Source organism: Camelus ferus, chromosome 16 (genome assembly GCF_009834535.1).
Source record: "Camelus ferus isolate YT-003-E chromosome 16, BCGSAC_Cfer_1.0, whole genome shotgun sequence".
Classification (NCBI taxonomy): domain Eukaryota; kingdom Metazoa; phylum Chordata; class Mammalia; order Artiodactyla; family Camelidae; genus Camelus; species Camelus ferus.
In genome coordinates this window covers 36,984,997-37,054,815 of record NC_045711.1, presented here as the reverse complement: position 1 = coordinate 37,054,815, position 69,819 = coordinate 36,984,997, and the positions used below count along the sequence as shown (strand labels likewise).

The following is a 69,819-nucleotide window of genomic DNA, read 5'->3' as shown; positions in this document are numbered from 1 at the left end:
CCCCCAAGAGAAGAAGGGGCAGGAGAGTTTGAGCTCCCATGTCCCCTCCCCAAGCCTCAGGTCTTACAAAAGATCTTGAAGCATGGGAAGGGCCTGAGAAGGGCTGGAGCCTTCTTCTCACCCCTGTCCATTTAAGAAGACTGAAATCCAGATCCCCAGATAAGGGCTGTGTAGATGTGAGGAAGTTTCTTTGCTGCCTTTCTTTTGTGGGGAGCAGGTTATAGGATGGAGGGGAGCCCCGGTGTCACAGAATCCCATAACCTGGTCCCTGTTAGCTTCCTGACCACCTAGATTTCTAACCTTCACTGAGCGCTTAGTATGTGCCAGGCACTGGTCTAAATGCTTTACAAGTGTTCTCATATTTGATCCTTACAACAACCCAGTGGGACAGATGCTGCTGTTATCCTCATCTGACATAGGGAAACTGAGACACAGAGAGGCTAACTAACTTGCCCACCATCATAAGGCTAAGAAGTGGTGGAGCTGGGATGCAATCCTAGGCAATCAGCTTCCAGGGCCTTCTCAGCCCAAAGGTGAGGTAAGATGAAAATGGCCCAGTGTCCAGAGAGGCCCTGGGAGAGAAGTGAGGTGGGGTGAAGGGCCAGAGCCTGGGTAGGCAGCCCCTGATCCCCAGGGACACTGACTCACCCCCTCCCAGGCTGACCGAGGCCCCGAGCTCCATCCTTGAGCCCCTAGAGCATCGATCAGATTTGAAATAGAAAGTCAAGGACAAGGAGTCACTGCTTCCCTCTCCCCACCTCGGCCTGGACCATCTCTGCTCCCTCCACTGCTTCTGGGCCTGGACTCGCTCTATCCCCAGCACCCTAACTCCTTGGTCTGCACCATCCCTGCCCTGCCTTTCTCCTCCTGGCCTTGGACTATCTCTGCCTTCCCCACCCATCCCTGCCTGAACTGCCTCCAATCTCTCCTGCCCTCAGGTCTGTTCCTATTTGTTCATCCTGCCCCCCACTGACAAGCCTCTGTCCCTGCCCCTATGCTCAGGGGAGCAGCCTGTCCAGGCCCCTTGCCTTGATTCCATTCTCTCAGGCTGGCAGCCTCAGGGGTGATCCAGCAACCTCTCTTGAGTCTCAGATTTTCCCACTGAAAATGGTAAGACGAGCCCAGATGCAAGGCTGAGGTTGTCTCGTGTGGCTGGGGCTGTCCTGGACTTGGAGGATCCTGGCAGAGTCGACCCTGGCGCTTGCAGATTCTCCCCCAGTCAGTCAGTGAGCTAACCCATCTGGGCCTCCCCGCTGTGTGTGCAGACCAAGCTGACCCTCTGCCTGGGGGAAAGCCCAGACGGACAGGGGGCAGACACCAGGTCCTCTTTGTCCACTTTGTCCACTTCCTGCAGGCTGCCAGGGCCTCACCCCCCTCCCTGCCTGGCAAGGCCTAACTTTGGGGCTGGCAGGCCCTCTTCCCCGGCAGGACACAGGGCTCTGGCCAGATAAGATCCTGGGGCAGTGCAAGGGCAGTGGCTATGGCTGGGAGGCAGGCCCAGGAGGGGTTGGGGAGCCACCAAAGGCTGCAGGAGGAAGGTGAGGGAAAGTAGGTGGCTGGGCAGGTTTGTGTGACCTGGCCCAATGGGGATGGGACACAGGGGGACACCTCCTGTCTTCAGGAAGAGAAAATCAGGGAAACCCATCTCAGTCCCCAGGACCTCTGCACCTCAGGTATCTGGGAAGGGGACTCCTGCTGGCATCAGAGTCCTAACCCCAACGCGTGCGCGCACACACACACACACACACACACACACACACACACACCCAGCCAAGCTTTTGGCCCATGTTCTGTCAAAACCAAATTGCTCCTGGCCTGGCCTGCCTCCTGCCCTGACCTGTCCCCGACCTGTCCCCGACCTCTCCCATTATCACTCAGTCCCTCCCTCGGGAGCCCCTTCTGTCCCTGACTGCTGCCCTCCTCTGCGCCCAGCTCAGTGCTGCTGGTGACCAGCTGACCAGGCTCCATCCACCCTGTGCCCCACGCTTGCCTCTTGCGCCCTGGCCACCTGACTCTCACGTGCTCAGGCTCATTTGATCTCAACCTGCCCTGGCCGTCTGCTACTCATTTTATACATGCCAGGCGGAGGCTCAGGGAGAAACACTTGGCCCAGGGCCACACTGGGAAGGAGGTGGGTCAAGGTTCACCCTCAGGCTGACCACCTGGCTGGGGTGACCTCGCCCTCCCCGATGCCAGCTGGTCCACTCTCCCAGCACCTGCCTCACCCCACCCCCTGTGTCAAGCCCCAACTAGATATGAGTGTGGAGGGAAGGAAGCAAAGACCCCACTGAAGTCCCCAAATCACAAATACAGATGCCAGGCCTCCTCCCCAGACCTACAGAATCAGTCTCGTGAAGGGGGAGACTACAGATCACTTGAGTTCCCAAATGCCACAGAAAATTCAAACATCCAGGCGTCGCCCCTCAGTCATCCCAAATCCCTCCTCCCGAACCTCCATCTCCATCAATGCCCTTCTCCTCCTCAAAACCTGCACCCACCCACCCCACAGGGCTTTGGCCCCCCTCTATTCCTGGATCCTCAGGCACATCGATTTCTTTGGTCACTGATTCAACTTTTCACATGGGTGACCTTTAGTCCCCTGGGGCTTGGGCTACACCCATCTTTTGCGCTGTCCGGGGGCTCAACACATATGTTGAAGGAAAGGCATCGGAATGCATGAGTGAGCTGTTTACCCTCACCGAGCCTCAGTTTCCCCATCAGTAAAATGATATTGTCATGAGGACTAAATGAAAGCCCTTTTTAATGTGTTATTATCACAAGGATTAGTAATAATAATAGTAAATGAAGAAGGAAGTGGAAATGCTCCAGCTGAACAGGGCTTTGAGAAACTGGACAAACTACATGGGCTGGTGGCAGAAGATGGGGAGGAGCCAGAGAGGCAGGGGCCCTGCCCGGGAGAAATCTGCACCCCGGGCCCCAGTCCCCAAGATGCACTGAGGCTCCACTTATTAGCGGGACAGCCGGAGTCTCAGATAGTGAGATGGTTGGACAAATTTCCGATAACGGGATTTGACCTAAATTCTTGAGGACAGACTCACTTCCTTCCAGGGTCATTAGTCCCTCTGGGGACAGACTTTGGGCAGCTGGGTCCCTCTAGGCAGCCAGGTGCTGAGGTGAGGCCAAGCCCACAGGCCAGAGTCTGGCTCTGAAGGACCCAAGATTCCTGCCATGTTGCCCCTCCCACCCCCGCCTGGAGCCCGAGAGGTAACCCCTAAATGCCCCAGCTACTGCTTCTGACACCCTGCCCTCATGCCACACCTGGCCCTGGATCCCAGGCAGGACACCTGCCAAACATCATCTCCTCTAATCCTCACAGCCTGGGCAAAGTGGAGACTCTTGTTATCCCCATTTCATAGGGAAGGTGGGGTTCAGAAGGCTTTGGCAGCTTGCCCAGGTCACTCAACCAGAAACAGTAGAACTGGAACCCACTGAAGCTGTCCCTCTCCAAAGCCACATGGTACAGCCTTTCAAACAGAAGAGGGGCTTCCAGCCTCAGCTCTCTGCCCAACCTCCTGGCAGGGCCCATTCACGGCCCCCCGCTGTGCAAGCTGAGTCCAGCACAAATCCCAGTCCTGGATTCTAGTCACCAGCCCCTTCCTAGGAACCCCTCTTGCCTCTGATCCTAGGACAGCTGTGACCTTGGCCACAGAAACCACAGCATGGCTTTGGCCCTAGTGGGGTACTAGGGCTTCAGACAGAGACACAGTGGCTCCCTGTCCGTGACTACCATCTTCAAGGGCTGGGGACTGAGCCTTGCCTAATTGCCCCCCACCCCTTTGCAGCAAGAAAACACAAACACCGCAGCACACGCTCTCAGTCAAGGGCTTCCAGAGTGGCATTTCCAGCAAATGCTGGTCTGGGAAGCTCTCACAGGAACTGAACCCAGTGACTGAGGTCCCCTCCCCCAGCTGGCTCAGATGAAGGTCTGTCTTCTGGACCTGGGACCCTGCACACACCACCATGTTCCTGCCCTCTCCTGGGTTTCGAAGGAGTATGGGTTTCCCTAGGGGCAGGCACAACCCACATAGCAGCTTTGTGTGGATTAGAAAAAGCATCCCCTCAGAACACATGTAGGCTCATAAACCCATCAATTTCATTCAGTCACTGGCCTGGGCACCCTTGTACAGTGAACAACCTGCCCAACTGTACACTAGACCTGCCTGTTCTCCCGCCTCACCCTCAGCTGCAGGCTCCCTGTGATCACAGGTTTCTGCACTTCCAGAAACTCTCCCACTTCTGTGGGCCTCAGGCCCAGCCTCCTTCCAAACTGGAAGAAGTGAGGAGTTGAGAGCCCTGGCAAGGAGGACACAGTCCCCTCTGCCCCTCTTCGCTATACCCCTGAGCATGAGGCTGGCATGCAATGGTTAAGAGGACTGCTCTGGATATCCATCTTGACCCCGCGACTTAAGTGCTGCATGACCTGGGATAGTTACTTCACCTCTCTGTGCCTGCTTCCCCATCTGTGAAATGGGAATAATAATAGCCCCACCTTCTGGTTCTGTGATGAGAATGAAATAAATTAGTAACACAGAAAGGTAGAACAGTACCTGCCCCAGTGAGGGCCCAATAAATTGTAATTTCTCTAGCTTCTAATTCCTTCCTGGCCAGTTTCCCTCTCTCCCATTCCCCCTCACAAAAGCCAGGAGTCCTTCCCCATCACCATCTCCTGGTGGTGGATGGGTCTGAGATGAATGCTTCATCATCTTGACTTGAGGGATCAGGATGCTAGGGCTCAGAAAGATGCTGTGACCAGAACAGGTTGGCACCCAAGACCCCCTCACCCTGGCCCTGCCGGGTGCCCCCATGTGCCTCCAAACTTGCCACGTGGAGATCTTGCTGCTGACCCAACACTTTGCTTGGCCCGAGGTCCCAAACTGATGCAAAAACTTCGGACAAAGCCCAACAATGGCGGGGCGGGAACTTGGGCTCGATGCTGCACTGGCTCCACCGGTTCTGAGACCTGATGCGCTCCAGGGAGAAATGTCTAGTGGGAGGTGGAGGGGTCTCCTTCCTCTCAGGGAGGAATATCCTGGAAGTGTCTTTTTGTCTCCCTTGTTCTTCCACCTTGTGCTGGGTAGGCCTGGGAAGTGCCCTGGAGACAAAATCCAGAGTCTTTGCAAGCAGAACAGCCCAGTGGGAAGTGCCCTGGTCTTGGATAAAATTACTCCACTGACTGAGATCTCACTGGCTTTGGGCAAGTTACTTAACCTCTCTGAGCCACACTTTGCTCATATGCAAAATGCACACTCACCTTCCAGAGTTGTGAGGATTCTACTTTGGGGAAACTGAGGTACAGACAAGGCAGGCAGGACAATGAGTAAGTCCCCTGGGAAGGCTGCAGTGAGGTTCCAGGGAAGGCTCAGTCCCAGAGAGATCCTCACTGGAGGTGACCATGGCCCCACAGAGCCACAGAACCCTCTGCTCCCACCCCCTAGAAACCCTCTTAGGCTTATTCAGTCTGGGTCACTCACACACAGCACACAGGCACACATGCCACCCACCCACCCAGCAGAACGACACCCAAAGAGACTCCCCCAACCTCTGCATACACAACCTGCCCAGTCCAACTGTATGCATCCTGATCTCAGTCACAAGCATCACCGTAGCCCGGGATGTGCTCTCCCTCTGACTCTCTCTCCAGGAAGAACTGAAGGGGCCTCAACTCTTCATCCCTCCCTGGTCCTTCTGCTTTCCCTCATCTCTGTCCTTTGGCCTCTCTGTGGCATCACCCCATCCTCCAATCTGGACATCCCCTAGAGCACCAGTCAGGAGTCCCAGCAGCCAGGAGTGGCAGTCAACTCCCAGCCAACACAGCCTTGGGGCGTGCAGTTCACAGGTAATGGGGCACCAGGGAAGAAAGCTGGACTAAGGGCCAAACCCAGTCAGGACACCCCATCCCTGGCCCTGGGACCAACCCTGCTGCCCATCTACCACCCGCCAGGGAGCCTGGCCAAGCCCCACAGGCAGCCTCCACCCTTCTCCTTCTCCCCTCTTCCCCTCCCTCCCACCAACAATCCCCCCCCCCCAGTCCTCACCCGGCCTGCCTGCTCAGGACCATTAACCACCCCCCACACTGCCCTGAGTGATGGTCCATCTATTATGCATGCCGCCTTCCTGCTCCATTCCATTTCCCGAGTTCCCCCGCCCCACACCCCCCACAGCCCCCACCACCCCCCCTAAGGGCTTTTAACCAAGTACATTAGGCAGGGCCAGATGCCAGTCTGACAGATGTCTGTAATGTTAGCCTCCGTTTCCCTCCTTCCTCACTCTGCCCAGCCCAATTTACCTCCCACCACTCCCAGCTGCCAAAACTCCCCAGACCTTGGTTGTACCCCTCCTCTGAGTCTCTCCTCTTCACCTCCTATTTCTGCCAGGCCTTCGCCATCCCGCCCTCGCCACCCCCATTGGCCTGGCTAACTTTCAGCTTCAAGCTCCTGGAGAGCCGAGGCGTGCTGAATGAATATTCCATCTGGGTGATTATTATTCACATGATATTAATTAATTATTAATTGCAATTAATCTCCTTCATTCCTAACCTTCCTCAGGGAGGCAGGAGGGGCCCGGCAGCTGAAAGGGACAGCGGGGTGAGTAGAGTTGGCATTTGTGGGCAAGCTTTTCCCAAGGCCCCACCCTCATGGAGAACAGGAAGGAGAACAATTCTATCAGTGCACCGGGGGAAACTGAGGCAGAAGCAAGCGCTAAACTGTTCCAAAAAGCCCACTGAGGGTGGCTGTGGCGAGAAACCAGGAGCCATAATCCTGGACTGGGCTCTCACATGTTTCTCCCTGCCCCTCACTGCCTCCCCAAGCCCCATTTGTGGTAGGACTGCCTGCTTAGGCAGGAGAGGAGTGGGGGCTGGCGGAAGGCTGACCAAGGCTGGACTGAGTCCTGGGCCTTCTGGGTTCCTCGAGGGCAGGGGAGCCTCACCATGATGGGAGGGGCCCTGGAGTGGGGCAGGTGGGTGCTCCCACTAGTGGGCTCCAGCACCCCTGTGGTAGCTCACCGTACAGAAGGGAAAGCTGCGGGAGCCAGGAGCTGGGGAAGCACCCAAACCCTGGCTGCCCCGTGGTCTCCCCTGGGCTCTAAGGCCTGTACCAGACCCCTTGCTTCGCTGTGCTGCCCCACTCACCGGGCCACCTGGCGGCTCCTGGCGGACCCTGGTGTCCAACTGCTGCTTTCGGACCTCTCCCCCAGAGCTCTCCCCAACCAGACGGCTGGGTTCTGTGACCTCTGGGGCTTCCGGGCTCTCCAACTGGGGAGAGACCTGCCAGTGCAGAGCTCCAGTAGGACTCTGAGTCCCCAGACCTGGGGAGAAAAGGCCATAGCTGCAGGCAGATGCCCACCGTGGGACAAGAGAGGTGGGAATGAGGTGGGTAGGGCACACCCCACCCCCCACTCTGATGTGGCCCCTGGAGCTCTGGCGGGATCTGGGTGGAGGATCTGCTGCCCTGCAGAGGGAAGAAGCCCGATGGGGAGGGGGCCAGGAGCTGCACTCCTGCCTGACCGTCACGACTGCCCGCCCCTCCCCTGCCCCAAGCCGCAGAGACCTGCAGAGTCCGCCGGCCGGCGGCAGGGTGCTGGCCGCGGTGGGGCAGGCCAGATGGGGACAGGTGGGTGCACGCATCCTCCCTCTTCCCCCGCCCCCCTCCGCTCTCCCGCGCTCTGGACCGGCTGTCACCCCTAGCACTGCAGGAAAATGTGGCTGCAGCAGAAACCGCCGCAAAACCCGGGGCGGGGGCAGGGAGGGGGCGCAGGGGCCGGGCCGGGCGGGGGTCACTCACCGGGAGAGGGGAGCAGCGGCAGCAGCAGCAGCAGCAGCGCCGCGAACGCCCAGCGCCGCAGCCGCCTCATGGCTCGCTCATAATCCTCCGGGTCCGGGGGCTGCGGCGGCGAGCGGCGCGGCGCGGGCGGGAGGAGGGGCGGGCGGGGAGGCGCGGGCTGCGGGAGCCGCGGGCGGGGGCGCTAGGCGGGCGGGGGGCGCGGACCGGAGGCGGCAGCGGCAGCGAGGGAGCCAGGCTCAGCGCGCTCCGGCCGCGGCCATCCCGGCGGGGCGGCGGGCCGGGTTAAGAGCCGAGCGACGAGCACGTGAGCCGAGAGCCCGCCCCCGCCCTCCGTGTCCCCCCCACCCCCCCAGCGGGCCGGCCGGGGCGGCTGCGACGGGAGGACAAAAGAGGCGCCGCCCGGGACCAGACTTCCCTCAATCCCCTAGGCAGGTGCAGGGTGGGGCACACTGGGCGTCCACCTCGCGGTCCCCTCCTCGGCCGCCCTTGCTTGGGGAGCTCCAACCGGTCGATTCGTAAGGGGAGAGGGGGAGGGAGTCAGGGTAGAGGGACCCCCCGGGCTCTGAGCCGGTGATGGCCCTTTAGGGGACCCGCGCGATAGTGGTGCGGGGGCGTGGCTACCACGCCCGGGTTCACCCCTCCCGTTTCGTACCCAGAACGGGGCTGCCCGACCCAGCCCCACCAAGGCTGTGGGACCAGGGACGGAAGCGAGGAGCTGGGGCTTTCGTGGTTAACAGCTGGCTCCGCGCCTTTGGGCTCTTTCGCCCACCTGCGGCGGAGCAGGGCACTGCGGAGTCCTCTCACACCCTCGGTCTAGACCTCTTTCCATCCTGCAGGCTTCTCTGGGTGAATGATGCCTTCTGCCTCTAGGAGGACTTCAGGGATTGCTGTCACCGGATGGGGTTAGCCTCCCCTCTATGGGGCACCCCAATACTTTCCTCTAAATACATAAATTAGCCAGGTAATTTACATGTGGTTAGTATGCCCATTTCTGCCCCTCCCTTGCCAACCCAAATCTTTGAGCAGAAGATTCCTCTTGAGCCCCCAGCTTCCCCTCTCTGCCAGACTAGGTTGCCCTGTCTGCAGACTGTCTGGCCTCCTAACCTATCTCTCCAGCTGGGCCCCTAGCCCAGCCCCCAGGCTCCTAAGCAAGATGGGTCCGCACTCTGGGGGCTGGGATCTCTGACCCCTGCTAGGGATCCCAAGAGTCAGAGACCTGAGATGGGTTAGGATGTGGCAAGGCATGGGCACCAATGGGGAGGCCTCACCTTGACCTTGTGCCCCAGGCCAGAGCATCCTCGCACCCACACTGGGAGACCACAAATCACTGAGGAGCAAGAGTGGAGGCAGGGATCCCTTCGCTGGGTCCTCTGCTTCCTCAGGGACCCAGGGCCTCTGCCGGGGAGGGAGCTGCCTCTGGCTTGTGACAGGCCCCCCCAGCTCTATTTTAGGCCCAGGAGAGGTGAGAAGGCGATTTCCCAGGAGGCGCTGACATCAATGCTGGGAATGGGATGACTCCCCCCTCCACTTCAGCCACCTGCCATTACAGACCCAGATGCTCAGCGAGGCTGAGCCAATTGTTCCTTCACTCTAGAGACAACTTGGGAACCCTTCCCAAAGTCAAACAGCTGATCAGGGAGAGGTGCATCCCATACTCCAGGGTCCCTCTCCTCCCTGGCACCCCCATCCTTACCTCTGCCTTCTATCTGGGATCTGGGACCTGGAAGGGACTGGCCCATCTATCTCATCCCTTCACCCCTCCCGTTTGGCACCACAAACACAAGGGTAAGCTGGTCCTGCCCTACCATTGCCATGTTACAGGCTCATGTCACTGAGTCTTGACCTGGTGTGCCCCCCAGGGTAGGTGGGGTTTGTCATTTCACAGTGGAGGGCCCTGGGCCTATGCAAGTCTGGATCCCCTCCAACATGCCCAAGACCACACAGAGAGCCCTACCAGTGGCCCTAGTCCTCCTCAGCTGAGGCACATTCCTACCATTTCTGTGGCCCTGGCTCCTTGGGCTTCATGTTGGGGAGATCTTCCTGGCCCCGAGTGACACATCTCTGGTGGCATTCTGGGCCAGCTCCACTGAGGCTCATCAAAGGGCCCAGTGGCCCCCAGCATCCCTTTATCTCCCTGGTTTCTCAACACCAAGCAGGCCCAGCTGGACATCTTGACCTTCCCTTGACCACACCTCAGTCCCCACCTCCCCATCTTGTCCTCCGTGTCAGGACTAATACAAGCTGCACGCCTCTCCTGAGCAGGAAGCTTGCCTCACATCCCTCACCTATCTTCCCTCCTGTTGGGGACTGTAGAAGCCTCTCCTCAAAATGGGGGCTCTCTGAGGGCAGCAACCATGTCTCATCCTCAGACAGGGGTTTCCTTCAGGGAATGCCCACCCTAGCCCCATGGCGATGATGGGCTCCTGTGGTCCCTTCTGCCCATCACTTGCTTCCCCCACGAGGAAGAAATCAGAGATTGGTGGCCACTGTTCCTTCTGTCTTAATGCCACCCTCAGGGACACCCTCTGAGGGAGCTGTTAGGCTCCGTCCCTACCCCCAGCCCTGCCTCAGGAGCACCTGACTGGGGCTTCCGTCCCTGCCCAGTTCTTCTTGCCTTTCAGCCAGTTTTCCCCTCACATTTTCCTGCAAGGGGGCCAGGCTGGGCTGATGCGGAGTGAAGACCTCTTCCCGGCAGCTGCAGGTAAGGGAGGGGTGTCAGCTGTCCCCGACCCGGGGTGTGGTGGGCGGTGATTCTTGCCAACGGAGATTGTCCAGGCCCCCTTGCCTAGTCTGTGAGGAGCAGGACTCAGAGGTCCAGGCAACCCACTGGGGTCTCAGTCCTGGGTTCACAGCTGTGTGACCTTGAGCAAGTCTCTCAACCTCTCTGAGCTTCAGTTGCCTTATCTGTGAAATAGGGGTTAAAAAGTCCTCCCCACAGTGCTGCTGGGGGGATAAACGAGTGGACAAGCCTCAGGCGCTCAGAGCTGTCCTGGTGACAGAAGGGCGCACTCACCCTGGGCTCCCGCTGTCCACGTTGTCCTTATGGTGCTGAGGAGAAAACCAGCTTCCTGGCCCTTGTCCAGGAATCAAAGGACTCTTTTATGGCTTGGGGGCCTTGGAGACCTCTCACACATGGGGAGACTGTGCCTGATGACATGATGTTGAGGGGTGGGGAGCAGGGAACACCCTGCAGCATTGGAATAAGATGTTCACTCTGCTTCCTCCCAGGTTCCACCCTGCACCCTGTCCTGTCCACCAGGAGAGGACCACTCTTGTCATCCAAATATCCCTCCAAGGGAGGCCTCATGTTCCTCCTCTCAGTTGTCTGAGTGGCCCCTCCTTTAATCTTTGAAGTTCTGAGGCCTGGCCTCAGGGAGGAGTTGGAGGCACCTGGGATGCCAGAACCCTGGGGACACCCATCCTTTTAGGGGTGCACGATGCACAAATGCAGTCATGCCCCCAGGGGTCCAAGAACATGCCCACCCCCCTGCCCCTCCTCTCCCATGCAAGGGCTCCTCCTGGAGTTCTGGGGAACCAGCTGTTGGAAAGTGGGGGGCCCCAGGGATGGGGTGTCTCCAGCTTCATCCACAAAGTTACACTGGAGATGGGGCTGTGGGTCAGAGAGCTGTCACAAGTGGGAGGTTAGTGAAAATCTGCTCTCTCGAAGTGTCTAGAAGGGAGGTCTCACAGGTGTGTGTTGAGGGGGCTGTAATAATGTTGTTTGTTGAGTGTTTACAGCGTGCCAAGCTCTGTGCCAAGCACCTCACTGACATATGACTTAATTCTGGCTTCCTAGTGGGATGGCAATGACTAATTCCTCTATTTTTCAGATTAAGAAAACTCACTTTCAGGAGTTTGCCAAAGGTCATAAAGTGGCAGGATCCGAATTTGAACTCAAGCCTCCATTGCCTGAAGGCTTACCTTCCAGGGTTCAGGGAGAATATGGAAGCCATGCCTTGCAGAGTGGGCACTCGGGTGTCCTCGAGGATGGGGGGCCAGGGTGGGTGTAAGGGGAGGGTGGTCAGCAGGACAAGGGAACAGGACTGGATGGCGTGGCTGAGGAGTCAGAGTACAGGAGAATCATGTGATGAAGCAGGCAGGGAAGCCAGCCTCAGAGGAGGGAGGAGTCCTAGGTTGGTCCCTCTGTAGTGGCAGCAGGACAGGGGGGATATCAGGGCTTCGTAGGTCAGGGCATTTTATTATTGGAGGAAGGACCCTTGAAATCATCTCAAAAGAAGCCCCTCACTTAAAGATAAGGAAACTGAGGTCCAGAGTAGTAAAGGGACTTACCCAAAGTGACAGTGTGGGTTGCGTGCAGCTGGAGCTCCTTCCCACCCAGCACAGGTGAGGACTAGAATTCAGAAGGGAGTCAGAGCTGGAGCTACCAATTAAGTGATAGAACCAGAGCACGGAGGTGAGAACAAGGTCCCAGGCCCATGTCTGGGGAGGCAGTGAGGGCTGGGGGGTTCATGCAAGCTCAGGGCAGACACCCAAGTTTGGTGGTGAACCAGTACTCATGCTCCAGAGGGCAGAGGCTGGGGGAGGGACGGCAACCACGCTCACGTAGGGTCACCGGGGAGCCAGGGAGCTACGTTTCAACACAGTGGAAAAGGAGAAAAGGAACCTGACTTTGGTCATTATCAGGTTATCTGGTGACCTTGTATGGGCTAATCTTCAGGCAGAGCCACCGCGGAGGTTTGGAAGGAGGTTCGGGCATGGAGGTAGAGGCTATAGACCACAGGAAGTAGCCAGAGAACAGGAGTGAGCTTTCTTCAAGCTGCTGAATCAATCCAAGTGTTTCCAGGATGGAGTTTTTGGGCAGAGGGAAGGAGAGGCGGTAAATCTGAGGAAGAAACTGATGAGAGCGCAGGGAGGAAGGACAGTGCATCCTTTGAGAATCAGATGTTGAAGGGGGACTGAGAGCAGGATGAGGCAGTGCCTGGTGAGTCTGAGTCAAAGTCATCTGCTGAGGGAGGCTGTGGAAGGAGGTCTGAACAGTCCCCATGTGGAGGGGCCACCAAGGGGCCTAATTTATGTCAAGCAGTACCTACCTGTCCTGGGTCCAGTCTCAGGTATTCTGGGTTCCTCTCTCAACTTATATCCTGGAGACCAGAACACAGATGTGGCTGTGGAGAGATAAGAGTCTCAGGGCTTGACCTCTCCAAGGTCACAGCTGTTGAGATGGGAGGGGACAGCCACACAGTCAACTGTGAGGTCCTGGGCAGACAGTGATGCAGGTGTCAGAACCTGGTGCATCAGTCTTTGGGTGAACAGCACATGAGGATATCAGAGGTCTGAGTAAAGGGCGGGGGGGAGCTTTTCACCCAGAGTAGCAGAGATATGGGAAAGGCACCGGGGGACAAGGCATCCCCTTTTGCCACGAAAGGAAAGGGATACACCAATCAGGGCCCAGAAGGAAGCCATTGTTTGGGACCTGGGGAAGGGAAGAGGGCCCAGAGCAGAACCTTTGTTAGGGCAAAGACATTTCCTTGGGAGTGGGTGGCAAGCATGCCCTCTCTAGGTGACTGCTCAGTGGGCAGCAGTCAGTGGGTGACCTGGGGAGACTGGGCCGGCAGAGGCTGGCGGCACCCACACACACTCTCCCACTCACAGGAGGCTCCCATCCTGCAACCCAGTTATTCTGTCCGTATCTGCTTGGGTCCCTGGAGGGCAGATCAAGGCCCGACACACTGCACTCCAGCCCCATCTCTTTGCTATTTGTTATTAACAAATTTATTTACATTTCCTAGACCAAGATTAATTGTGAAACTTAACAGGATGGCATAAAAAGGCCAAACATGACCTCCTTGAAGGTTGTACGCATAGTTGCTCTATTTCCAAACTAACAACCCAGGTCTTCACCAGCAGCTAGGCCCCGCTTTCTTCCTCCAAAATGAGACACAGAATAGCACCAGGCTTCTGGTAGCTTCAGCATTTAAAGAGACAAACACACAGAGGCAGAGACGGGTGAGAGGAACCACAGTACAAAATGTAGTAATAAAAAAAAAAGTGGTCAGAGAATCAATAGCAAACCCATCTCTGTCTCCAGATTAATGGCTTGGCTGAAAGAAAGGAGGGGGGAGGTCCTGGGGGAAGGAGGGAGGGAAGAGGGTGATGCAGAAGTTGGCAGGTGAGCCACTGACCCTGAACAGAACTCTGGGTGGGCAGCCAGGGCTGAGGCCACAGGGAAGAGCTGAGAGGGGTCCCTGAAGGCGGCTCTGGCCACATCCTGGGCTCAGAGAAGTCAGTGCTGGGCCCCTACTAAGTGCAGTGGGAAGGGAGCTCTGGAAGTGGCGCAGCCGAGCCCCTCCTCTGCTTCATATGTTCCTGAGGATCTGTGTGCAGAGCGTGGGGGGCTGGGGGAGGGGACAACACACAGGCATTTCAGAAAGCAGGAGAGCCACATGCTGGTGGGAAAGGAGGCTGGGGGTGGGGGCGGGGAACACCACCAACAACGAACCCTCTTTGCTCTGCAGAGCAAGTGCCTGCAGAGGGACAGGAAGCCAGGCCAGGGCTCCTGCGGCTCCAGCTTCTTTGTGGTCCCTCCCTATGCCAACCTTGCCTCTGCCTCCTGGCATGGGCAGCTGGCCATGGCTGGACAAGCCCATTGTAGACTGCCTTCTGGTCAGGACCATAGCTGGAGTGAGGGGAGAGGGCAGTCCTCTGCCCAGACTCTCTTGGTCCCAGTGAAGATCCAGAGGATGTGAGGACCAGCTTGGTCAACCCCACAGAGTTTGGCTATGACCACAGCTGTTCACTTGGACTTCAAAGGCCAAGGCCCCGGACGCTGCTTCTCCTTGTCTGGTCAGCCCTGCTGGGTGTGCGGCACTCAGCAGAGCTCTAACTTGGTTGGATCTGTGTATCCAGCCCTCGAGTTGGGACCTGTCTGGCCCCAGAGCTGCATGCCTAGGGGGACTCACAGGAGCAGTTCTCTGCTGGCGCTGGGCTGGGGTTGGGGCTGGGAGACAGGGAGGCAGGGGACTGGGAGAGGCTGGGGGGCCCAGAGCCATCGGGAGCAGCTGGCTCCCCCGCTGGCTGGCAGAGGGTAAGGGAGAGAGGTAGATTGGCTCTCTGCAGATCCCCCTGGGGTCTGTGTGCCCGCAGCTGTCTGCAGGTGGCCTGACAGCTGGCCTGGGGCTGTGGGGCAGCTGGGAAGCTGGTCAGTCTTCTGGGAGATAGGGCCAGCGGCGGCACACTCAGATTCCTTAGATCCTGGGGGCAGCCCAGGTAAGGAGCCTGGGAGGGAGAGGCAGGTCTGTGGGTGGCACAAGGGCTGGAGGGAGGCCAGAGGCCTAGGCTCATGGCCTGGAAGCAGAAGGGAGAGAAGATGCTTGCCATTAGTTGTCCTGGTGCCACAGGGGCTGGGGGCTCTTGGGACAAAGAATGAGGCCTGTGGCCTTTTCTCGGCATTACCACTGGGAAACTGAATCTTCCGCTTGTGGCCAACAAGTGCCAGGTCTGAGCCTGAGGAGAGTTCGGTAAACCCAGAGCTGGTCAAGAGGCACTGGTAAGCAGGTGTTCCTGAGGGGTCCACAAAGACATCAGCCAACTCCTCTGGCTCCTGGCAGCTTGCTGGTGGTCCAGGTGTCTTGCCAGCCTCCACAGGTTCAGCTGGTGCCTGTGTGTCGCCCACTGTGCCATCCTGCTCTGGGGCACCTGGGGCCTGGCGATCATCTTCCTTCCTCCTCCTGGGAGATGCTGTCCTGGGATGGGAGGGCTGGTTGGGAGGCAGAGTCTCAGGGCACAGATGGTCACAATCTGAAGCCAGGGAGCCTGACTGCCTGTGGGAACAAAAACACCCAGTGGGCCAAAGGGTGCAACTCAAGAGCAGGTGGCAAGTTGGGATCCTCCCGAGCGGGGCTGAGGCTGAGGGTGGAGGTGGGGCAGGGCACGTGCGGTGCTGCCCTTCCAGGCTCTGGTGAGCCGAAGAGAGCTGCCCATTCGGAGGCCCTGTGGTTCTTGGTTCTGCAGCCTGTGGTCAGGGCTGGCCAGAGGAACAGGTTAGAGGCTGTTCCATTTAATAACTTCACAGAGGAGGCTGTGCCCTTTGGTGGCTGGAGAAAGCAGCACAGATCCTGGCTGGCCAAGCTGAGCCCAGGGAGGCTCCCTGAGGTGGAGACTTGGGGTGGAAGGTGAAGCCACAGCTCCTTAGTGGGCACCAGGGGGAAGTTGGGGCTCAGAGTGCCCTGGGATTCCACTGAATCCCCTGCAATCCTTCCTGGGGGTAAAATTCTAGAGAAGCAGAAAGACCCGGGGAAGGACTCAGGAATCCCCCTCCCCGCTTCCAGAAGGCCAGAGAGGCATGAGACCAGACACATGCCAGGACCGGAGCTGCTGCAATGCTCCCCCTGCTCCCTCAACTGTGGTGATGCCTCTGAGTTCTAAAGGGAGCCACGCTCTGGCCTGGGCCCATCCTGATCAGCTGAAGCCTCGGAGGTCTTCCTCTTATCCCGACACCACCAAAACCAACAGGACAGAAGATGGTGGGAAAGAAAGGGAAGGAAGGAGAAAGACAGGGATGCCATAGCCTGGTCCCTGCTCTTGCCTACCTGAGGGTTATTCCCCACCTAGAGAGGGCGACAGCAGGACAGGTGGAAAGGCGGGTGTGCCCACCACCCGTGGCAGGGTGGCAGGTGGCGCTTACCCAGGGAGGCTGGCCTGGAAGGGGATGTCTGCAAAGCTGTGGCTGAGTTGGGCGATGATCCAATCGACTTCAGCATATGAATGGGCTTCCAGGGCAAAACCCCGGTGCTGGGGGCTTTGAAGATGCTGCCCGGGGGTGAGAGGAGGCACAGGGCATTAGACCAGGCCAGGTGGGACGCAAGCAGACCAGCCAGCCTCACCAGGGTGGAGAGACTGGGTGGGACAGGCTCTCATGGGACAGTCTGTGAGCAGCTGTGTGGTGGGGAAGGAGCTCACCCTGTGCAGCTCCTCAAAGGCCTCCTGGCAGCACTCACAGTAGCCTTTCTTCCTCCGGGGCACTGTGCGGGCGGCTGATTGTGGGCTTGGCTCCCGGTCCCTGGCTTCTCTGGGGAGGGCACACGGAGAGGAAGAGTTGTCACTGCTGGAGCCCAGGCCAGGGAGGGGATGGACCAAAATGGCCAGAGCCGGGCAGGCACAGGCTAGCCTGCCTACACTTGGTGCCACTCGTCCAAGGGTGGCAGGAGAGGCAGCAAGGAAGGCGAGACCACCCTGTGGGCCCCCTGTCCTAGCTCCGTCCTCTCCCAGCCCACACATCTCAAACCACAGGTGAGCGTGGGGGGACGAGCGGCAGCAAGAATCCCTGAGGACGTTCCAGGGCTGAGCTCACACACAAGCCCACGTTCATTTGACCTGCACAGCTGCGCCTTCACTGAGGACTTTCATATCTTTCTGAAACCTGACTTCTCATCTGAATTTCAGTTCTGTATTTTTAACAGCCCATAGGGCATTGCTATTTGGCTGAGCCAACTCAACAGGTCCAAAATATTCCCCTAAGGACTTTCAAAGTGACACAAAACCCAGAAAATGTAGAAAAAAGCAGATAAATTCAACTACATGCAATTTAAAAAAACATCTGCTTGGCAGAAATCATAAGCAAAGTTAAAAGACAAACCACAAACTGGGGGGGGGGATATTTATAACTAATAACATGGGAAAGGGCTCATTTCCTTGAAACACAAAGGGCTCCTTACAAATCAATTAGTGATCAATAACTGAATAGAAAAATGGGCAAAGGCTATGACGAAGTTTCACGCAGAAAGAGATTCAAATGATCAAACATATGAAAACATACTTAACCTCATTCATAAAGAGAAAAAAGGAAAATTACAATTATGCTGAGATATGGTTTTTAACCTATCAAATTGGCCTAAGTCAACAATTCTGACAGCTCACAGTATTAGCCAAGGGGATGGGGAAACAGGCTCTGGTCCAGTGCGGGTGACAGTGTACACTGGCATCACCTCCATGAAGAGTAATTTGGCCGCCTTTCTCAAAATTATAAATATGGGCACCCTTTGACCCAGCATTTCCACTTTCAGGAATTTCCTCTGCAAATATACTTGAATGATCATAAATTTACTCTGAACAAGGCTATTCACTACAGCATTGTTTAGAATAGCAAAAGACTGGAAATCATCTACGCATCTGTTAAATAAAATACGGTAACTCCATACCATGGGATACCCTGCAGCCATTCAAGGGAATGAAGAAGCCCTTTAGGTGCTAATAATAAATTAATCTAAGATGTGTTAAGTGGAAAAAGTAAGATCCAGCACAGTGAATATCATGCTACTCTTTGTGAGAAGAGGGAACGAGGGCACACAATGCGCCTCTGTACACACACAGTCTCTCTGGAGACTCGACCTGGAGAATGAAGGCTGGGTGTAAGATAACAGACTTTTCACTTTAAACTCTTTGTAACTCTTAAATTTTGAACCAAAATATAATAATGATTTTGAAATTTAAAAAAATTGAACATTTCCTCCCGCAGATTTTCTACACACCCCCTGCCCCAGAACCCTGGGCCAACCCTCTGTTCCTCACACGTGGTCACCAAAGCTTCACTGCTTCACTGTCTTCCCCTTACAACCTCTCAGCTCCTCTGCCACCCCAGGGCCACCCCCAGCCGTGCACCTGGGCGGCCTCCTGGCTACTGCTCTTGACCCCTTGTGCCTTCCAGGAAAGGAATGAGGGGCACCTGGACTTCACCTCAGCCTGTCTTTCCCTCCTCCCCTCTCCATCCACTGCCACACTCCATTTCTGTTTTTCCTATTTGCACTATTTCCTGACCCCATGGCCCTCATCTACCAGTGGAACCCACAGGCCCTCCTTGGCCCTGGGGACTCTTGGGCTGAGTGTCTGCCCCGTTCAAGTCTCCTGGTCTGTGAACTAACCCTGTGGCCCCTAAGTTAGAAAGGGTCTGAGAAGGCGTCTAGTCCATCACCTGAGCTGCGTTCCTTCTGTGCTTTGGTCGGTGAAGCTTCAAATTCTCACAGGTCTGTAGAGTAGGAGCACCAGTCAGCCTACAGGCCACTTTGGGCCACCTAGTGCAGCAGGCACCTCAGGTCCCCCGCCCCATACGTTTAGCTTGAAAGGCCTCAAACTTTGACATGCACTGAACTCATTCGGGGAGCCTGTGTATGTGCAGCTTTGGGGGTTCCAGCACCAGAGACTGTGATTCTGTAGGTGTGGAGTTCAGGAACCTGCATTTTTAATGGGACCCGAGGAAACTCTGATGAAGGTGATCTATAATCTGAGTTTCAGAAACCAGCCTGTCACCCTCTGGACACCAGTCAAATCCTACAGTATGGATGGAGAACAGCGAATGAAACGGATGAGCACTTCCAGTGTCTCTCTTCTCTGGGCGAAGTTCCCAGAATAGACTTTGCCTAAGGAGCTAACACATGGCCATTCCCCAATCTGACCAGCAGGCCCCTGACGGGGAGGACTCTGGCCGGTACCCAGCCCCTGGTACTCAGGAACCAGAAAGACCCACCTGGTATGGTGTGAGCTGCCCGGAGTTGTCGGGGCCTCAAAGGGACTTGTGTCTTTGGGTCCCAGAAAAGAAATTTCAGGAAAGGATTTAAACTGATGGTGGAAAGGACGAAACTTCCTGAAACAGAAAACTTCCACTTTGAGTACCGTGGGGAAGGGGAAGGATGAGGAAGGGGGGCCAGCCCGATTCCCTAGAATTCCAATCCTGATAAAGCAGATTCTCACCTGCCCACCTTTTAAATTCTAGAACAGTGCTCTCATCTATCTTGCTGGATTAAAAGAATACTTATGTTCTCTCCATTTTCCAAACCTTCGCTGCTCCCCTGGACCCTGTAGCTACCCGCCGAGCTGAGGGGAACACTGGTGTTACCCCATTTTATAAAAGAAGAAACGAAGCCCACAAGGTTCTGGGACTTGCCCAAGGGCTCACGCACGACCAGCAAGTGGCCAAGTCCAGATGGGAAGCCACGCCTCCTGACTCCGGATCTCGGCCCTCAAAACGACGTCTGAGGACTCTAGTCTGGCAGAATCTAAATGCAAGAATGTTTAAACCAGAACAGTAACCTTCCTGTTCCACGAAGAGGAACATTTTTGCTCTGGGCTGGTTCTCTAGTATTCTGACCGGAAAAGAGGCGTAGTGAAGGTTCTGGAGAGTCAGACCCGAACTGAGTGGTTCGGTGGTTTGCTTCAAGTTGCTCACATTCAAGACTTTCAGAGCCAGATCTGGTGATTTCTGGATACTCAGCAAACCCCGCAGACGGGGGTGCCAGGCACACCATGTCTGGCTTCAGTGGCCAGTGCAGGGGGAGAGCGCAGACCTTGGTCCCTGGGGGGCACAGTGAGAGCCCTGCGGCCTCAGGACTGAGTTAACAAATGAGTCTTCTTGGACTCTGAAGGAGGAGGTGCCCTTCACAGCCCCGGTCCCACCCTTTTGTCCTTCTCCTTGTTGTTTTGTTCCTGCTTAGGTGGCTGGAAAGTTGACGCTGGTCAGGCTCTATTGGGCTTCGAAGGGCACCTGCTTCAGAACAGCATGTAAAAAGGATCATAAGGTTCAGCTCTGCTTGGTCTTGCCGGTGATGCCAGAGGCACACAGCACACTGCCCCTGCAACTCCGGTAACAGCCTGTGCCCGCCGTGTGCGGAGATACTGAGGCACTGGTGGCGTCTCAGCCACTGTGTGTGAGTCATGATACTTGTACTTAGCTGGTTGTGAAGGGGCTGAGTCTGAAGGACATCCCACTGGAACTAGAGAAGACGGGACCTCATTCCATCCCTGCGTTCTTTCTACTTGCTTTGGGGCACCAGAGCCAACTCTGTACCATGTGCAGGAGCCATCTGGAGGACGGGCAGGCATGCCAGGCTCCTGAGGCTAGGTCTTTAGCTGGCCTGCCTGAGGCTGAGGGACACAGAGAATTCTGGTCTCAGGAGTCTCTGCTGGGTACACGTGGGCTTTTTCTCTTAAACAACTTTTAATTTTGAGGTATTTCTCGATTCTCAGACTTTTGACCTAGCACTTACTTAAGAGTCAGTGGTAACCCAGTTGGCCAATAGCCCATCGAGTTATCATCAACGAGACCTTCCTGCTCTAGGTAAGAAGGGCCCTCATGGGGCGGGGCCAGGGCAGAGTGGAGAGGGCTCCAGGCAAGATGTGGATTCTAGCCTCCGGCCAAGACTCATTAGCAAAGTGGACAGGTCCAAGTTCCTTAATTTCTGACCTCCGTTGTTTCCCCACTAGGAAGAGGATGGACTCTCAGGCTAGTTTTACCCAGGGTTGTCCTGAGGTAACATGTACCAGGAAAGGGTTTTACAGAGCAAAACAGAAAGGCTTCATCAAAGACAGGGTGATCTGACAAGGGAACCCCAGTATCACCCCAAACATCCTCACTTCAGCCAAGGCTGTACTAGCACTGGCCTGGGGCCGGCAACGATTTGGTAGTGTCAGCGGACACCTAGGGGGAATCGAGGAGTAAAACTGTCTGGATGGGACACCAAGAGCACATAAAAGCAGAGTGTGAAAAGGAGGGGATTCACACACAGGGTCATTAACCTGTGGCTCATGACTGAGGAATGCCAGCTGGGCACGGCACCTGCAGAAGCTCCTCCTGACCTGTGTGACTTCTCCATGACAGGGGGATAAAGTGGCTTCTGGGGAAGACAAAAGCGTAGGGCTGGAGGGCTCCGTGTCCCCGTGTCAGTGTGGGGCCCCGAGTACCTCTCCTCCACGTGGGTCTGTGGCCCCCTCACCTGCTCTCATCTTCGACTTTGAGGAACGGTGCCTTCAGTCTGGCCACTGGAAGGAAGAAGGCACAAGTGAGCTGTCTGTCTGCCCTGGCATTGGCCCGGGCTCGACACACAGGAAGGGCCGAGGCTAGAGTCTGCCAAAGCCTAAGAGCCTCTCAGGGCTAGAACATTCATTGCCCCAAGATGCACCTTTCCATTTGCAGGGGTGAGGCACCCACTCCCATCTCCTCCAGCCTCAACCTGGGGAGAAAGGGGTCCCTATTTGTGGGGAGGGTGCAGGGTGCCTGGGGTCCTCAGTGTGCCCTCAGCCTCCTGCATGTGGGTTCTGGAGGCTGTCAACCGACCATTAGAAACCAGGCTGGGTGGGAGAAACCCCAGCCCCTGTTGGTTTCTACTAAAAGCCTCAGCTCCTTCCCAGACCTTGACTCCTGGTGTCTCAGAATCCGAGGGGCCTGAGAATGGTTCCTGGACAGGGTTCTCTACAAGAACTCTAGGTTTCTTGGGGGGAAGGAGAAGTGAGGAAGAGAGTTAAAGAGTGTTTAGAGGTCTTAGCAGAAGGAGGGTAAAAAAAAAAAATCAAAATCGAAATCTGGTTCTTGAAAAAAAATAGGGCAGAGGGGTGCTGGGAAGATAAATTTGGAGTCAATTAATCAAGAGATTCATCCCCTACTAGCTGGCTATCTGCATGGTTTACAGACTCTCTAAGGCATTATAAACCACTTCTGCCTTCCCACAATGACCAGAAGTCCTGTCAAGGGGGCAGCCAAGGCACTGGAAGCCTGGGCAGAACAGTCACCAGATCCCCAAAGAGGCCGAAGCCTTTCAGCTCTCAGACCCGCTCAAGGCCACCTGCGCCCCAGTAAAAAGCAGCCTTTCTCCCTGCACAGCAGCAGCTCCCATTAATTACTTTTTTGGGACAACTTCTTGTCTTTTTAATTAACTGAGACGGTGATTAAAATCAATTCCCCTATAGATTTCCTTGAATTTCAAACACAAGAGGTGCCAAGTAACTTTTCTTAGCTCCTGCTTGTGCACGAATAAATGCCACTTAAAGAGCATCTTTGGGAGAAGCATCCAGGGGGAGAAACTCTCCTGCTGTCCAAGAGGAGCTGGGAGCCGGGCCCATCAATCTGCCTGTTTGTCAATTTCAGGGAAGTCTGGCATTTCTGAAAGGGGTAGGCAGCTGTCAAACTGCCCACCCCAACTGCTCCTGAATCAGAAGGAAAAGGATGCTGAACTTTGATCAGTGCCCAGGAACAGCCAGAGGATGCAGGAGCCAGAGTGACTGCATGAGGTCTCAGCTCGAAGAAGAGGGCCTGGCCCAGCAGTCCTGGACTTGATCGCGGAGGCCCCTCTCCTGCCGCTCTTCTCTCCGAAGCCCAGGCCCTGGAAACACGATGGGGCAACACAACCTGGACTCGCTTCCTGCCGCAGAAAAGTGAGCAGATGCTGCCACAGAGGGAGACATGGGGAAGCATTTAGGGAGGGAGGGATGGCAATTAGATGAGGAAAAGCTATTGCACTGACCTTTCCGTGTTCTTGACTCTGTTGGACATTTTCCCTAAATGGAAAGGGAAACTAGGTTAAGGATGTGAGGAAGCCGGGAGGGGTTGAGGAACAGGGCCTGGTGAGCCGAGCTGCTGCGAGTCTGCCCCACTTTGTTTTCTGCTGTTGGCTGGACCCTGAGCTGCAGCAGACCTGAGTGCCACGGCTCCCTCTGTCTCCCCAAGGACTTGATGCGAGGGGAGCTCTGTGCATGAATCTCAACGGCAGCTGACTTTGTGCAGGGACTGCAAGATGGAGCAAAGAGCAAGGGCTGGGGAGCCCCGCAGGCCTGGGCAAGGGTGGAGCCATGCCACCTGTGCTGTGCAGAGTTCCCGCCTAATGCCTCAGCTGTGGCACAGGTGAAGTTCAAGCAGGTAGCAGACCCGATGCAGAGCAGGCGCTCACTAATGGCAGCCTGTGTTTTCTAGGCGCGGCTGCCTTCCCAGGGCGGCAGACAGGACGAGGTGAAGACAACGGCTTTTGCTTTTTGGTGCCCTATCCTGCGGCCCCTGACTCTGTTGGTTAAAGCCAACTTTTAGGCCAAGGTCAAACAAGGCTAATATAAAAAACCAAATGGAACAAATTTTAAGAAAATCAGTTAGAGCTCAGAGGGCATGGGTAGGAAAAGGGATCCAGAGAGGCCTGATTGGGACTGTGCCTCTGGGCCCGAGGAGGTTCCAGACTGTCCTCCAGGCCACACTGCCACGGTAGACACGGCCCCGAGAAGCCTTCCACATCCCCTCGCCTATTGGCAGGCTGCACCCAGAACTTGCTCCAAAAGACTCCCAAGTATCTACAAAAGAGATTATTAAATGAACAAAGCAAGGTAAAAATACTGTGCAATTGCATAGAAGGGGGCTTTTGACACATCTGCTGGTAGATGCTTGGCGTCCTGGAGGGCTAACTGGGAAACAGTCCACCTCAGGCTTAGCGGCTGGGGAACCAGAGCTGGGGGGGAAAGAGACTTTCACTATATACTTTTCTCAACTGTGAGCAATGTGGATCTATTCAGCAGCAGAACCCCAGAGACACCGAGACCAGAGGGTGTGGCACAAGGGGCGCCGAGGCTGAGCACTCCATCTGGTGTGGATCTACCACTGTTGGTTGTGCTCCCAAGAGACCTGTAGGGTCCTCAGACTCAGGCTGGGCAAAGACCCTGTGGCTTTAAATCAGCCTGGGCTCTCTTGATGAGGTACACACAGTTCTAACTCCAGCAAAAGAAGGAAAAGCCAAACAAGAATTTGGAAAATGGCAGCTATTTCAAACCCCAACACCTGGCACCACCCATGCAATCTGCAGGCTCACTGCCGGGCCAAAAGCCATCCCTAGGACAGCAGCCTGGCCAGCAGGCCACGAGCGTTCGCGTTTTATCCAGGCCAGACAACCTGCAGGCAGTCCAGGGCCCAGGCACAGGGAGGAGGGAAGACCGGGCAATGTGGGGCTGTGGGCATCAGGGAGAGCTGACTGAGAGGCTGTGTTCCTCCCACTTTCCCCAGGACAGCTGGGAGGAGATGGCTTGGTGGGGTGTCATGGATTTACCAAAGTTGTCACAGGCTTTACTGTTACCCTTCAGTTCAGTGGGAGGACCTACCTCTGGCTTCTCTGGCCCTTGCTTCTTCACACACAGAGCATCAAGAGACAGGTGCTGCACGTACATCACCATTTCTGTGGGGGAAACAGGGCTGTGGCCAAGGGCTCCCTCTCCTCACTTCCCCAGCACAGTCCCTTCCTGGGGCTGGGGGACTACACTTCTCACCCAGCCTGGCCCACTGGATCACACCAGCCTTGCCTGCCACCTTCTGGCTACGTGTCATCCCTGCACCTGCTGACAATAAAAGAGAGGGCTGGGTCCTCTATCCCTGGAAGAGCCCCTGAGCTGGCTTCAGGCTCCTTGGAAGCACTGAGTACAAGTCTTGAACAGGAGGTGCCTTCTAGCCCATAAAGGGCTTTAAGGTACAACTGCAGAGCTGCTTCTGTCAGGCAACCAAGCCACGGGAGTTCTTCAGATTTAACCTCAGAGGGGAAGAGACTCAGTAGGGGCTATACGTGCTGGAGCTTCTCGAATACTCAGGAAGTCAGGAAATTAGATCAAGTGGGAATCGGATGGTTTTCCAGCGATGGTGGAACCCCCCATATCCCAGACCAGGACCTTCCCAAGCACAGTTCTCTATCCTTTGGCAGATCTCAGGCAGGATGTGGACCAGCCCCTTTCAGTGGGTCAGAGCAAACCCCAGAATCAAAGTGGAGCTGGATGTGAGGGCCAGTCGCTGCCAGCTGATTCACAACAGCTATTCTAGTGTGAATTTATTACAACCTGAAGACGGGTGGTTAGAGTGTGAGGCGAACCTAGAGGACAGAAAGAACATGAAATTTAGCCGGGCCAAACTAGGTGGGAATGTGGGCCACATTACTCACTCCTGGTCAGACTATGGATGATTTACTTACTACATTCTCTGAGGCTCAATTTCCTCATCTGTACAATGGGCAGAGGGAAGTGGTGAGGGAATTACCTGGCACAGAGTAAATGCCTGATAAGGTGTCATGGATATTCGGATTCTTCTTCTATTTGTAAAACAGGATTATCCTACCAGCTAAGAGGAGCTGTCGGGTTAAATAGAACAGCACCTCCCACGACCTGCGCTCTCCTCGTGTTACTGCTGGTCTCTCCCCCTCCCCGCCTGTGTGGATCAACACAGTAACTGAGTGCACCTGGCTGCAGCTGGTACATGACTCTGATCCCTCCCCCAGCTGATATTCCCAGTCAAAGTCACCAACCCTCCCGTCCGCAGGAGCCCCGGGGCAGGAAGGGTACCATCCACGTGCAGGATCCGCACTCCCCAGGAGCGGGCGTTGCTCAGGAGGCTGCTGCTGCTCCCCTGGAAAGACAAGCAGAATCAGGCAGGGGAATGGACACCATGGCTGTCCTGGCTTCTGGGAGCTCTGGGTCATCCACGTGGGGAGCTGTTGGGAGGAGAGAGCCCAGAACCTGGAGAGTCAACCCTAGCCCCCAGGAAGACCTCTGTCCTCCACACCCCAGGAGGGGACGGACTGCTGATCTGCCTACAGGCTCAGCTCTGGCCATCCTGTGATCAGGAAGGGACACGCTTACATGAGAGCTGTTTGTTGGGAGAGCCTCTGTGAGGAAAGCTCTCAGCCCACAGGAAGAACACAATAAACACCACCAACAGTCACCACTGTCTACGCCTGCTGCCCACCTCCCTCCTTGCCAGGCTGCCCTCATCACAGGCAAGGCACCCAGCTGCGGTCACTTCAGCGACTCCTCTCACAGGATCACCTCAACTCCTCCTCCTGCCACTTAACTGTAACGGCCCTGGATTCTCACAAAAAGGATAAACAGCCTCTTGTGAAAGACATACAAAGTCTGACATGCCCCACAGCATCCCTCCAAGGTTCTCCTGGGAGGCTCTGGAGTTGGAAAGATCATGGAGTCAAACCTCGGCTCTGCCACTTCAGCCCTGGTTGACCCTGGACAGATGTCCTAACTTCTCTGAGCCCCACTCCCTCATCCATAAGGAGGAAATAACGACACTGCCACAGGTCTCGCAGGGTGTGCCTTTCGCGTCAGTACTTCAGCAGAACCTTTGGAGGAAAGGCTGACTCCTTCGCCGTGCGGAGACACACTCCAGCCTGCCTGCCAGCTCACCTGGTTCCTGATGGCTGCCTGCAGGAGCTCCTTCCCTCTGCTCAGAGGCACCTGATGGAACAGAGGAGCAATGAGGTGAGCTGGGGAGACCACCTGTGCACAAACAGATGTCTCCACCGGAGCTGGCAAGGAGTCACGTGTCTTGGAGTCACGTCCCTCGGAAAGCTGGGAGCAGTGAGAGCCAAGGAGCCTGGAGACCCTTTCAGAAGAAAAGGTCCAGCCACAGCCAAGTTCAGGTCACCTGCAGGGAGCTGTGGCCCGGGCAGCCTGGACCCTGGTGAAGGGCATTCTGCATTCACCCAAGGTCAAGTGTTACAAACGTCCTAAGACCTTGCTCTCTCTTTTTTTTTAACTGAAGCATAGTTGATTTACAATGTTGTTAGTTTCTGGTGTACAGCATAGTGATTCAGTTACACATACATATATACTTTCTCATTATAGGTTATTACAAGCTTTTGAATATACTTCCCTGTGCTACACAGTAGGACCTTGTTGTTTATCTATTTTATATCTGGTAGTTTATATCTGCTAGTCCTAAACTCCTAATTCTGAGACCTCTGTTTAGAAGCCCACGCTGCCGAGAAGACAAGCCTCGGCCAATCCCAACAAGCCCTCTCTGGTTTACAGAGGGCCCTCCTACTGTTTTTGAACCTCAGACTCTGAATTCCCATAAAAAGTAACATTTATCACCGAAGGAAGGGCATGTTGCCGAGGTGTTGAGATCCAGAGCTATGATAAGATATTTTCAGCCCCTGAATTCAAAAGAGATTAAAATAAACCAGATGAAACTAAAACCAGAAACTGCCTAAAAGGGCTCACCAAGGCTTACTTCCTTCGTCTGTAGGGTACCCCTTTCTGACCCCATGAGGTTCTCACCGAGTCTGCGGGTTTCTGTGCGGGCCTGGGATGGCTGCCTTTTGGGTGGGCCATGGGCAGTGTTTCCACTCGGATCTTGCTGGGACTGGGGCAGCCTCTGTGACTCGTCCCACTGCTCTCTGCCTTCGCCTCCCTGCGGCTGGACACGATGTAACTTACTTCTTTGCTCAGAAAACCCTCAATTACCTGAAACCAGATCACAGAGGTGGCTGAAACTGAAAAGGCAGATGTGGAATCACCAACAGCGAGAGGGTGGGGAAGGAAATCTTGGCTGCCAGAAGTTCCAGGATCAATGTCTTTAAATAGACCAAGTGCAGTTCTGTGCGGGCCCTCAAGAAGACATCATCCTGAAATACAATAGGGTTTATATATATAACACAGGTTCTTGCTCCAGAACTGTAGCTCCTCCTGGCCCAGCAGCAGAAGCCCAGAGGCTCTGGGTATTTGACTAGTTTGAGTTTGCTAGGAGCAAGAGCACACTGAAAGGACCAGAGAGAATTAATGGCTTGGTTAAGCCATGCTTTTGCTGTGAAGATACACTGGGACATCCAGACGTTGCACCTGTCACCTTGAAAGGAGCCTGAAACAAAAAAGGGTTTTGGCTATTACTCAGCTGCGTAAGTACCTGCTCATCCTACCTGTAAGCCCTGCATGGCACTGAGAGGGTCTGACATCCTGCATCACAAGAACCCAACACAGTGCCTGAAACACAATGACACTTAACTCACGTCTGTAGAAAGAAGACAAGACAGAAATAAGCAGTAGTTTAATAACTCTCTGGGGGAAAAAAAAACCCTGCTTTATAGCATTTGCTGAATTCTGTGGGGTAAAATCCTACCATGGCTGATTTCAAGCTACCCGTATGATGTCACTGAATGTGCAACTTGAAAGAGATGCTAAAAATTCGTTCTTGTGAGCCAGCCCCAGCACATCCGTGAAAGTAAGGATGGGTGATATCTCTGAGGTGTGACTGGATGAGGAACCTGGCACTTATGTTAAGGAAAAAAAAAAAAAGTTTAGGTTCCTCAGAAAGCTAAACATATGGATTACCATATGACTCAGCAATTCCACTCCAAGGTGTACACCCAACAGAATTGAAAACAGGGACTTGAGCGGACACTTGTTCACTGATGGTCACTGCAGCATTACTCATAATGGCTAGACAGCTGAAACAACCTGAGAGTCCATTAACAGATGACTGGATAAGCAAAATGTGGTCCACCAATACACTGGGGAGTCATTCAGCCATAAAAAAAGAAATGAAGTTCTGATCTCTGCTACAACATGGATGAACCTTGAAAACTTTATGCTAAGTGAAATAAGCCAGACACAAAAGGAAATATCTGTGATCCCACAGATATGAGGTGTCCAGAATGGGCAAATTCCGAGACATAACATGGAACTGAGTTACAGGGGTGGGAGACAAGGAAATGGGAAGTTATTGCTTAAAGGTTACAATTTCTGTTTGAGGAGATACGAGTATAGGAAACAGAGCAATGGTTATACAACAGTGTGAATGTAGTTAACGCCAATGAACCGCATACTTTAAAATGCCATATATGGAGGGAGGGTATAGCTCAGGGGTAGAGTACATGCCTAGCATGCACAAGGTCCTGGGTTCAATCCCCAGTACCTCCAATAAGAAAACATATAAATAAATAAATGGTGGGTGGGTATAGTGCAGTGGTAGAGTGTGTGCCTAGCATGCGCAAGGTCCTGGATTCAACTCCCAGCACTGCCATTAAAATAAATAAACCTAAAATTAAAAAAAAATTAAAATAAATAAACAAACCTAGTTATCTCCCCCCAACAAAAAAAAATTAAAATTTAAAAAAATTAAAAAATAAAGTGCCATATACATTTTATCACAATTAAAGTCTTTAAAGCTATGGCTTGAAGGAGTACGTCCATCTACCTCCTGTAACTCGGCAAAAACAAACACTAGAGGGTTTGAGCAGGGCAGTGCTACCCCACCTAAATGACAGATGATTCAATGGCCACACACTCGTCCCATCCCAACGAACCCACTCCTTTGCAGGTGACTCTGCTGTTCCTCCCATCAGGAGGTGCAGCCTGAGTCCACTCCCTTGAATCGGACTCCTTTTGACCAACAGATGTGGTGAAAGTGTACAGTATGTGTGCATTCCAGAGCCTAGGCCTAGAGAGGCCTTGTCGCTTCTCCCGTCACCTTCCAGGAAAGCTGCCGAGACCACCGTGTAAACCAGCTGGTCTAGCTCACTATATGTCCACATGCCTGTGTGTACACAGATGACGTGTGTAAGGAACTCTTCACACAATATGTAAGCAGTCACGTAGCAGCTGCAAGCATGAACTTCCAGATGTGCGCGTGAGAGCATCTTTGGTCCTTCCAGCCCAGCTGACCCTCCGGCTGAATGCAGCTGCGGGAGTGAGCCTGGATGAAACCAGCAGAGGAACCACCCAGCAAAAACAGGAGAGTGAGAAATAGTAAATTGTTGTTTTAAGTCCAAGTTCTAGGGTGGTGTTTTACACAGCAAAGGCTAAATGACAGAACACACTAAAAATTCAAGATGTGATTTGGGGCCCATTTGGGTGCATAATCCTCATTCTTTCCATCCCCATTGCTAAGTTTCCATTCATTGGACGGCAAAGAGCCTCTGCATTCTGAGCCTCTTCACACAGTTTCCCCAGTTACCTGCCTCTTGGGGGCCAAGTGCTATCAACCTATTTGCTAAACACAAGAGTTTCCCATGTCAACCCCTTACTAAAAGTGCCGTAGGACATGTGCTCTGAAAATATTGTAATGGACTCAAACACAGCGAATGCTTTTTTCCCCCAAAGCTGTTCACCACAGTGCTATTTATAAGAGCTAAGATTTAAAAATCATCTAAATGTCCATAGGTTAAGGTTAAGTAAATTAATAATCCACTCAAAAGTATATCCTCATTACAAAGGATGTATGTGAGGGGTAATATTGATAGGAAATTGCTTTAAGGTTATGGGCAAAAAGTTGGTTATCAAAAATATATTCATGATCATAGCCACACAGAAAATAAGCATTAAAAAAAAAAAAGGATAGAGACAGAAGCAGAAGAGTGGTTACCCAGGGCTGGGAGTATTAAGGGGCAATGGGGAGTGACTGATAATAGTATAGCATTCCTTTTTGGGGGTGATGAAAATATTCTACTGTAATTACACAATCTGCAATATCTCTGTGAATATACTAAAAACCATTGAACTGTATATTTTAAATGGCTGAACTGTATGGTATGTGAATTATAGCTCAATAAAGTCATGAAAGAAAGAAAGAAAAAAAAAGGGAGGGAGGGAGAGAGAGAGAGAGAGAAACAAAGAAAAGAGAAGAGTCCACAAGAAAATAAATTCATCAAAATGATGGTTGTCACTTGGAGCAGTTCCATGCTCTCTGAAATTTCTAGAATAAACAGATACTACTTTTCTAATCAGGAAAAAAAATTTAACTTTACTTGAAAAAAAAAAAGGTTTATACTTAAATTGCTTTGGAGAACGCAGTGAGAGCACGGAAAATGCCCCAAGTCACAGATATAATCCCTCTCCAGCTCCTGCCCTACAACCCGCAGAGGCACACGGTCCCGCAGGAGAGAAGCAGGTTGCATACCCCACCCAGCTGCTGGATGGCTCCTGTTAAAAACTGGAGGTTCTTGCCAGCAGGCAGATCCAAGTAAAAGGACTTTCCAGAAAAGGGCTGCCTCCCAGCATCTGGAGAGTGCTTCTGGCATTTTCCCAGACAACTGGAAACTCCGAGCTGAGCTCCTAGAAAACAACAAAGGGGAACAGAGTGAGAAGCCCGAGGTGAGAGGGAGCCCTGCAGGTCCAGCAAGCCTCGCCGACAGCCCCTGCGCAGTGCACCCAGCCAGGCCCTGGGCACCAAGATGGACCCGAGACTCCTATTCCTGCCCTGATGAAGCCCGGAACCTCATACATCCATGGTGGAAATATAAAATGGTGCAGCCACTTTAGAAAACAGTGGGGCAGTTTATCAAAATGTTATGCAGAGTTAGCACAAGACCCAGCAACTCCACTCCAAGGCATACATCCAGATACGTCCAATTAAAACTTGTGCAGGAGTGTTCACAGCAGTGTTAATTCATTTTAGCCAAAAGGTGGAAACAATTCAAATGTAAATAAAATGGTAAGCAAAATGTGATATGATGGAATACTATTTGGCAATAAAAACAAATGAACTACTGACACGGGCTACAGCAAGGATGAACCTCAAAACATGCCATGTGAGAAAAGCCAGACACAAAAGACTACATATTGTAAACTGCATTTTTATGAAGTGTCCAGGAAAGGAAAATATAGAGAGACAGAAGTTAGATTAGTGGTTGCTTAGGGCTGAGGGTGGGAATGAGGAGTGACTGCAAATGGGCATAAGGTTCTTTCTGGGGTGATGAAAATGTTCTACAATTAGATGTTGTGTTCATTGCAAAACTCTGTAAATTAAATAAAAATCATTGAGAGTGTACATTTATGACAAAAGAATTTTATGTAAATTATAACTCAATAAATCTAAAAAACCCCACCTTAGTGAACATACCTTTGAGAATTCTGCATTTCGTTGTAAATAAATTTTACATTGAAAGGAAAAAACTATAAATAAATTTGGAACTCTGATCAATGAAATGCTTGCTGAATTATTTATAGGGCAAGGTAAATGCCTACACATTACCTGAAATGTATCAAAGGTAAGATGAGTGGGGGGAGGGTAATACAGCTCAGGGGTAGAGCACATGCTTAGCATACATGAGGTCCTGGGTTCAATCTCCAGTACCTCCATTAAAAAAAATAAAATAAAATAAAATAAAATAAAATAAAATAAAATAAAATAAAATAAAAAAGCAAAGCGCTTAGGACTGAAGAGCCAGATGGAGCCCAGGAGATAAGGTCTTGTGCCAGCCTAAAGTGGGGAGTGAGAATTGGGAACTCCTGCACCAATCTAGGAAAAAAGGTAAGCCAGAAAATAGTCCATCCACCAGAAGAGACAAAAAGGAACACTGTGTATCTTAGTCTGGGCTCCCCACGAAAGGAAAGTCTTCACTGAGAATCCAAAACCACAGGACTCCCAAGAGTCTGGAATTCAAACTCATACTAGTCGTGTGGTCTAAGAACCCACTACTACCACCATCAAACAGAAAGATAAACATAAAAAGTAATCCCAGCTAATAACACCTTGGCCACACTTCAAAGAATCTAAAGCAAAACTCCAGAAGTCCATAGCTCAGTCCAGGGTTCCCTGAATTTCCTCAGTATCTACCTTTTGCAAGAAGAAACCACTGTAATTTTTCAGTGTGTTGAAGGAAAAGACCTTTGACTCAAGAAATTTAATACAAAGGTGAAATAAAGATGTTCTCAGGTATACAAGCCTCATAAAGTTTATCACATAAAGCCCCCTTTGAAAACACTCTTGGAGAAAGTTCATCAGCAAAAAGAGAAATAGATTCAGAAGAAAGCAACAAGACATGGGAAGGAAGAGTAAATAATTTGGTGAAGTATATAACTGTTTAAAAGACAACAACCAAATGGCATATCTGTAACAATCCAGAACTCAAAACTAGATGATACTAAGAGGGGAGGAGAGCAATATTGAAGGAAATGACTATGTGCTAAAATACTTGTCTAACTGGATAGGGGTGTTTAAATTTATGGATAAATTTAAGAATTTTATGGTAAAAGTAATGAATATGGGTTTAATAAATTAATCCATCCTGACTCCGCATCTATCTGCTAATCTTGTTTTTAATATCAGACTGAAAGCTCTCGTTTGACCTTTATCATGAATTCCTAAATGATCCATGACATCCCTCAACACACACACACACACACACACACACACACACACACACACACACACACACACACAGTAATTAGAGGGCTTTTTCTCTGCCTTTTCTTCGCAAAATGCTCTGGGCAGGAGTAGCAGCTTTGACCTCGCATCCCTAGTTTTGACTTATTACTTACCTAGGTCCGGAGCCTGGAGCCTACTCTCAGCCATTGAACCCTCCAGTTCAAACCAATCGTTGCCTTTAAAAGAAAGACAAAACAGCAGCTGAATCACCTTCACTAGGCTTCGATCTTCCACTATCCCCTCCCCTGACTCCCAAATCCCGCACAATTCCCATCGAGGCTCCCAGGAACCCCAAGACTCAACTACATCCAAACCCACATCCCCTCTCTGCTCCTGCGCTTCCTTCCAAGCTCTTGTCCCTCAGTCCCTCCGCCCCCTTTCAGACTGCTGACTCAAGTCCAGTGGCCTCTTGGCCACCCCTAATACATTTCAATTCCCGTGCCTCTTTCCAGGCTCTTGTCCCCTCAAGTCCCTCTACCTCCTTTAGACCTCAGTACCCTCAACTCCTGTGACCCCTTCCAGGCCCCTCTACCCTCCCCAGCTTCCGCATCTATCTGCTCCCCAATTCCTGTGCCCACTTCCCGACCCCATACCCCTCTTTAACTCTTAGGACCCTTTCCGCCTTCCTTCTTACCTCTGCTTCCCTTTCCCGCTCCCTCCTCAAATTCTCGGCTCTTTCTTGGCCCCCGTACTCCTTCAAGGCCGCCGTATCACATCTTGGGCTCCTTGAGCTCTTTCAGATCCTTGCACCCGCTGTTCCTCTCCAGCTATAACATCATTCTCTAAGCGCCCTCGGTCGCGGCTTCGGTTTAAATTTCCTGTCGGCCCCGCCCCTGAAGTTACGTAAGGGCCGCGAGCTGCCCTACGGAGGCCCTGGGAGGACAATCTTAACTTAGCCGACCCTCCCCTTCTCCTTCGTTTCCCCCTCCACTCCTTTCCGTCTCTTCTTTTCTCGGCTTCTCATTGGTTGGAGATATTTTGAGCCTATTAATAACAGCCCCAAGCTGAGGACTAGCTGTAGCGTCTTTGTGATTCCTCACACTGAGCTAGTCTGAAATTCCTAGGAGTTCAATAATAAATAGCAAAATAAGCCTAATACTTATAGATAGAGCATTTACAGTTGAAAGATTCCACATACACACAATTTCATCTTCACATCTTTTCTCTTCCTTTTTTTCACTTACTGACCCAACCAAAATAGAAAATTCTCAAAAATGGTGCCTCCATTCCTCACTTCCCATCTTTTCTTACTCTCACCTAATCCTCACCTCCCTACTAAAACTACTTACCCAGGTCACCTGTGACTCCCATTTTCCTCAGTCCTATCCCAATTCTAGAACGTCGAAACAGACTACACCTGTGAGTTCGGTAACACTCCCTCCTTCTTGAAACACTTTCTTCTTTTTGCTTCCATTCCTACCCATTTTCACCTTACCTCAATGGCTCCTCCTCAATCTCCTTTGCCGATCCAAAGTCACTTCCACCTATAAATGTTGTAGTATGCCAAAGCTTTAGCCTTTAGCCCTTAGCCCGCTTCCCTTCCCTATTAGCACTTTCTCCCTAGGAGGTATCTTCCAACTCCATAGCTTTACAATTCAGCTCTGTGCTAGTACCTGAGTTCTGACCTCTCTCCAGACCTCCAGACATATATTCAAGTATCCACCGGACATTTCCGTTTAGATGTAAAATAGGAATCTCAGGCATAACATGTTCAACATTTGTTCCACCCCACCAAAAAAACCAACTATCCTTCCAACCTACCCCATCTCAGTAAATGTCATGTCATCCACTCAGTTGTTCAAACTAAAAACCTACAAGTTATCTTTCAGCACTTTCCCTTAACCCCACCCCATTCCAAAAATTAGTTCTACTAATTCCAAAGTACATCTTGAATCAGACTACTGCTACCACTCTAGTCCAAGCCTCCGTAATTTCTTGCCCAAAGTACTGCAGTCAGTTCCTAACATACTTCTACCCTTAAATAGCTTCCTACCTCTCCCCAATATAATCCATTCCCCACGAGCAACCAACGATATTCATTAAACACCATGGTAGAGTTATATATACCACATATACCTGGTATTTCTTCCAGTGGGGTCTCTGACTGCAGATTGTACATCTCAGCCCTGAAGAACTCAAGCTCGGCCATGTGACTTTCTTTGGCTGATGAAAAAAGAAAGAAAGTGACCCATCACTCAGAAGAATAATTTTTAAGAGCCAGGATGGTTTATCAAGTTCTCTTTCCCCTTATCTATCAATGTCCAGCCAGAGGATGCCCTGTCAACAAGGGTTCCTTGGTGAAGAGGACATGGAACAGAACCATGGGCAAGCCATACTGGATGTGTAGCATAAGCAAGAAATAAACCTTTGTTGTTGTAAGCTACTGAGATTTGGGCATCATTTGTTACCATATGATAATCTAGCTCAAGGTCCTCAAAGTGTGTTTCAGTCCTTTCAGAAGTGTCCATGAAGTTAAAACTATTTTTACAATAATACTAAGACATCATTTTCCATTTTAGCTCTCATTCTCTCAAGAACGTTCAGTGGAATATGCAGAGGCAAAAAATGAAGATCCAACATTTTTCTGTTAAATCAAATATCAAAGAGATTTGCAGAAATGTAAAAAAATGCCATTCTTCTATTTCCATTAAAAATGCATTATGTATGTTAACACATAGTTGACATATTTTTAAATGACAAACTAGCATTTAAAAATTTTAATTTCTAATATGGTGAATATCAAATATAATTTGATCTGCAAACATAAAATATTTATAAGTATAAATTTTATTTATTTATCTTTATTGAAGTATAGCCATTTTACAAGGTGTTAATTTCTGGTGTACAGCATAATGTTTCAGTCATACATATATTCATTTTCATATTCTTTTAAATTACAGGTTACTACAAGATATTGAATACAGTTCCCTGTGCTATACAGAAGGTATTTTGTTTATCTATTTTATATACAGTAGTTGGTATTTTTAAATCTTGAACTCCCAATTTATCCCTTTCCACCCCCTTTCCCCTGGTAACCATGTTTGTTTACTATGTCTGAGTCTCTTCCTGTTTTGTAGATGAGTTCATTTGTCCTTTTTTTTTTTTTTTTTTTTTTAAGATTCCACATATAAGTAGTATCATATGGTCTTTTTCTTTCTCTTTCTGGCTTACCTCACTTAGAATGACAATCTCAAGGTCCACCCATGTTGCTGCAAGTGGCATTATTTTATTCTTTTTTATGGCTGAGTAGTATAACTATACCACAGCTTTTTTATCCAGTCATCTGTCATTGGGCATTTAGGGGTTTTTTTTGTTTGTTTTTAGGTTGTTTTTAAGTATAAATTGTAAAATACCCACATTGTGGTAGCTGGTCTCCAACATGGCCTGCAATGATCCTCAATTCCTGATAGTCATGCCCATATCAAATAGGGCTATGTACCAACAGAATATTGAGAAAATGACAATGTGTGACTCCTGAGGCTAGGTCATAAAAGATATATCAATATCTGTATTGCTGTTTCTTGGATTGCTTGCTGTGGGGGAAGCCAGCAGTCATGACAGGAGGACACTCAACTACGCCTGCTGGGAGGCTCACAGGGGGACAAACTGAGGCTTCCTGCTAACAGCTGGCCCCAGCTTCCCACTCCTGTGATAGAGCCATCTTACAAGCAGACCCTTCAGCTTTAGTCAAACTTTCAGATGACTCTAACCTCACAAGAGATCCCAAGTCAGAAAATCCCAGCCAAGCTGTTCCCAAATTGCAGGCCCACAGAAATCCAAATAAATGACTACTGTGGTTTTAAGTCATTACATTTGGGGGTGATTTGTTACACAGCAACAGATAACAAATATACACACACAAACAAAAAAGTGGGTGTTTTGTGTGTGTATGTGTGTGTGTGTGTGTGTGTGTGTGTGTGAATCTTCCATTTTCAAAAATGTAAAAGGGCCTAAAACCAGAACTTTCAGAATTGCTAACTTACCTTATCTTGACAGACAAATAAAACCAGGTCAAATTACCCTTCCCTTCAAAAACTCCCAGTGATTTTCCCAGTTTGTGCCTCAAACCAAACTTCTCTGAGTCTTGAACAAGCCAAACTCATTTCTGCCTCAGGGCCTTTGCACTAACAGTTCCATTTCCCAGATATTCTCTTTCTTTTTAGGCATCAGATCAAATCTCATTTTTTCAGATAGGACTTCTGAGATCACCCAACCTAAACAGTAGCTGCCCCATTCCTTGCCAGGTACACCATTTTGTTTTATTTTCTTCATAGCACTTACCATGATCAGAAAGTAGCTTATTCGTTTACTTGTTTGAGATCTATTGTCCCTCCCTAGAATGTAAGTCCACAGAGCAAGGACCTTTTCTTGTTTTACTCTCTGCTATATCTCCAAAGTAAAGATACTTAGCACCAGGTGCTTAATGAATATTATTGAGTGAAAAAAATGAATCTCTCTAATCTTCAGTTTTTTTCATTTGTAAAAGGAAGATAATATTGTCTACCAGGGAGTGAGGTTTTGAAGATTAAAGATGTGTTTACACAAGATCTGTGAACAGTAGCTTTTACTACTTAGCAGAAAATATTTTGAGATAATAATATAAATTGTTCTTTATCGTTGCTTTTCTTGATTCCTGACGGGCAGGGCTTAAAAAAAATTCAGCTCATATCATAGAACAAGGACTGATTTCCCAATATCTAAAAAACTTGTTCAACTAGATAAAGAAAAAAATCAACAACCCAACTGAAAATGGGCAAGGGAACATTCACAGAAAAGGAAACACAAAGAGCATTCAAATATGCTCAACCTCATTTAAAATAAGAGAAATGTAAATTACACTTACACCGTAATACCATTTTTCACTTAGCAGACTGGCAAAGATCAATTTTGTTAGATAGCGCCAAACTGCCTTACATACAAATCCTATGTAAGGCAATTTGGCACTATCTAGGAAAATTACAAATGCACATATTTTTCCACCCAGCAATCCCATTTCTAGGAGTTATTCTACAGATATATTCACACATATGTGATATGGCTTATGTAATAAAGCTATCTACGGCAACATGTCAGTATCTATCAGCTATATGGTATTTATCAGGCAATTACTTACAAAGTAATGACACAGAAAAGGGATGCAGATATATTCATTTATTTAATTTTACAAGTACATATGGAGTGCCTACTACGATGTTCAAAGTGCTTTAAAAACAGTAATTCATTTAATCTTCATAACAATTTTTTAAGATAGGTAGTAACTATGCCCATTTTATATGTGGGAACACTGAGGTTATAACTTGTTTGAGGTTACACAGCTAGAAAGTGTTAGTGCTGGGATTTGAACCCCAGCAGCCTGACTTCAGGGTCCATACTTTTAACATTGCTCTCTGCTGCCTCTCAATGTAGGGCAAAATGGAAAACTGATAGAGCAATATTAAAATCTGACAGAATAGATTTTAAGAAAAAAAGGATTATTAGGAATACAGGTGTCATCCCTTGATGATAACTAGATCACCAGGAACTAAATAACCTAGTACTTATTTGACTCTAACAACATCACAATATTTAAGGCAGAAAAACAAGGGAAGACTGTAAAATCTATAAATATATGAGGACATTTTAACATACTTTTCTCCAAAAAACAGATAGATGAAACAAAAATAAAACAAAATTAGTAACATAAAATATTAAATGATATAACTAACAAACTTTAATATACAAAGGCTAGAAAATATTATTTTTAAATATACATGGAACATTACAAAAATTAACTTATACTGTGCCAGTGAAGTATTAAGTAATACTAAAAAAATCAGCGTCATACAGAACACATCCTATGACCACAAAATAGTGAAGTTACAAATCAATAACAAAATATAAGCTTTTTTTGTGTTTGTTTAAAGGAGTAAAACAAAAGGCATATCTCTGGAATTTTAAAATCACACTTCTGAAAATTCATGACAGGAGAATAAAACAATAGAAATTACAATATATTTAGAACTGCAGCAATGAAAAACTACATATCAAAACTGTGAGATTCCTTTTAAAAAGTTGTAAAATTCAGCTAAAGTAACTAGAGAGAAATGCATGACTTTAAATGTATATGCTATGTTAGAAAATAAGACAGATAGAAAATAAATCAGCTAAGAGTTTTCCTTGAGAGATCAGAAAATGAACAGAGAACACCCGAAGACTCCAAAAGTTCAGAAATAATAAAGGATAGAAATTCGTGAAATTAGTTAAGAAAAAAGCTAATGAAATTAATAGAAAAAAAAGGAAAAAGGAAAGAAAAAGTAGACGCCTACAAATTCGCATGGAAAAGACAAATAGTCCAACAGGAAAAAACACAAGAGATATAAACAGATGAAGAAATTTTAACGGCTGATAAATATATAAAAAGGACTCAGACTCACTAATAATTAAATGCAAATTAAACTAGTAAGGCAAATTAAACAATTAGACGCTCTTTCACACCCTTCTGACTGGCAAAAATTAAGGAATACTAAAAGCAAGTTTTAGTGCAAATGTGATGGCAAGGGCGGGAACGTAAACCGGGACAAGCCTGTGGAGAGCAACATGCTGACATCACTCCAGCAGGGTGCACGCCCTGCAAGCCAGCAATTCTGTTTCTAGGTACATCCTGCCCTCCCAAGAGAGGTGTGCGCTCCTCAGACACAAGAGAATCACAGAGGTGCTGAGAGGAAGCATCAGAATTTAAATATATTTTTTTTATCTAAAAGAAAAACAAGTAATCTTTACTAAGCAGACTGACACTGGTGCCCTCCCCTGGCCTCTCTTCCTGTCAGAGATCATGGGTTAGGCAGTAAAAGAAGTGAGTTGTCTGAGTAAAGGGTAAGAGGAGCTTCAGATTTGGAGGGGTTGTCTGTGTTTTCTTCTCAGGGTTCCGTGGTGTGTTTGTTCCGCACACTTTACGTGTCCCCGGATAAATGGATTTACTGATTATGCTATCTGTAATTTTCCTAACCCCCAAAAGTGAATAAGAGGCTTAACAAGATTCCTCTCAAAGAAGCAAGCTAAGATTACAAATAATCCTAATGACTCACACACCAGTGAACACTCCAGGTACACACTCTCAGGCTCAATGAGAATCCAGTCAGCACTGGGAGGGAGTCAGCTGGTCAATGAATGAAAAATCACTGAAGTTCAAGAGAAATGCTGGCCAGTAATCAATCCTTAACGCTACCAAACTGTACACTTAGGAGTCGATGGTAAATTTTATATTACGTGTATTTTATCACAATTAAAAAAATTTTGAAACAATAAATAATAAGGGGATAGTAATGAAGCATATTCAAGGATTTTAGCCACATTAAGGATTTTTGTACTACAAATAAGTATTTGTAATACATAATTTACTTCTTTTTAATACCCTTTTACAGTTATCTTTTTGTATATCTTATGATGGCCACACCAGTTAGGCATAGTGGTTCACATATGTAATTCATAAATAAATACTTATGCAAACATTAGGTGTGCATGGCAAAAAAATTTTTAATGCTAAGAGTATATGGCAAAAATATGCTCAATGCTCACTGGCGTAGAGAAACTTTCCCGCAAGTGGGCAAGGAGACATATATAAGAATGTGACTTGAAGCACTATTTAAAGAACTGGGAAATCATCTAAATGTCCATCAGCAGAGGAATGGATCAGCTAGGGTACAGTCAAGCAGTGCAATACTACACAGTGGTTGAAATCAATGGATAAGAGCTACATGTATCAACATGGGTAAATATTTTCAAGATTAAGTGAAAAAAGCATATTGCAGAATGAAAGGTCCAACATGCAAAACAATGTGATATATTGTTTATTGATGCATACATACATGTTATAATATGTATTCCATGTGTCGTAATATGTACTATGTTTAGAAACATTCAAGAGGAAGACAAACACCAAAATCAGGAATAGAGGTTACCTCTGGGTAGGGAGGGAAGAAAATGAGAGTGGAGGCTTTTTTTTAGGTTGTTTTTTTGGAGGGGAGGTAATCAGGTTTTATTTATTTATTAATGGGGGTATTGGGGATTGAATCCAGGACCTTGTGCATGCTAGACATGCACTCTACCACGGAGCTGTACCTCCCTGCTGAGGGTTTATTTCTTAAAGAAAGAAAAAAGACGGAAGGTAAATTAATATAACAGCTCATAATTTTAAAACAAGATGTTTTAAAACTAGTCTCCTTGAGTTCTCCTCGTCAGTGACAACCATCTTCACACTCCCGTGTATCTTCCCAGAGATATTTTATGCACATGCAAGGTCACATATGTGTATGTATTCCCCCATACCTCCTGATCTTTTTAAACACAAATGGTAGCAAATATTACATACTGTTCTATAACTACTCATTTTTCTTTAACAATGTCTCTTGAATTTTGTCACATGTCAGCACATAAAGAGCTTCCTCCACTTTTATTGCTGCACAATACTTCTTTTTGTGGTTTTTGAGTCAGTCTCCTATAGAACGTAGACTATTTCTGTCCTTTCACTACAATAGGCATCACTGCAATGAATATCCTTATAAATATGTCATTCTGCACACATGAATGCGTGAAGATAATTTCCCAGAAGTAAAAATGCTGGGTCTTTTCAAACTGCCCTCTTAAAAGACTGTACCAGTTTACTTCTGGCAGCAACATTTTCGAGGGCCTGTTACCCAATCACAGATCAACACTGATCAAGTAATATCTGACTTTCGATCTGAGAAGAAAACATGGTATCTCACTGCAAGTTTAACTTGCGTATTTTAAAAATTATAAATGTGACAGCATTTTTTTAAGTGTAAAAAGCCATTCTGATTTTTTTCTGTAAGCTTTCTGTCATTTGTCCAGTGGTATGAATTTGTTTTTTTGAACCGTGAGCTGTTCCTTTGGTAATAAAATAGACAATGATCATTTTTTTAAACATGCAGGGTCTGTAGAGCCTTCACTCAGTTTTGTGAGAAGCTTATAGGATATCTTCAAAGATCCTTTGTGCATTGTACCATTATCAATTTCCTGATTTTGATACTGTGCTATTATTGCTACGTAAGATGTTACCATTGGGGGAAACTGGGTGAAGGCGAACGGGTCTCTGGATACTATTTTTGCAATTCCTTGTGAGTCCGTAATTATTTCAAAATAAAAACTTAAAGAAAAAGACACAATTTTGTGCTCCTTTTCCCGCTCAGGGGGCTCTGACCTCAAACTATGATCCCTAAGCCATGATGGCTCCCAAGTGTGTTAACCAACAAGCCCCACCTGCAGGACAGCCACTGGGTTAGAAAGTACATCTGAGGACTTAACTAGGGGCAAGTGTTTGGGGGCTGACTCTGGACTCAGACTCCATTGCTGCCACATTCTAACTCAGTGAGCACAGAGAAGCCATGGGGCTAAGAGTCACACTGTCTCGTATTTCTACTGAGCGTTACAGTGTTCCATGTCCATTCATTTACATTATCCCAGGGATAATACGGGTAGCGAACTCTCTCAAGAGAGGCCCTCTACCAAGTATACAAGACCCTTCCTTTCTTTTTGTTGGCATCCCCTGAATATCTTCTACCTGAACCCTGCTACTCAAGCTATACATGATTCTCTGGAGGGCCCCTAACAAGCCTTCACAGACAGTTCCCTGCACCTGGGGCTGCTCCCTTTCTCTTCTAGACTTTTTGCCGAAAGAATGCTTTATTTGTTCTTCAAAAAAGTACAAGCATTACCTCCACGAGGAAGCCTTCCTTGATCTCCCATATCCACAGGCTCCAACTCTGCTCCATCGGGAACTGTTACGTAATCTTCCAGGCATCCTACTGCAGCCTCTACTAGACAAAGCTCCATTGAAACACTTACCTCACTAAATTGTCATTCTTAGTTTAAGCATGTCTGTTCCCACTGAAGACCCTTTGAAGGCAGAGATTTTGTGAGATTCATCTTTGTATTTCAGTGCCTAGCAGCATGCGGTAGGTACCCAATAAATATTTGGTGAATGGAGGAGTCAGGCCAGTAACCTGACAGCCTCCTCTGCAGTTCAGGAAAAGCCAACTCATGTTCTTGAGTAATTCATTGCAGTCCAGAGCCAGGTGTTCTGAGAGTCAGCTGAGGTTCTGCCTGTCTGCAGGAGCTCTTGCCCCTGGTTAGGCTCTCTGTATCTCATTTCCCTTATCTTTAATATGTGGACAATAAAAGCATCTCCTCACAAGGTTGTTGGGAGATAATGCATTAAAAGCTCTTAGCACAATGCCTGGAAATTGGTAAAGAAGACTCCTCAAAGATATTCCTGTGTAAGTGTGGAATGAGTGAGTGAAAGAGTGACTTGAGGGAAAAAAAGAATGACTCGAGACTTTCTGTTCATTTATTGAGCACCTACTATGTAACACAGATTGCAGGGAATCTGGGAAGGTTTTCTGGAGCTTGAGTGTTGATAGGGGAGGAGGTGGAAAGGCACAGGTTGTAGCAGCTGATAACGACAGTCGGTATTCCAGACAGAGCAAACTGCGTCCTTCTTGAAAGCTGTGTGGGAGTGGATGGCTTAGCTTCCCACTAGTGAGCCAAAGGGTGGCTTTGGTGAGGCAGGCCAAAGTGCTGGAATCAAAGTTGAATTCCAGTCCTGTCTAGTTATTAGCTGCATGACTTTGCCCAAGTTATTGAACCCCTCTGAACTACCCCAACTGTAAAAGAGTGGGTTAAGTATGCTCACCTGCCAATGTAAATTGGTGCAGCCACTATGGAGAACAGAATGGAGATTCCTTAAAAAACTAAAAAATAGACTTAGCCTACAATCCAGTAATCCCACTCCTGGGCACATATCCAGATAAAACTATAATTTGAAAAGATACATGCACCCCAATGTTCACAGCAGCACTATTTACAAAAGCCAAGACAGGGAAGCAACCTAAATGTCCATTATCAGATGAATTAATAAAGATGATGTAGCATGTATACAAGGAATATTACTCAGCCACAAAAAAGAATGAAACAATGCCATTTGCAGCAACATGGACAGACCTAGAGATTATACTAAGTAAAGTAAGTCAGAGAAAGGCAAATATCATATGTCACTTATATGTGGAATCTAAAAAAAAAAGAAAGAAAAAAGATACACAAATGAACTTATAAACCAGAAACAGACTCACAGACATAGAAAACAAACTACGGTTACCAAAGGGGAAAGGGGGAGGGATAAATTAGAAGTCAGGGATTAACATATACAAAGTACTATACATAAAGCAGATTAAACAAGGACCTACTGTATAGCACAGGGCACTACGTTCAGTATCATGCAATAATCTATAATGGAAAGAATGTGAATCACTTTGCCGAATACCTGAAACTAACACAACATTGTAAATCAACTATACTTAAGTAAAAAAAAAAAATTAAAGAAAAAACAACAAAAACCTCACCTGCCGGGATTCCTCAGAGACCGCATGACCTTACATAAGCCAAAATGCGCTCTATTTAGAAAGTACAAAACGCCCGGACGGGTCACTACAGGTCGATTAGGCTCTACGCCCGGCGTGCGGGGGCGTGGATTTTCTCTCCGAGCTTGCGCAGTGGGCCCGCGGCGCAGCCCGTCAGGCACTGCGGTAGGCCGCCCTGGGGGCCGGCAGGACCCTGGCCCCAAGATGGCGGCGCCCAGCGAAGAGGCCGCGGCTGCCGCCGGCGAAAACGATGGAGTGGGCAGCGGCTTTGGATCGTGGCTAGACGGACGGTTGGAGGCGCTGGGAGTGGACCGAGCCGTTTACGGCACCTACATCCTGGGTGTCCTGCAGGAGGAGGAGGAAGAAGAGAAGCTGGACGCGTTGCAGGGTATCCTCTCTGCTTTCCTGGTGAGAAACCCAGACACATTCCTTTAGCCTCTTGCCGGCCTCTGTCAGTACTTCGTATCCCCTTTCGCCTACCCAGTGTCCCAGAGGATTAGTGGTCTCACCTGGGAGAGGAATACTCTTTTGAGGTCTGGGCCTCGTGGGAAGGGGATTGCTTCCCATCCAGGGTTTTGGGAGCCGGAAGGTTGCAGGTGCATAAGAGAGGAGAGGTTTTCCCTTATTCGTAGGGACAAGGCCCTCTCAAATGCCATAGCTGAGCTGGGTGAGTATTCTAACGAAGGCATTGAAATGTCTAAATGAGTTTTACTCTAAACGTCTAACGACCGATTTCATTCTCATCCGTTAACAGTGTTCAGAGGTGGGAATTAAATGCTCTGGGATGTCTGTGCTCTCTAGGAGGCTGACAAAAGCCCGCAGGAAGTACCTAATCAATTTCCTGTTTTGGAGGTAGGAGTCCAAAAACGGTAAGGTTAGGCGTTAGAGGTCTTTTCATGCTTAGGCAGAACTGAAGCAAATATTGTGCTTGATCCTTTATTGTATTTAGAAATGCGGTAATCATTGGGAGTCGGGGAATAAGACAGATCAGAGTTAGAGAAGAGAGAGAAACTTGGTATTTAACCTCTTAGAAGCAGATTCAAGAATTCAAAAATGTGTGCTTTATACTGTGTTTAAGTAGTAAGTCACCAAGATGTCCACTTTTCCAACCTGATCGTTTCTGGTGCCTTCATCTCCACTTACACTTACTTGGTGAAAGTGCCGTTCATTGATTGGGCACATGACTGAAATACAACACTAGTGCAGCTGTCCCAGGTCCTCCTGGCAAGGGCGCCCTTTTAGTTCCAGAGCCTGTTCTGGTGAGATTGACCTATAAATGGGAAAGCCATAACACAGCTTGTGATGCAGCTTGTAAGTTGAGTGGAAATACAGCAGAGTGGAATAAACTCTTCTTGAAATCTTACATTGCAGGTTGTAAGGGGAAAGAGTAGGAGGCAAGCAATTCAAGGTAGTTTTTAAATTTCCTGGTAGGAAGTTTCTAAAGATTCCATGCAAGAAAAGTTGAAGTAACTTGGGTGCTCATTGATACCTGCTCCTTGACCTGTTCTTTTCATTATATTATTACTTGAAACTGTATGTCTGCTGATGAAGGCAGTCTCTTGGTAGAAGAGTTATATAGACCAGATTTGGTTCTTTATATCTCCTGTTTGCATAAACTGCAGAACACAAACTCATTTTTTTTTTAGGCAGCTTTGCTGTCTCCCTCTGTCCAATTCACACACGATGCTTAATTTTCTTATAGTTTCCCCAACCCTTTCTATGTAGAAAATGACTTTGGGGAGATTTGGACAGGAATTATATGGTGAGTAGGGGTTCTGTCCATGAAACAACTGAGGAGCAACTTTACAGGGCAGCAAGGCCAAAGAATATGGTATAAATCAAACACATAACTCACAGTGCTGGTTGCTGTCTGTCTGTCAGTAGAGCTGCCTATAAAAGTCCTGACTGTTGTACCAAATCCCATTCTAGGCAAAACAAAAGGCATAGCCAAATCAATCACCATATTGGGCTAGGAGTCAATATTAGGAATTACGTTTGTCAACAACAATTTGAGATAAGATTCAAAAACAGTATGTATAGTTGGGAGCAAATGACAGTAAACAAAAGCTTCCTATCACCCTTCTCTGTATTCTTTCTAATTGCACTTGCACTGATTGAGTCATTCATCAGATTTTTATTGATGGATTACTATCTGCCAGCACTGCCCTAAGTGTTTGAGGGTACCTCAGGGAACAAAGCAGACAAAAGTCCCCACCCTCAAGGGGGTTATATTCCAGCAGAGAAAAACATAATATGTAAATTATATAGTATGTTAGAAAACCATTAGTGCTAGTAAAAAAAAAGGAGCATTGTAAGAGGATCAGGAGCGGAATGTAGGGATGAGTTGCACTTTTAAGTAAGGTTGAGGGGAGGGTATAGCTCAAGTGGTAGAGTGCATGCTTAGCATGCACAGGGTCCTGGGATCAATCCCCAGTACCTCCTCTAAAATAAATAAATAAATAAGTAAAACCTAATTATCTCCCCCCCAAAAAAAATTTTAAAAATTTAAGTAAGGTCATTACATTAAGTAGGGTATTACATTTTTTTCTTCCAATTTTATTGAGGTATAATTGACATATAGCACTACACAAGTTTAAGGTGTACAGCATAATGATTTGACTTGCATACACCATGAAATGATTATCACAATAAGTTTAGTGAACAGGATATTACATTTTATGGCAGCTGTTTATATACCAGCCTTCTAAATTGTGTCATGAGGCTAGGGACTGTTTCTTATTCACCTCTTAGCACTCATCTCAGTGCTTTGAACATGGCAGGAACGATCTGGATGAATAAATCAATAATTGGAGTAATGAATTATTTTGGTTTGGGTGAGGAGACTGGGGGAATAAACCACCTTGTCCTCCAAGAGTGCCCTTTCTTTTTTGCCTCTCCATTCCTTTTCCTACCCTTTATTATATTCCTCTCTCTTCACTTTTCCTGCTGGGGATCCAAGCACGGCAGGAACTCTGCACCAAAGAAGTTCTGTATGTCTGGCATGTGTACTAAAAAGACACAGCGTAGAGGATGGAATCCTTTGTTGGGTACAAAATAAGGATATCCCCAGTACGTCTGTGTTCTGCCTCTCCTCACTTTTCTCTGAGAGATGGTATAGTATAATGGTTGAGAACATGGACTGCTTGGGTTCAAATCCTATTTAATCCACTTATTACTTGTCATCACCTTGGGCAAGTTACTAACCCTCTGTGCCGTGGTTTCCTTATCTCTAAATTGAGAGTAGTAATAGTATTTACTTCATGGGATTGTTTTAAGAACTGAGAGTTCTTATGTAAAGTATTTAGAATAGTGCCTGGCACATTAGTAAATGTAAGTACTGACAGCTCATCGTGAGGGGCAGAACATGAAGATGGTGAAGGCAGCCATAATGAAGATGGAGGGAAATACCCATTTTTGTTAGAATGCCTATTCTTTGCCAAGAAGGGAAGGCATTTTATCCAAATTCTCATTTACCGTCACTAAAATCCTGGGAAGATGTGAAGCTTAGAAAAGTCAAGAAGCTTGCTCATAGATCTGGGATTTGAACTGACGTCTGACACCAAAGCCAGCATCCTTTTTGTCATGCCATGCTAAGGAGGAAAATTGGTTGGCGTGCAGAATATGTATTCTTACGTAAAATGGACAGAGGGGTGGTTGGAGAGCAGACCGTCTACTTACTTAACTCCTGTTTATTGTGGATCAGCAAGCTCATGCATATGTTCCAGCAAGAAAGTTGATAAACCTTGTTGAATGTACTGAGTTGAGTATATTGGCCAGGGAAGATTTCATAGAAGAGAGTGTTGACTCGAGCAACAGGTTTTTGCTCCAAAAGGAAGAGAAGGCCTGACCTGAGTTTGTGGAAATCCTTTCTTTCCCCTGGAACTTGGCAGGATGGAGTGGGTGCTCCTGACCTAGCAAGTATGGATTGGGACTCATATACAGGATAACCTCTGAGTTCCAAGCCTAAGAAGAGAAACAATCTCTATTCTTTGGTTCCCAAACCTTCCCTGTGATTTCTTCTCATGACCAGCAGGGGGAGCTCTGCCCTCTTCATAGGCTTTGTTCAGGTTGCGGGCTCTCAAGAAATTAATTGGTCTACTTTTCCAACCAGGAAGAAGATTCCCTCCTTAACATCTGCAAGGAGATTGTGGAACGATGGTCGGAAACTCAGAGTGTTGTCACCAAAGTGAAAAAAGAAGGTAAAATTGGAGTTTTTATGTCTAACTTCCAACAATCCTTGGATCTTTTACAACAACTTTTGTACGGCTCTTAGGGAGAGTTTTTAGTTTTCTCCTTTGGATCCTCATTTTCCCTAAGATAATTTAAACTGACAAACACCCAGCAGTTTACCTTAACTTATTAACTGAACATGGTTTTCTTTTCCCTTTTTACATTTTTCCACTTCTGCTGACCATGATTATCTTCATTGTGGTTTTTGCTTTTTTCTTCTTCATTGCTCTTTCCCTTCTCCCTTGTAGATTTGCTTTGCGGGTATAGGAAAAATAACTATATTTTCCAACCATTTTCATATTCTCACTTCATAACACAAATTATGATTGGGCTTTTGCTTTATTCAGCTGAACCATTCACCTTTTAAAATGAAAGAGAGATGGGCTAATATACTCACCATTAGGACGAGAAATGAATTGCAGAAAACTCAAAGTATAAATCCAAACTTGAATGAAATCTATTCTAAGCTACCTGCATGGTAGTTCTCAGTCTTGGCTGTGCATTAGGATTGCTTGATGTATGTTTAAAAGTGCTGGTGCCTGGGCCACGCCATGGGCTGATTATAGAAACATCTCTGGGGTGGGACTCCAGGCATTGCTATTTTTTTTTTTTAAAGCTCCCCTAGATGATTCTAATGTGCAGCTGGGCATGAGAATCACTGTTTGACACCACTGCCTCTTTTCTTTGAGAATGGTGGCTAATAGATGATTTTATTTTAAAATAACCTAAGAATTTCACCTGGCATAATTATCACCATGGAGAAGACCAGCCTAAGGTGACGCTAGATTGCTTCTTAGGTTTTTGGGTTGAGAGGGGAGAAAGTTGCACGTTTGGAGGCCTGATTTTTCTATGGTTCTAATGCAGTGCTTTTCAACTTTTTTTTTTTTTTTTTTTTTTAAAGCAGCAGAGCTTCAATATGTAACACAAGTAAAAGCAGGGCTGCTCTGATTGAAGACGGATACAAGACCTAAAGCCTGGCCTGCATGGCCTTTCCTTGCCTTTCTCTTTGGCCCCCGAGGCACCTCCTTTGAACCCCAGGGCTCTAAGGAGTCAGCAGATGCCATTGCCTTTACTCCAAGCACTGCCTGGGTGGACTAGTGGTTTGGTGAGCGTGTTTCCTCTCACATACAACCTTGTTGTCCCTCCCTTCCCTCCCACCACCTCCCAGATGAGGTCCAGGCCATTGCCACCCTCATTGAGAAGCAGGCGCAGATTGTGGTGAAGCCCAGGATGGTGTCAGAAGAGGAGAAGCAGAGGAAAGCTGCCCTCCTGGCCCAGTATGCTGACGTGACAGACGAAGAGGAATATCCTTTCTGAAGTCTCTGTGCCGTTCCCTCAGGCTGAAGCCATAAGCGTTTGTTGGTTTACAGTGAGCTTTGTGAAGTTGCCAGTTCCCCTCTATAGGTTAATTTTCTCCTCTAAAATGGCAGTGATCTACGGCCCTTCATGGGTGTGAGGAATGATGTTGGAATGGTTGATACTGGACTTAACATTTTTCAAGACACAATCAGTATGTTCCCGGAAACTTCAGTGTGAAACAAATCATGCCTTAATGGACCATTTTTATTGTGTTTTCAGAAAATAAGATACAGCTATGATTCTTTTGTTTTTAATTGAAATATGGTTGATTTACAATTATGATTCTTTGTATAATACCTTTCTATGAAGTATAGTGTTACATGTATAATCCATCTTTATATTTTTTCACGGTTGATAAGGCAACTGAGGCACTAAGACATGAATGGGTGATTAGAGACATTTATAGAATTAATAGCAAAACCAGGACTAGAACCGGGATTTGGATTCCCAAATTTGGAGCAGTTTCATTTGAATCTTTTTTTTTTTTTAAATATTCCAGTGACAACATAATTAAAAGTGAGACTGAACTCTCAAAGCAACACCAGAATAAACCTGGAATTTGAATGGGGACTGGGTGAAAAGACAGTGTTGCTTGAAGGAGAAAGTCTGGTTCCCCGTGAATTTGAAATTTGTCTAGGAAGTGCTTAGCTTACTAAACCTACTTGAGTGGAGTAGATGTCATACCAGAAATGACAGCTGTCTAATCACTAGGTTAGGAAAGAATTCTTAGGCTCTTTTGTGCCAACTTCTCTTCTAGTTTCCCTCATGGTTTTTCTTGCCAGGTTTGGCAGAGCTATGGTTCCAATTACAAAATCTCATTTCTTAGGCCAAAAAAGAATGATTTAAGCAGTGGGTCTCCTGGAGGACTTGTTAAAACAGATTGCTGGGCCCTGTGTCCCAGAGTTTTTGATTTAATAGATCCAGAGAGGGGTCCAAGAAGGTGCATTTCTTATAAGTTTTCAAGGAGTTTGGGGAACCATACTTTGAGAACCACTGTTTTAGAGGTCATCTTGCCATCCCATGGCTTCCAGGTAATGTGGCAGTCCACCCAGAGCAGCTTAAGTTTCTTTTCAGCCTCTAACAGACAAGGATCTTACAGAAGCTCTGAACAGTCTTCCCCAAGTTGAGACTTTTAAAGATGACTCAGGTTCACCATCACATCCCTGACAGAGTCCTTCCATTCATTCACCTTCCATTTTCCTGCCCATTGGCTTATTCACTATTTTCTGGTGTTAGGTTAGGAGGTGCTAACCTTTGTTTTCCATCCGACTTTCCTTAACATCACTCACTGAAGCAGATGAGAAGGATGATTCAGGTGCCACCACGATGAACGTTGGTTCTGACAAATGTATCCTTCTCTGTGTCCATCACCATGTGTTTCTCCATAGAATCTTCTTGAGGGTCAGTTTTTATTTTGCTGTCATTGCAAGGAGACTCCTGTTACCTCCAAGAACACATGTCAGGCCAGCATTAGAATAATATTGCAGTTTTAATCTTTGTCCTGAAAGACTTGATAATTCATTGGAAAGAGAGCACAAACACTGAATACTTTCAGCTGAAAACATGGACAGATTGAAACATATGTGCTGAGGAAAGTCCCTACCAACAGAATCAGTTATGAGAAACTTCCTAGGGAAGGTGGTTTTAAAAATCCACCTTCTTAAAGGTGAGGAGTATGGTGGATTATCAGAGAAGAGGGGGTTATTTCAGGGAGACTTACTCATTTTAAAGCACTAAAGCAGAAAAAAGTTATGTTTTAAGAGTAAAGAGGAGCTTCTCTGGTAGTAACAGGTTATGTTTTAAAGTTGTAAGAAAGGAGGGGTAAGGTTTTTATACCTATTGGTTTAACTTATTCTTTAAAGTGGTTAAACTTACTATTTTTTTAGAACATGGTTTTCACTTAAGTTTTAGTGGTCTAGGGAAAAAAAGCAAATTTTCACTTAAACTTTAGTGGTCTAGGAAAAAAAAGATAAAGCTTAATAAGGTTAAACAACTTATTTAACTCTTTTCAAGCATTTTAATAGTGCCAAGTACATAAAATTTTGCCAGTTACATTAATACTCTAGTCACTAAAGGTAGCCTAGATACTCCCAACAATATTCTGCCATTGAATCCTGTAAGTACTTTACTGTAGAGTGAAATTTTATTTTCACAAAATACTTAACATTCAGATTTAGATAAGCCTAAATGAGATTTTTATTTTGAGGGTTAGTTTTAAACTTTAGTAATGGTAGCTTTAAGATTTCTCATTAGACCAAAGGTAAAAATAAGGGTTTCTTTTTTTTTTTTAAGACTAGGGATAGGGAGAGAGTATTCAAAACTCAGCATGTGGAGAGATGACAGCAAGAATAAGGAAAGAGCAGTAGTTGAGGCCTGTGTAACCTAAACCCTCATCCCTTAACTCACCTGTAGCTCTGTTCCGAAACACCAATGTGGAAGATGTCCTCAATGCCCGAAAACTGGAGCGAGACTCGCTTCGGGATGAGTCCCAAAGGAAGAAGGAACAAGACAAGCTGCAGAGGGAGAGGGACAAACTAGCCAAGCAGGAGCGCAAGGAAAAGGAGAAGAAAAGGACACAAAGAGGGGAGCGAAAGCGATAACCTTGGTCCACTCTATTCTTTCTCCTCGTGAACTTGGTCAATGGGAGAACTGGTTGTGCACATGTGTATTTAAGAGAAATGAGAGAACATTGCAAAGTGGTTTCCCAAGGCATTTCCCCTTTTGTTTACATGGTCAAAAGGAAAATTACAAACACTTCTAATTACAAAATGTGCTGTCTCTGTGGTGTGGGTAATCAGATTATTGTAGTTGGTGTCTGTACCAAAGATCTGGAATGGGGGCAACCTTTATATTTTAATCCTGAAGTCCTGTACTCCTTTTGGCCACTTTAAAAAGTCTTCCCTCACCTTGGATAAACAGCAGGAATGTTCAGAAAGCTGAGTTTTTATCGTGAAGGAGCAGAATCATGACCACTCCCTCCCTGAGGTGAAATGTAGGAGTGTCAATTGCTTCGGAAGTAGTATTCCGAATGTATTGTTTTATGGCTGAAATAGGAAGCTAATGAAGAACTCTGTCTGGATCTAGATTTTTATGTTACATGTCAACAAACTAGGAAAGTGAGAAGAAGTTAGTTGGTGGATATTCTACATTTGAGGTTTTTTTGTTTGTTTGTTTCAGCCTATGGTAGGAAACAGTATCTTTTAAATAGAGATAGTTAAGTATTTTTCCTTATCTAGGCTGTGATTTTAAGAAGGATGTGTCAGTATTGAATGCAAGAATATCACTGTTAGCTAGATTCATTTCTTATAATCATGAATCCTCTTGAGTGCTACTAGAGATTCTAGTCTTGATCTGCCCTAAAACATGAGTATAAAGACCTACCTGCTAATTACAGGTTTAGAGGAACTCTTTTAAGGAAGAAACACTGGAAATCTCTGCTAACACAAAGATATTTAAGAGTGTACATAGTAGTTGCTCAACAAATTTATTGAATGAGTGAATGGAAAAACTGGGAGAATCAAAAGTGAGCAGGAACTCTCCATTTCTACTTTTGTCACATGTCACATTCAGTTGTAAATAGGCCTTTCTCTACTTCAGGCAGCAGACTGTCAAGCCTGAAGAAAGCAGTTTCTCTGACAAGACAGAAAGTAGATATTTTATACCAGGGGTGGGCAAACTACTGCTGGCAACCAAATTTGGCCCAGTCTGTTTTTTTCTGGTGCAAATGTTAATGGATTTTACATTTTTAAAGGGTTGTAAAAGAAAAAAATACATGACAGAGGCCTTATGGACATATAAAGCCTAAAATACTACCTGGCCCTTCAGAGAAAATGTTTGCTGACCTCTGTTTTATACCATTAACTATGAGAGTAACAAAAATTTTTACCTTCGTGCAGAAGGTAAAAAGCATGGTTAAGGAAAAGATGTGTTACCTCTATACACTCCTATAACCATGGCATTGCAAAAAAATTTTTAAATAACCACCTTAAAAATAAAATAAACTATTTAAATCACTGTCTTCTAATTCATTCTGGTTCCTTCCAGCTGGAAGTGAATTCTGTGTGGATAGTCACTTAGGAATGTGTTGAACTTTACTTACATTTTGATTAGCCAAATGATTTCTTCTGTTAATAGAACCTCTTCCTGGAATCCACAAATTCTCTGCCTGTTTTTCTTTCTGTGAGGTTGGATATTAGATAAGAAAGATTACCTTCTTTTTTGGACAGTCAGTAAATTGGCTTTGAAATTTTGAAGTACTGTTGGAGTCTTAGTTTTATATGTGGCTGTGGCTACAGATAGCATGCGAGAGAGCCTGTTTTAATTTAATAACCGTTATTTTGTTTTTTTGGTTCATTCTCACCTTGATTTTGGTCTTTGAAGCAGTCAGGTTATATCCATGGACCCCTGAAGGGTACTGGTTTCAGTCTGTTCTAACAGTAGGCAGTTCTTTCTTTTGGTACTCTATTAGATAGGTTACAGTTAAAGTGTATGCTTGAATTAATGTTTAAATAGAAAAAAAGGATCGGCTCATTAGGTTTTGAATAAGGTTATCCACTTGACTCAGGTGCTAATAAATCCTTTATATCTAAAATATTCAATATTGCAAAAGACAAATTTTAAACAACCATGTTTTCTATTATATGATTGACATTTTAGGCTAAATTCAGGATTTCAGTCATAACATTAATTACCAACCCTCCAAAACTTTAAAGTACCAGATTATTCAAGTGGGAAGGACAGTGATAAAATTTTCAAGGTACATAATTTACAATCATCTTTATATAAATTGCTTTGGCAACTAAAAAAAATTGAGTATGCCAAGTTCTTTTGGATTACAAGCAATGGGAGCATTGAGTTTTATCAATTTCACTATAAATCCTGTCTGATGCAAATTTTACAACATTTTCATAGGCTGTAATTCAGAAGTACAATACATAAGAACCACCCATTAGAGGGTATACAATAGAAAGGGACAACCAACTAATTTGAGAGTTATCTGCAGGGTAACGTGATTAACAAAATTTCACATTTTTGTGTTTGGTTTTTGTTAACTAGCATTTCATTTCTTACCCCTGTCATGTAAGGGTTCCCCAGAATTTTTATTCTGATTTGCTTGGATTAGCGTAAAGGCAGAGGAAATTTTTCATATCTGAAGGAGGTCAGGTTAAGTCCAAGGATATTGGAATGGTATTGGTTTATTATCTACCAGCATTATTACTTGTTAATAATGAAATTTTAAACTTAGCACCAGTTATTATCATTTAAATGAAATTTGATTGGTTTTCTGACATGAGTGACGCTTAAGGTTAGAAACTAATACAAACTAAAAAAAAAAAGTAAGTATTTTCAACAAAGTAATTTATTTATTTTTCTTGAGAGACTAAATTCAGTACAATATTTGTTCTCATAACATCCAACGTGTCTTATATCAAACTTAACCACTTTCTATGCAGTGACTGTGGTGGGATGATCTATTTTATTTAACTACCCTCAATGTAATTCATTTGGGTAGTTCTAAGCATTTCAGTGATCAAAATGTTTCTCCCTACAGTTACTCCTGCATCCTCAATCAGTTTCTTCTGCACATCATCTAAAGAAAATTTATGTGGTGTGATTACACTCCTTTTTTTAATACCAGGATTTCTAAAACTAGGAAAAACACCAACATTTAAAACATTAGTGTTTCTAGTCAAGGATAGTTCAATTAAATTTCATCAGTACATTATATTATAGTTTAATTCATGCGAGAAATGTTAAAACCCAAGATCTTCTGAGTCACATAATACCAACATTCGTATTAATGAATAAATACTCGGGTTCCATACAAAGATAGTAAGTGATGAGAAACAGAAAAGGCCAAGCTTTCAAGCGCTCTTTTAAAAAAATACAGAAGCAAACTAATGAACACAACTACACAAAACATACACTAACCAATTGCAAACTAAACTAGTGAAAGATTAACCTTAAAAAAATACATTTTAGAACTTCGTGATACCCTCATAAAAGGCAGCAAACTAAGGGTATTAAAACAATAGTCATTATTTTAGTTACTGTGCATCAAGTCTAAAAGGTCCAGATACAGGAAATATTTTGGTTTTGATTCAATTAAAATATTTTAAAACTGGAAATATTTAATAATTGATAGTATAATTAAATTGTAAAGAATATACACAAATGATTTGAACAGGTTTTATATTCAGTAACTTGCATGGTTTTTACACTGGCACTTTTATCACTAATTTAGGAGAATCAGATGCATTTCCCTCCATATACTTAGGCACTAAGATTTCAAATTTATAAATAAGGTAGTATTTTAAATATTAAATTTTTACATGAATATTGGGTTCATCCTTGTTTTCCTTTGTTCCCTAGGTATTATCCAGTTTTGTAAGGAAAACACTTATATCACAATCAAAACTTGTCTTTGTTACTAGACTGTAGCCATAATTGGGTTACAGTCACTGAAGATTCATTATTTGGAATTATACTTACTAAGGCAGACCTACATGAAACTTATTTTCTAGAAGAACTTCACATTTGCATTTACCTGCACTGCAGAATGAGTTTCAGTAATATTTTAGTTGTTAGGAAATACTTAGTTTACTTAAACTTGTTATCTTTGACTACCTGGAACTCCTAGAGTAGTCAACTTTACCTTTGAGTTCTCTTTAAACTATATCTGATTCATTCCAAATAGAAGATTTTTAAATAGAAGTTAGACTTCTTTAAGGTATTAACTTTAAACCTGAAAGAAAATTAATGTACTGAAATTTTCAAGTTTGACAAGTTCATTAAAATTTTTTAGCAGGTCTTGATACATTTACTTATCAGCTTTTTATTCTTTCTGCTGGCATTTCCTTAATGTTTGTTTGCTTCACCTCTCTGGTTCATTGGATTGCTACTATTTAGGCTTTCATGGACTTTATCTTCACAGTTTACTATATCTTGTAAAACCTTCTCCGCATCTGTTTGGCCAGCTGTACTGGCTGTTTTTGGCAAGGTCATCTGCAGTGCACACCACAGGGTAGTGCGTGCTTTCCGAGTAGCTACACACATCTCTTTAATTGCTGAAGCAAGGGCAAAAACATCTGTAAATAAAAAACCCGGGGTCAGTTCATATTAGATACCATTTAAGTACCCCTTAACTCTTACAAAGCCCAGTGCTGTGCTATTAAATGATCAAACATTATTATTTTTATGAAAGAAGGATGGCTATTTGAGCTAACCAAAGTACTTGACTTACTGTTTAAAAGTGTTAATACTTGTACGACGATGACTATACTTTGGGAAGAACACAGACTGACAAGAGTTATTATAATTAAATGGATAAAATTAGCAAAATAGATCCAAGCAAAATTAGCAAAATGGAGTAAATTATGTGGGCACTATGTAACAATTTATTCTTCGTTTTTAAGAATTTATTCTTTAGTAAGTGTAAATGTTAGAAATCCAACTGTTTAACCTCAGAATCTGATTTTATTAACATTCAAATTATCTCAGTACCTTATCAAAAGAATATGCATTAGTACCTCTGTCATCTTGGCATCTAGGAACCCCTTGCCTTTGCCGATTTGAAGCATTAACAATTTCGTCCTTTCTACGTGACTGTACAATGTGAATGGACTCCAAGTGTCTATCAAGAGCTGTAGAGATATTGGCATGAAGGGGAGAGCTTCGAAGACGTTCCATTTTGCCTAGTAAAGTCACAACCTGAGGGAAACATTTTAATTTTGATGAGGCATTTAACCACATTGTCCTGTCATTAACTTAAGTATAAACAAATCTTTAATGAAGCAGAATAGAGATGAGAGCAATAATATTTATTCAAGAAATAACTGAATGCTTACTATGTCCTGACACCATGCTGGTAGAAACAAAGATGGAAAGTCAGTCTTTTGTGTCTACTTGTATATATTATTCTAAAAACTTCCAGAGCAATCAATTACTGGGAATAAGCCACAGTGAAAAAGTTAAACATTCAAATATTCCTATGTTATTAACAGTAAGTGCAAATATAAGATCCAACATTATTTCTGGCAAATAAGAGAACAGGCTGCAAATAGAGCATTATTAGGAGTCATTGTAATCTAGAGGGAAAAAAAATTGAGCTAAAAGTGAGAAGTCCTAGATTGATTAATCTTGAGCTCATCAAGTCCTTTCTGGGCCTCCAATATTCCCCTTTTGGAAATCAGAAATAATACTGGCTAGCAGTAGTTTTAAGGAATCCATAATTCAGAAAATACTGATTTAAATTTTTGTTGAAATAACACAAAATAAATCCTACAGCTATCAAAACTGCTAAGGAAAATTGGGAAGTCTCAATCTTGTGGTTAATTAAGCTTAAAAAAGGGCACTGTATATATTAGATCAGTAAAGGGGAGTATGTTTCATAGTTGTGTATGTCAAACTTGTTTCAAATTCTAAACTTGGAAGGTGTAAAGAAAGAGAACTTTTTTACCTTTGGGAACTAAATGATTTAAAATTCACATGAACTTGGTGTTCAGTGATTGAAGAGAGTAGAAAAATACCTCTCAATTAATAAGCTAACAGCACTTGAATGAATGCCTCTAACCTCACACTCCTATCAAGTTCCTTTGGAATAAGTCTACTTCAGTTAAAGCCCATGGAGAAAACACAAGTGTACAGGTATTAAATATTTTCCTCCCAACTGTACAACCAGCCATATTCTTGAGGGGAAAATAAGGCAACAAAAGAAACAATACCATAGAAAAAACGCCAGGGAACTACAAATTATGTAACTTTAAAATAAGATAATCATTTCCAAATGATACATGTAAAGAAAGAAATTTGCACAGGTGATTTTTAGTAAACTTTTAAAAGTTTTTTTTTTCAGAATTCTATAAAACCAGCAAACTAGAAAGTAAAACATAAAGAAATCTTTTTGCCCTTTGTGTATTATTGATCTAATGATGCTAAATATAGATAAACAAAATTATTACAACAACTATAAACATAACCTTCTAAATTAGTGTGAAGACTAAGTAAGGCTGGGAAAAGTATATTTTTTAATATCTACAGTTAGCAATCCTTTGATTTATTGCCCAGAAATGTATTACTGAGAAAAAGGAATTTTAACTTGCACCAGTTTTAAGAAAAAAATAAAAGACTGAAGTTTTTAATAACATTTGGCTATAACCCATGTCAGTATCTGACTATATCATTAATAAAGTTCATTGTACAAATTTACAAATTTGATTAAAAATTTAGACTGAGGCTGAAAGCTAGTTCTTTTTCCACTGAAGTAGTTCATATCTGTATTTTAAAGACAGCATGGTATAAATAAGAAACTGATGTTCAATAAAGTAAGACTCTGTTGTGTTGATTTTTCGAATTCTTAAAATGGCTTTTATTCAAGCACAGAAGCAACCTGTGTCACTGCATGGTATTTCCTGGGAATCTTTATCAAATTTTATTTGGAAAACAGTTAAGTTTTTAAGAGAGGAAGGTCAGAAAAGAAAAAACTTTATTAAAGTTGCTTAGAAAATTCTGAAATTACAAAGGAGATAATAGGAATAATCATTCTTACCATAAAGATTCTTTGAAGTGATACACTGCTTTTCCCAAACAAGGCTATTTTATAAAATTATGCATACCTATATGCTTCAGTTTATTAGGATTTAATACATCATTGGATATACTTAATAGTGTGTTACCTCAAGAGTACAGGGATAAGAAAATGGAATATGGTAAGTCCCTGTTAATATACCATCTTGTATAATGCAGGCATAGCTTGCTCATGAAGCTAGAAAACAAATGTTTGTGATTAAGAAATGGGACTTACCCTATAAATAATATTCAAAATGCTTAAAAAAATTTCCTGTTGAGGATTAGCTCCATTGCTAATTTGAGTTTCTTGAAGAGGAACCACTAAACCTACTGTTTAAATGACTGAGTGGGGCTATTTTCCCTTTCCTAATGACTAATCATAGTTCTAGGACCAAACATGGTAAAGAATATATAAATGTGATTTAAAAATCCGCCAGAACTCTAACTTGCTGTAGTATTTTAAAATTTTATCAAACAATTAAAAAATCCACTATTGGATATTTTTACAGCTTACTCTGGCTTGTTCTCGAAGTTCATCCACAATTAAGCGATCAACTCTAGATGGGTTGGAGGTCAGTCTTGGAATTGGAGTATTGTTAGTACTGGACACTTTTTTCCCTGGATAATTCTTGGCAAGGGCCAATTCAGTCTGTAAAAAATTACTTTTAGATGTTAAGTTTTTAAAATATGAATCAGTCATGAATAATATTTCTCATAGGCCTAACAAGTAAACTGAAAACTACTCTTAAATAAAAATTGTTTTAGTATCAAAAGGCAACAAATTCAAACCACAATACCACAGTATTTTTCTGTCATATTTAATGCATAAAATACCTGAACATTTCAACAGGTATTTAATACTTCACAAATTCAAAGAAATAAACTTAACCCATTAAGGAAAACATCTACCTCATAGGCAAATAAACTTCAAAATAAAAAATTTTTATACCCCAAGCTTGTTTAGACTCTAAGTCACACAGTTAGTTCTTTATAGTGATGGACTTAACAAATACTACACATTACAGAAGAATTCAGCTTACACATAAAGCAAGTACTCTTTCTTAAACTACACTAAGTTAAACAAAGATATACCTAAATGGATAGTTTTGTATTACCTTTTTTCTCTCCTTTTCTAATGCTCTCCATTGTTCACAGCACTCTTCTAGACGAATATGAAGTTCACTGGCTGGTCCACTACGAGTTTTAATTGGTCTTTGAAATCCAAAAGTTGGTACAAGACCAGAAAAGGAATTATCACCATACATCATATCATTAAAATAAGGGTATAAATGGCTTAAGTCATCGTAAGAAAACAAATCATAGGAATCCAACAGTGGAACAACTGAATGGCCAAATGGGTGGGTGGGTCTTAGGGGAAACCCATTTGAACCAAGTTGTTGAAAACTCTGATTATGCCTTAAATCTCCCATCATAAAATTATTAGAAAAGCATGACGTCTGTGTGCGATTCACACGGCTGTTAATATTGTCTCCACTTCCCTGTCTATGGCTATTAAAATGACCCTGTGACTCCAACAGGTCTTGATAAGTATTTTGAGATAAGCCATCTAAATGCTTTGGACCTTCCTCAGGATCATAATGTCCACTCTGGGGCTTAGCTTGAAAATTATGTTTGTTTACATTTTCAATGATCCCATACTGCTGAGCTGAAGAGTTATCACAAAATCCATTTGGCTGCTTTATTTTTTTATCGGTAACAGATTCAAAGAGATTTTCTTCTCCAGTCTTTGTCAGTCCTTCCATGTGATTGACAGATTGAATTCTTTCTGCACCATTGTAACCAAAATCAAAACTAGAAAATGCTGAAGAGTTTTCTTGGCAATACTTCTGAAATAAATTGCTATTTGGGGTTAAATTTGTAGATGATAGTTGGGGGTAATCTGAAGAACGGTTAGAACCCTTTGAAGCTGCACTTAAATGACTACTTAATTTCATCAAGTTACCTTGATTTCGATAAGGAATAGGAATGTTATTTTTTGTTTGGACATTCATCCATGTTGTTCTATTTAAGTTGATACCTCCTGAAGATGTTGCTGAGTTTGCTAGTAAATTCACTGATTTAAAATACTCAGAATTTGGAGGGTCAGATTTAGCAAGCTGTTGCTTTTCTGTGGCATTAGCAAAATCATTAGCTGCACAAGCTGTGTGAGGTTTTAGTCCATATTCTGATTTTAAGCCAAAATCAGCAGTAAATGCTGCCTCCTTTGCAAACTGTTTTTCTGTCAGATGTGGTGTAGTTTTTGGAAATGTGAAATTCTGCTGGTCAGGTATTGTCTCCTCCAATTTTTTCTGGTTTGCTGGTTTAATCTGAAATAACTTTGTGTAGGTGTCTACTTCTACAGTTGGTGTTTCAGGTGTGCCACTGGCTAATTTTTTACTATCTTGGACACTAAAATTCAAACACTTATTCAGCTTAGCCTTATTAGGATGAGCATATTCTGGGTATCTACAATAACCTGCATTTTCATTGTATCTATTACATTGGGAAAGAAACATCTCTGCCCTCTTTTGCTGTAATGGAGCTTCAAGACCTTTAGCACATATTTTCTCTCTTCCGTAAGAGTACGTATCAATTCCTGACTCTTTCATGATGTCAGACAGACCAGTTTGTGGTGTAAAACAGTTTTTGATAAATGGATATTCTTGAAATGTTGTCTTAGCTGTATCATTTGTCTGAATATTAAAACAGTTAGAATGATCACTTCGTGAGGGGTACATCCATTGTTCTTCAAGGTCTAAACCAGTAAATCCATGATAAAGTTCATCTATTTTTTGTTGCGGTATGAGATTACTATTATGCAGATACTGCTTTTCCACTGCTGACACAGATTCACCGCTATAAAAAGCTTGCTGAGAGATGGCTATATCTATTGGCCTTTTGGTTTCTGTTAAGAGGTCATGGTGATCTGCAAATCTGCTTGTGTTCACTGGCCAAATTGACTTTAAATTGGAGAAGCAGGTCCTAGAACAAGTAAATATATTTAATTACAACTTAGGTTTTAAAAGTCTTTACTCCTTTAGTGGAGAAAGGTTTTCAAAAACATTTTTATTGACCCACCTTACCATTCTCTAATCCTTTCCAACTCTGCCTTATAAGCTACCATTACATCTAAATAATATCACTTGAAATGTGCTATCTGCTACACAAATATGCATTTTAATCTTAATATGTCTTTACTATACTTTTCCAAGAGACATTAACTATGGCCTGAGGCTGGTGACTATATGGTCTTACGTGAATTGCTTATATATAGTAAGTAGAAACCAAAATAAGTTTTTCCTTTAATTATTATATAATACAAAAGTGTTGTTGACCACAATCCCTTTTTACAGAAAAAAAAAGTGCTTTGCTGAAATTATCATTGAAATTAAAAATTACAATTAGTTAGATGAGTGCTACATATTTCCCTATGTATGAAATAGGATATTTGGGTAACATGGCTTCCACACCCCCCCAAAAAAAGCATATTTTTAAAATGTTTACTATATGAATAAAATCCATACATATTTCTGCACAACAATAATAAGTTTTATTTTTGGAGGTATAAGTATAAAATTCTTTGGAATTTATACTCTTTAAGCCAAATTTCAACTCATGAACTCAAAGGAAATAGCTCTGAATTATGCAAGACCAAATCAAAGTTCTTAATAGCAAATTAAACTGTCAGTTGTATGGCAAGTACCTCAGCAAAATCAAGGCTTCTAGAAACAAATACCTGAATTAAGATGTCTACTGTCAGATGATCCTCTATTAAGTAAAAATAAAAGTTAATAAATAGGGTAATCCAGTATATGGGAATTTAAAAGTTTATTACACATTATATAACTCATATAATATACTAACCCCTCAGCAAAATATGGCTGTGATTTATCTTGTTCTTCCAAAATGTTAGACACAAGTCCATATAAGTCTGTTTCACTACCATAGTCATTTCTTTCTGTTTGAATCCTAAAGATAAATGAATATCACATGTAAATTCTTTTTCTCATATTAAAATACAATATATTGATTTCTGTTTCCAGACTTATTCTACCCTTATTTTTCTATAAAATATTTGGATTGAAACTATGCCATCATTTCAAATAAAGAGGGAATGAGAACTCAAGAATATTTTCCACTTTAGCATAGTGTTTATGCTACATAAGTATTTCCTCCTTCATTCCAAATCCTGTGACCAAGATATAAATCTCTGATCTATGATGTTGTACACAAGGTTGGTACCATGGCTGCTCCTGAAAGCATGTCGAGTCCTATTATACATCATTCCATCAACATTTGTACAGTTTTTCATTTGCAGTTTGAAAACCATATAAACCTGCTGCTCTATTTTTGTGACTCTTTATACTAAATGTTGGATTAAAAAGTGAAATGTGATATGGTTATCCTAGATACCACAGCAACACTGCAGTTGTCCCATAAATTTAAAAGATTTGGGGGCTATCCCTTAATCTGCCAAAGAAGTGACTGATGCTCCATGTATCTGAAATCCTACTTGGTGACTAACACTATCTAAATAATAAAAAATGTAAAAACCACAAGGAGATGGAAAATTGGTGCCTTTTTACCTCTTTTGGATTTGGGGCAATTTGTTCCTAGAAGTAATATATTATTTTAAATTGTAACTTCTTGTTTTTTTCATATTTTATTTCTAATATTTCACAGTATCAGGACATTTTAGAAATAAAAATATCTTATATTTGTATAACACTCAAACATTTCATTGATCTTCATAAAATAGGAAGGGCAGGTATTAGTAATCATTAAGCTATTGGGTAAATGATCACTTGAGACATTAAGAAACTTGAATTTTTCAAAGGTATATGATTTACCAAGCTTTGCTATACACTTGCTGAACAAATGATCTGCCTACAAGTCTAATGCATTTTCCACTACATCTTATTTCATAAAGATTCAATAGAAAGCTTTTTTGTATAATAATGCATTAGTATATGTCTAGAAAAATATTCAATGAAATATATATCAAACTGTTAACAGTTGTTACTGAGAAGTGGGAAGGCAGAGTTAAGGTGAACTGCTTTCCTTTATATATTTCTGTAAAGTCTGAAGTTTTTCAATGAACATGTATCAACTTAAAAAATTATTTTTTCTAAAAATATATAGTCTTTCTAATAAAATCACTATTTTAGAGAACTTACCAAAATTTTTACATTTTTAACAATTTTTTAATTAATAAGATTTTAAAAATAATTATTTCCTGGTTAAACTAAAGATGTATCAGCCTTTTATCAACTGCTCCCTTGTTATAATTAACATAAATATAGTGTCACTCTGTTAAGTTTTTTTTTTTCTTTGCAATGACCTCCTGTAACATTCTATACTTCTTCCTTTAAACCTCACTATACTTGCAGTGCCTGGCAGGTAAGTAATCATCATCATTATCATCATCATCATTATCATCATCATCAGTCATCATCATCAGTCATCATCATCATCATCATCGCTATTATAAGTATAAAGGCAGGAATAATGTTTGCCATGTTAATTCTAATATCCCCAGTAGGAGAGAATCTGGCATAGAGTAGGCCCTTATTATTAGTGGATCTGAATAGAAAAATAATTTAAACTATTTATGTTTGATAAAATCCTGTTTGTTGTGTACTTCTAAAGGAAAAAGTTACTGAAAATTTAGAATTGGATTAAAAAAATAAACGGAAAAACTGTAACTCATTTATATAAGTTATCTTTAGAAAGAACTTAAGATTTAATCACTAAGGGTTGCCTCTAATGAATGAAAAAAAGTAATTAGAAAAAAATTATAGAAACATAACTGCTTAGTTTACAGCTTCTTAAAAGTTTGACAGACATAAAATCATAACGTCATAACATTAAAATGCTGATATGGGAAACAAAGAGTTACTATAACTGGGTTCCCATGTAATCAAACTTAAAAAACAATTTAGCCTGAGAAATCTAATTTATTAATTTACCTGTTCTTTACATTGATCTGAGAATTAGAGGGTTGCTTAATATCATCTCCATAAGTAGACCATGGTGCATAGAAAAGTGAAGAATCTACAGAACTTGCATATTCTGTTGATGAAGAAAGTGGAGCATAGGTCTGCCTTAGGTCAACATTGTCTTCATTCTGAAATTTAAAGACATGATGGTATATGAGACACATCAAAACTATATTACAGAATATTAGCAAAATAATAGGAAATTTGAAGAACTAACACATGTATGAAAATTGGGAGACAAATCCAGACTTAGCCGTTAAACTTGCTTTACAGTAGGGGTTGGAAAATTTTTTCTGCAAAGGGCCAGATAATAAATATTTTAGGTTTTGCTATGCTAAGATCTCTGTTGAAAATCCTCATCTTAGCTCTCCTAGCACCAAAGCAACTCTAGACAATATGCAAATGGCATGGCTATTTCAATAAAATTTTGTTTACAAAAACACGCAGATTCAGTTCCTATCCAGTACTGTTGCTTATTCCTGGTATAAACACCTACAATTATTGCAGTTTAAATTTTTTGAACAGATAAGCATTATGTGGACTGTAGCAGTATTATTTTTCATAAATATCTACAAAATTCAGTCTTAATGCCCCTAATCTGTGAAAAAAAAAGTGAATGTACATTTACACAGAATTTTCTTTTTTTAAAATTTATTATTTTATTTTTTTTGTGCAGTGGGGAGGTAATTAGATTTACTTATTTATTTATTTTTTTGATGGAGGTATTTGGGATTGAACCCAGAGCCTTGTGCATGCTAAGCATGTGCTCTACCACTGAACTATTATCCTCCCCCCTATACAGAATTTTCAAAGAAATCCCACATACGTTTATTGTGTCAACTTTATGACATGAATATTCTCTCTTTTTTAAAAATGAAGAAACAAAAAAAATAAAAATGAGGAAACAGAGGCTACACGTTACTGAGCTAAGAGGAGACAAAACTAAAACCCAAACTCAAGGCCTTCGTACTCCTACTCTAGGGCTTTTTAAATCAATATCTTTATGTGTAACTGAAAAATTGTGCTCTACACTGGAAATTGACACAACATTGTAAACTGACTATAACTCAATAAAAAAATGTTTTTAAAAAAATTTAAAAAAGAAAAAGAAATCTTGGCTCTTTGGAAAAAAAAATAAAACAATATCTTTTAATTTTCAGCCTAGTTTCTATTTCCAAGAGAAAAATGTAAGAATGAGACAATACTAAAATATTATGATAGCTTCAGAAATTTTAAAGATAAAATTAGAATGAAAAACAAGCCCATTTTTCTTTTTCTTACTACTACTATAATGAATTTTGAGTAAATAAGGTAAAAAGTTTGAGTTTTAAGATTTTTAATGAATTATTTAAAATTCTGCCTCCTTCCAAAAGGAATTGTGGTGCAGTGAAAATACTGCAACTCAAATTTTAAATACTTAAAATAGCAAAATGAATTTTAACAAACAAATAAAAAAGATTTAAACTAATTTAGATGCATTTTATTCTAGAAAATGTTTCTTTAAAGAAGTCTGAAAGTATAGATTCATAATTTTTAACTCTCCAAATAAGGAACTACTAAAACCAGAAATGTAGTAACTATAAATATCCAGACACAGACACAGAATAAATGGTATTTTCTTATAAATACAGAAGATATATAATCCTGGCTAAAAAAGATTTTCTAACCACTTTTATTCTGTAATCAAAATTTATGTATAAAGAGAGAGAAAATGATTAGATCAAATCATTCTGAAATTTTTGTTCTTCATAGACATAATTGAAAACATTTTGAATATTCATTGAGTTTATACTATACCAATAAAATATGAAAATTAATACCTTCCAATCACCCAAATTCAAGAATCTCAAATATTTTCCAGCCACTTCTTTACATTCTGGTTATGATTACTATTTGAAACGTATACATTATAATATTCTTATCTATGGCTTATATTATGGTAACTATTCTGAAGCTGGGGAAACTGAGGCACAAAAGGGATTTTGCTTAGAGTGCCACTAAAAATTATTCTTTCAGAATTTATAAGATTTGAGTATTAAAAAAATTAAATCCTTTTGATTTAAAAATTAAATCAAAAGATTGATTTAAATTTCATATTCTAAAATAAAACAAGCAACTAAAGTAATGTACTGGACTCAAATATAATTATACTTTAAATATCTGTATCCTTTTCAGTTAAAACATTTCTGGAGATTAAAATGCAAATACTTAGGTTTCGCATATTAACTAATCTAGATAACTGCAAAGTGTATCACTTATATCCTTGATATACTTAAAATAATCAACTGAAATTAAATCTAGGTAAACTGTAGTAGCCATGTAAACGTTACAGAGAGCTGTGAAATCCTGGTCTTGCCATTGAAAAGACCTGGGTTCTACCTGGGCTTTGTCACTTAGGGCACAAATCAAACTCTCTGAGCCTCAGTTTCTCCATCTGTACAGCGGGCATAATACTATACAAGACTGAAGTATGAATTAAATAAAATTATTTCAAGATATTATTCAAAGTATAACAATATCAACATTAATGTCCTGGTTAAATAATTTAAAATGAAAATGATTAACATTACCCTAAGCTTAACTGAACACGATTAACAAAACAATGTTTTAGGTGAGGTAAAAGATAGCATGTAATCTCAGACATTGTTTAAAGCCAGAGAATAAAGGAGTAAAGAAAAATTTCATCTTTAAATTATCAAAAGTTTGTTTGTACCGACTTGCAATAAATGCCTGAAGGAAAAAGTATTTTATGGCCTTACTAAATAAATATGTATTTTCTTACATTTCGGGCATCATGTCACGCTGAGGGTAAGACGAAAACAAGAATTAATGAAAAATCTTATTCCCTGTTTTCGAAGCGAGTATGTATTCTGAAAACTCTGTGTTTAAAATAAGGCATATTGTTTTCTGGTGTCTGGTCCTAAACGTGGAGCAATTCAAAAACCTATGTGAATCGGCTCAGGGTTGGGGGCGCTGGATTTGATGGAGAATAAATCCTCTAACAGAGGCAGAGCTGAGTAACGGACCTGCGATTTGTAGCAATCATAGAAGGAAGGGGAGCCAGTCAGCATCACGCTGTTGAAGACATCTGTTAACCGACTGCTGGCGTCGGCACTGAGGTTCCAGCAGCGATTCGCACCTCCACGGAACGCGACTTTCGGCTGCACCAAACGGGAATAGGAAACGGGAGACAGCCATCAAGCAGGGCAGCGCCGGGACCGAAACGGCTGATGACGGTTCCACCGCGCCTTTGCGCCCACCTTCACCCGGAATATGTTCCGAGGACACTCATTTGGGGGCCCCGCGCTTCCGCCCCCAGGGTTCCCTCTCTGCCTTCTAGCCCTATACCCCGGGCGCCGCCCTCGCCCGCCCGACGGGGCGGCCCGGCTCGGCCGCCCGTCCTGTCAGCCCGCGCCGCGATCCCCAGCCCCAGCCTGACCGGCTGCCGCGCCTCCCGACCGTCCCTGCAGCGCGGCCGGGGCATCCCGTCGGGGCTCCTCGCCGGCGACCCGGCCTCTCCCGCCCGGCCCCGGCAGTCTCAGAGGTCCGCGTCTGACGATGGGCCGGCTCCTCAGCCTCTCCTCACCGTCGCCGTCCTCCAAGCCCGGCCGCCACCCGGACCTCGACCGTCCCCGCCGGTTACCTCAAGTCCCTCCCTCAGGCCTGTGGGGTGAGGGGGCGGGCGGGTGTCTCCGCCGCTCACCTCCATGGGGCACCCCCAGCCCCTCTTGGACTAGGCACAGCTCCTGGGGTACGGGGGTGAGGGGGGGCGTCGAGGCCCG

The 69,819-nt window shown here is 44.8% G+C and overlaps 4 protein-coding genes across 10 annotated transcripts in view; 1 reads left to right on the top strand and 3 right to left on the bottom strand.

Moving 5' to 3' along the window:
* Positions 1-7,939, bottom strand: part of ADAM11 (ADAM metallopeptidase domain 11) — a 19,629-nt gene extending 11,690 nt beyond the window's left edge. The window contains exons 1-2 of one of the 3 annotated variants that reach the window (XM_032457375.1): positions 7,803-7,939; positions 7,151-7,326 (exon numbers count right to left, since the gene is read on the bottom strand). In XM_032457375.1, coding sequence (XP_032313266.1) covers positions 7,151-7,326; positions 7,803-7,872 — 246 coding nt within the window. In that variant the 5' untranslated portion in view covers positions 7,873-7,939. The remainder of the gene's footprint in view (positions 1-7,150; positions 7,327-7,802) is intronic. The other 2 variants (XM_032457373.1, XM_032457374.1) reach the window with 2 other exon arrangements.
* A 5,550-nt stretch (positions 7,940-13,489) lies between these two features.
* On the bottom strand, positions 13,490-44,990 carry DBF4B (DBF4 zinc finger B). 3 transcript variants are annotated; one of them, XM_014554701.2, is made up of 16 exons: positions 44,865-44,990; positions 35,548-35,634; positions 34,907-34,955; positions 34,106-34,344; positions 33,585-33,647; positions 31,222-31,376; positions 27,606-27,791; positions 26,730-26,780; positions 25,878-25,941; positions 24,657-24,730; positions 23,048-23,081; positions 21,524-21,569; positions 19,282-19,398; positions 16,722-16,830; positions 16,447-16,571; positions 13,492-15,583 (listed from the first exon to the last, which is right to left on the bottom strand). In XM_014554701.2, the coding sequence occupies exons 5-16, from the start codon at positions 33,616-33,618 to the stop codon at positions 14,719-14,721; spliced, it is 1,860 nt and encodes a 619-aa protein (XP_014410187.1). In that variant the 5' UTR covers positions 33,619-33,647; positions 34,106-34,344; positions 34,907-34,955; positions 35,548-35,634; positions 44,865-44,990; the 3' UTR covers positions 13,492-14,718. The 3 variants fall into 3 exon arrangements, with proteins under 3 accessions (XP_032313261.1, XP_032313259.1, XP_014410187.1); XM_032457368.1 differs by lacking the exons at positions 34,106-34,344; positions 34,907-34,955 and having other exon boundaries at positions 13,491-15,583; XM_032457370.1 differs by lacking the exons at positions 19,282-19,398; positions 34,106-34,344; positions 34,907-34,955 and having other exon boundaries at positions 13,490-15,583.
* A 22-nt stretch (positions 44,991-45,012) lies between these two features.
* On the top strand, positions 45,013-54,622 carry CCDC43 (coiled-coil domain containing 43). 3 transcript variants are annotated; one of them, XM_032457371.1, is made up of 5 exons: positions 45,013-45,290; positions 48,994-49,081; positions 50,281-50,416; positions 51,761-51,872; positions 52,884-54,622. In XM_032457371.1, exons 1-5 carry the CDS (start codon positions 45,087-45,089, stop codon positions 53,007-53,009), a joined length of 666 nt encoding a protein of 221 aa, XP_032313262.1. In that variant the 5' UTR covers positions 45,013-45,086; the 3' UTR covers positions 53,010-54,622. The 3 variants fall into 3 exon arrangements, with proteins under 3 accessions (XP_032313262.1, XP_014410180.1, XP_006173157.1); XM_006173095.3 differs by having other exon boundaries at positions 45,020-45,290; positions 51,761-51,819; XM_014554694.2 differs by lacking the exon at positions 51,761-51,872 and having other exon boundaries at positions 45,014-45,290.
* A 2,707-nt stretch (positions 54,623-57,329) lies between these two features.
* Positions 57,330-69,819, bottom strand: part of MEIOC (meiosis specific with coiled-coil domain) — a 12,731-nt gene continuing 241 nt past the window's right edge. The window contains exons 1-8 of the mRNA XM_032457372.1: positions 69,681-69,819; positions 69,064-69,198; positions 66,008-66,165; positions 63,903-64,007; positions 61,154-63,020; positions 60,553-60,687; positions 58,001-58,181; positions 57,330-57,559 (exon numbers count right to left, since the gene is read on the bottom strand). The exon at positions 69,681-69,819 is cut by the window's right edge and continues 241 nt beyond it. Coding sequence (XP_032313263.1) covers positions 57,330-57,559; positions 58,001-58,181; positions 60,553-60,687; positions 61,154-63,020; positions 63,903-64,007; positions 66,008-66,165; positions 69,064-69,198; positions 69,681-69,746 — 2,877 coding nt within the window. The 5' untranslated portion in view covers positions 69,747-69,819. The remainder of the gene's footprint in view (positions 57,560-58,000; positions 58,182-60,552; positions 60,688-61,153; positions 63,021-63,902; positions 64,008-66,007; positions 66,166-69,063; positions 69,199-69,680) is intronic.

Excerpts from the sequence above, each read along its gene's own strand:
- CCDC43 (XM_006173095.3), top strand. The coding sequence starts at position 45,087 with ATGGCGGCGCCCAGCGAAGAGGCCGCGGCTGCCGCCGGCGAAAACGAT. Across the intron at positions 49,082-50,280 it reads CACCAAAGTGAAAAAAGAAG|ATGAGGTCCAGGCCATTGCC; the intron begins GTAAAATTGGAG and ends ACCACCTCCCAG. Across the intron at positions 51,820-52,883 it reads GAACGTTGGTTCTGACAAAT|CTCTGTTCCGAAACACCAAT; the intron begins GTATCCTTCTCT and ends ACTCACCTGTAG.
- DBF4B (XM_032457368.1), bottom strand. The coding sequence starts at position 35,620 with ATGGCCGAGCTTGAGTTCTTCAGGGCTGAGATGTACAATCTGCAGTCA. Across the intron at positions 26,781-27,605 it reads CACAGAAACCCGCAGACTCG|GTGCCTCTGAGCAGAGGGAA; the intron begins GTGAGAACCTCA and ends CTGTTCCATCAG. Across the intron at positions 16,831-19,281 it reads GGCAGCTCACACCATACCAG|AGAAGCCAGGGACCGGGAGC; the intron begins GTGGGTCTTTCT and ends TGCCCTCCCCAG.